The sequence below is a fragment of the Microchirus variegatus genome (genome assembly GCF_963457635.1).
Source record: "Microchirus variegatus genome assembly, chromosome: 16".
NCBI lineage: Eukaryota > Metazoa > Chordata > Actinopteri > Pleuronectiformes > Soleidae > Microchirus > Microchirus variegatus.
In genome coordinates this window covers 11,357,983-11,430,071 of record NC_139817.1, presented here as the reverse complement: position 1 = coordinate 11,430,071, position 72,089 = coordinate 11,357,983, and the positions used below count along the sequence as shown (strand labels likewise).

At 40.1% G+C, this 72,089-nt stretch overlaps 4 protein-coding genes across 4 annotated transcripts in view; 1 reads left to right on the top strand and 3 right to left on the bottom strand.

Moving 5' to 3' along the window:
- The window catches only part of rnf34b (ring finger protein 34b), a gene marked incomplete at its 3' end in the record, with an annotated part of 15,629 nt that extends 12,265 nt beyond the window's left edge, over positions 1-3,364 (bottom strand). Inside the window, exon 1 of the mRNA XM_083902159.1 lies at positions 3,309-3,364. The remainder of the gene's footprint in view (positions 1-3,308) is intronic.
- A 14,035-nt stretch (positions 3,365-17,399) lies between these two features.
- lrrc75bb (leucine rich repeat containing 75Bb) lies at positions 17,400-47,081 on the bottom strand (the record flags this gene model as incomplete). Its single annotated transcript, XM_083902158.1, has 4 exons — positions 17,400-18,003; positions 34,497-34,609; positions 40,721-40,849; positions 46,791-47,081. 4 exons carry the CDS (start codon positions 47,079-47,081, stop codon positions 17,400-17,402), a joined length of 1,137 nt encoding a protein of 378 aa, XP_083758284.1.
- A 6,137-nt stretch (positions 47,082-53,218) lies between these two features.
- ggt1b (gamma-glutamyltransferase 1b) lies at positions 53,219-59,768 on the top strand (the record flags this gene model as incomplete). The annotated part of the gene is made up of 12 exons (XM_083903040.1): positions 53,219-53,382; positions 53,545-53,675; positions 53,795-53,884; positions 54,090-54,282; positions 54,366-54,526; positions 54,631-54,780; positions 56,129-56,265; positions 56,692-56,879; positions 57,403-57,530; positions 57,817-57,929; positions 58,016-58,129; positions 59,622-59,768. 12 exons carry the CDS (start codon positions 53,219-53,221, stop codon positions 59,766-59,768), a joined length of 1,716 nt encoding a protein of 571 aa, XP_083759166.1.
- A 4,505-nt stretch (positions 59,769-64,273) lies between these two features.
- ggt5b (gamma-glutamyltransferase 5b) lies at positions 64,274-71,886 on the bottom strand (the record flags this gene model as incomplete). Its single annotated transcript, XM_083902792.1, has 12 exons — positions 64,274-64,420; positions 64,516-64,626; positions 64,701-64,810; positions 64,908-64,999; positions 65,102-65,286; positions 66,805-66,935; positions 67,063-67,209; positions 67,348-67,511; positions 67,697-67,892; positions 68,416-68,511; positions 68,592-68,719; positions 71,714-71,886. 12 exons carry the CDS (start codon positions 71,884-71,886, stop codon positions 64,274-64,276), a joined length of 1,680 nt encoding a protein of 559 aa, XP_083758918.1.
- Between the last annotated feature and the right edge of the window lie 203 nt (positions 71,887-72,089).

The following is a 72,089-nucleotide window of genomic DNA, read 5'->3' as shown; positions in this document are numbered from 1 at the left end:
ATTTCCCTATTCACCAACGTGGAATCCTCAGAGGACAATTAATGTTTATCATTTCTGTTTTATAAATGACCAAATATGTTTCAAGAAAATGTTCAAAGCCGCTCTTAATTAATATTATGTTAATCAAAATGCTATTTTTAGCTGCCTGCGTCTTATCCTCGGTTAAACCTGCCACCAGCAGCTCGCTTTGTCAGGAAATTTAACTCCCCCTGGCTCCAAGTGCACGATAAAACCATGATGCATTACAACTTGGAATTATTTGCCCTCGGGCTTTAACTTGACCTGATGTTCAGCTGCTAAAAAAGTCTCACAGGTTTCATTCAACTGTCCTCGTAATGCAGCGAAGCCGCTCAAATGAATATTTACTGCATTGTGCAGCAGCGTTTTTTTTCCTCTGAGAACACCGTGATCTGGCTTAGAGCCAGCGGCACGAGATCCCCTCTGTCACTCCAATTAGCACACTGTAAGCTCAGCAGGCAGGGAGTCCCGCACAAACAAGGGACGAGAGCAAACATCACATGTAGTACACTGTTTTCATATAAGCGTTCCCTCTGGAAGCTCTGAAATCAATGTAATAACATATTTGTGTCATCCCAATCACACCTCTGTCTGGACACTGTAATCGCAGGTCTTAGCCAAATAATTGACATATTTCACACACTGCTGCTGCTGCTGGAATAGGATTAGCAAACACTCCAGACCCACTTTACATACAAACAAGTCTGAAGAGTGGCAGAAAAAAAAAGTAACCAGATTTAAATAGAAATATGGGAGGAAAAATCCGACACCTCCTCTGCATGAACTTTAATTTGACTTCAGGGGATCAAATCTCACAGGACTGCATTGACACAGACACGTTTCACCATATGGGCCCAGAACTTAAGATAAGGCCTAAATGGGTCATACGAGGGTTGGAGTGTTTAAGGAGAACGTCGTGAGTCTGAAAACGCAAAGATAACGCTCCTCGCCTTCCTTCGACGAGCATCAGGTGAAGAGATGCTGATTTGTTTACTCTCACAGAACACATGGAGACGACTAACGTCATTAACACCGGTGTCAATTAACTGCGGTGAAGTTAATCGGCAATGAATGCCCTGATACACGAATGCTTCTGACTCTGAGTGGGAACTTACTAAAACAAAAGGACATAAATGTGAACTTTACAGCATTCATGGACAAACCATACAAATCACATACTGCAAATCAGCCTAAAAACCAAACTCTAATAGTACATTTTGCAGGTTGTGGGAAGTAAAACTGCACAAGAGGAAACGGTCATTTAAGCCTGATTATATCCCTGGTTCTGCTGCTAATTCAAGTAAAATTTTGATTGAATGCATTTAAAAAGCAGGTTGGACTCCAATATTAGTGTCTCATGTCGAAGAGCCGCTTAACAGACACGAGTCTGATTTGAGAATCGGAGTTGACGATTGATTTCTGTGTCCACGCGGCCTTGGAAAAACTCAGATATCGATCGCTCGGATATGAGTCCATCAGGTATGAGCCTGTTAATATGCACTTAGTACAATTGGTCAATGCAAACTGATAAAGGAGTCTTAAAATCTCGGATAGCGGTTGAAAATATCATCATCGCAAATGTCATTGCACAGACGACACAATGTATACTACCGTTCAAAAGTTTGGGGTCACCTATACAAATTTTTTTCATCAACACTGGAGAGATTGCTGGAAAATGGCCTAAGTAATACACCTATGTACATATTCCATTAAAAACCAGACATTTGCAGCTAGAATAGTTGTTTACCACATTAACAATGTATGATTTTCCTTTCTAAGTGACCCCAAACTTTTGAACAGTAGTGTACACCAAACGAAGAGAATTGCGACGCTCGCCGTGTAAACAGCTGTCATCCTTCACCACCGTTTTCTTCATCATCATCATCGTCATCATCATCTGTCTCTCACACACTTTTCATTTCCTCTCTCTGTCTGGTGAATCCTGTTTTTCCTCTGGAAGTGTCACTCAGAGTGAAAAGTGAACTGCGAGTGAAGAGCAATATAGTGTGTGTGTGTGAGAGAGAGAGAAACTACATCATTTATAAGCGTTTTGTCATTTGTCTAAAAATGATTAATGTCATTTTTCATTGAAATTACCCATTAAAGTTCAATCGTGTGCAGTGATTCATGTTCACTTCCACGTTAGACTCTGCTGTTGGCCATGTTTGGATTTGTGTCTGCACAATAACAGTTTTTTTTTTTTTTTAAACAGTTTACTCCACGGGCAGAGGAGAACTTAGGCAGGATTTATCCCGGAGGAGGATATTTTTGGTTCGGCAGTGCAAACACAACATATTGACTGCTGTGGAGATTGTCCTGGAATATTAATGCATAACTATATAACAAGCGCCTCCATAAATCCACTGTGCCCCCTGGACTCTCCTTCATAGCTTTAGATCTCTTCATCCACTTTTGGGAGTCGGCCCCTAAAGTAAAAAACGTTGAGTCTCATGTGGAAACGCAGCGTTGAGCCTCTGCTTTATAATTTCAGCAGAGATTAGTGTTTGTCATCATAAGAGGATTTTGAATGGAAAAGCACATAAAAAAAATCAAATGTGCATTTATATCACAGATCAAGTCGAAGGCCTATATCCCAGATTAAATTGTTATTGATGACATGGAGAACAGGCTACATTGTAGCACATGTATGTTTACGTGATTCAGCGTAAACTGTCTGAAAAGCTGCTTTTAATCAATCAGAAAAACAAACACAACATCTATTCTATTTCTCTTTATTTACCGTGATTATATGCTGATAATGTGCTTCACGTATGGCATACTTTGATTTATTTCTTATTTTCTTGTCAATATTTTGTCTTATGGAACATTTGATCACATCTATAAAGTCATTTGTAGAGCTGCAACTAACTGTTGTTTTTGTAATCGATGAATCTGTCTATTAATTGATTAATCTTTTGGTCTAAAAAATGTTGATCCGTGATTGACGATGTTCTCGAATGTCCACAAAGCAAAATAATTCAGTTTTAATGATTTCTTTGTTATGTGGAGCAAAGAAACAAAGTAAAGAAGCTAAAACGATCTGAAATCTCGTTTTAATAATGAAAAAAGCGATTATCGATTATCAAAATAGTTGAAGATTAATTTAGTAATCGGTTAATAATCGATGGCTTGATGAATTGTTTCAGCTCTAGTCATTTACAAACCTTAAATACCGTATATGTATTATACACCACATACATCGCATGCATTTTCCCCTAAAAAATGTCAAATACTGTCATATACCATGTATTACATTGTTTTAATGGGAGGATCTGGTAAAGGCAACTCACCCAAAAATGGCAAATATGTGCTGTCTTGTGTCTGTTGTCTGTCTTACTGCATCCAGCATGACTGAAAACATCGAGAATGGATTTTGATTACATTTTCTGGGGATGGAGGTTACACAGTTTAACCAATAATTGTGAGGTGGATTCTTGACATTTTTGTTATTAACTCTGCAAAAATGCGTTGCTGTGAAAAAGGAAAAAAAGTATCTCACATAACGTTTTTGTTATTTGGTCCAAATCTAGACCTTAATCCACGTTGACACTGTTAAAAACGGAGTGGCCTTGGTGGAGACTTTCACTCTCCGAGTGCCTTTTCTTGTTGGATATAAAATTATTTGACATGGCCAGGATTTAAATTAGCCTCCAACCACACTGTCGGAACCCCCCCGCCCTCTTCCACATACTAATCCAAGACATTAAATTGATTTGTTCAGCTTTTTCAAGCCCAAATTGCAAGTAATGTAATAAAAAAGGAGGTCAAATTCAAATAAATAAATAAAAATGTCAAGAGTGTTTGCAGCGACAGTGAGAGCTTAGGGCAGGGGTCTGCAATCTGTGGCTCTAGATCTTTTATTTACATTTTTGTCTTTCAAAGTGCATGTTTCTTATTGTTACTGTTTTAGTATTCAGTTAACTCAAAATATGCGTCACGTCTTTTGTCTACGTCTTAAACGCAATATTTAAAGACGTCTCCAAAAACTCAACAGAGCTGTGTGTGAAATATGGAAAAACCGTGATTTATCTCAAAACAGGCCAACACATGCCAACGGTTTTCTTATTTTTGTAGTTCTTAAATTTCACAAATGCAACAAACTTAAGTTATAAAACTGTATACATTTTAATTTTAAGGGTAAAACAGATTTTTGCTGCCTCAGATGTGTCAAAAATGGCTCTTCTGAAACTAGAGAGGTTGCAGACATCTAAATTAAGGGGAATCCTCTGTTCTGCAAATACTCAGATATACTGTAAACCGAGGTAGAATAAAAACAACCTGTACTTCTTTGAGTATAATGTATGTTTTCACATATGTATATGTATGATTATATTTCATAAATGACGCATTCAGTCTGCATAAAAAACAGCAGCAGCAGCAGCAGCAGCTGCACATAGCTCTTCATATTGAAGGTACATAATCACGTTGATGGGCTGTGTTAACCTTTCACTCTGTGACTGTCGCCACAGACACGCTGCTACCAGCTCACCGATGACATCATCGCCATCACCTTCACTATTATGATCAGGTCCTGAGCTCGAGCTGCTACATCACCTTCACCATCCTCATCATCATCATCACCTTTTCCTCCCTGTGCTCCTGTGTACTGCAGCTGTACCACATCCTTGATGCTGCTGCTGCTGATGATGATGATGATGATGAGAGGAAGGAAATAAGGAAGGGAAGGAAGGAGACTCCGAGGGAACCTCCACAGCCTGACACATGCAGTTCTGATCAGAGAGGAGATCCGAACCTCTCTCTCTCTCTCTTAAACATGCCTCACTCTCTCAATGACCGCAGTCTCTATCTCATTACAGCGGATTAAAAGCCTGGAGATGAATGGACGTCGCTGCAGCAGCAGCAGCAGCAGCTTTAGTCCAAGTGAACTCTCACACTGAGGGTCAAAGCAGGCTCATGATTAAAACGCTACACACTGTACCCACACACACACACACACACACACTGTGTGTATCAAACAATGACCGGTGCGGATGCAGAGGGGAAAGCGTTTCCAGGCATGCACGCGCGCTACATCGCCAAGAAAAACGACCACATCCTGGAAATGTACACACACACACACGCACACGCACGCTCACACAAGAAATGAACGGCATCGGAATACAAGCCTGGTGTTCTAACCACAACTAAGTACACGCAAGCAAAATCTAATTGGCATTTGGATGGAGGTTTTCCTTCCTTTGCACCTCGGTTGCAGCATCGCGCGTAATAAAAAAAAACCCCACCAGGAACAATAAAAACCCGCTCACGGATGGAATGGAATCACACGGAAGCACAATTTGCAAGATGAGGTTTTTTTTTTTGCATACCTTCATTGCACCTCCCGTCCCAGGAATCTGCCGAGTAATGTCGGGGCGACGACCATGGCAAGCGCACAGGGAATCAAACCATTACGTCTTCCCTCTCTCCGACTTGCTTGTGTGTGTGTGGAGCGAGCATAACGTAATGGCCAAGAGAGCCGCAGCCAACCACAGCGCGCACCGAGCTGCTGTTATCTTTAGCAGCCAATCCGCCCGAACGTGGCACCGCGGGGTGGGCGTGCGTTCGTTCCGTGCCGTGCGTAAAGACGCATGTGCGGCTCCGTGACAGTCAAGACAGACGCTTCATGCTACGTGCACGGCTTTGGTCTCCTATGTGACAATAACACAGGGATGAGTAACGCGAAACATTTCATGGTTTTTTAAAGTGTTGCATCAAAAGAGATAAAGGAAAAGCAGAATAAGGACAGAGGAGAGATAAACACAGGCAAAAGCTTCAACATTTAAAAAACACAAATGCTAATAATTACAGCAAAAGAGGAATACAATCAAGAAAATGTGACGCAAGAACAATTTAAGCGAACATAAAGGCAGAAAATAATAATGAGACACAAGGAGGACATTATGTAAAAGCAAAATTGTGTAAATGCATCATTATTGTGATTTTATTTAAATAAGCATGATGTTATCATGCCAAAATAAAAATCTTATATATGATATCATTGGATACATATGCCTGCCTGGTTGTGCATGTTTATATGTGAACACACATTATCTCCAGTAAGTAGATATATATATAAAAAAAGAGGGTTTCCTCTTCGATCACAACGCCAGTCGCTGCCACGCGCCTGCAGGGGGCAGCAGATAGCTCTGCATGGTCATGGTTATAGCATCAGTCATGAAGTCTCTTCATGTTGTTCTTTTACTGTACATGAATGCAGCTCACGGAGTACAGAGTGTTTAGGCTGCTGTAGCTGCTGCAGCAGCAGGAGACACTCAGTCTGTACCAGGAGCCGGAGTCACTTTAAATTCTCTGCCTTTTCCACGATCCAATCAAAAGAACGAGAGAGTCCACTTATACTATGGTGATTTTTTTTTTCCACGCTCGCATTAAAAGAAGCCTACAGGCCAGGAGTGACACACTTAACTGCACTGAATTATAATCCTGCTTACAACAAAGTTGTGGAAGAAGTATGTATGTACCCACAATTCTCAAGCTGTGGCACGAGTACCGGCAGTGGTACGCAAGCTTCCTCTGGTGGTACTTGGAGGAAAATCGGAAATACTGTTATACTGTATACACTACCGTTCAAAAGTTTGGGGTCACATAGAAATGTCCTTATTTTTGAAGGAAAGGCACTTTTTTTTCAATGAATATAACATTAAATGAATCAGAAATACACTCTACATTATTAATGTGGTAAACGACTATTCCAGCTGCAAACGTCTGGTTTTTAATGGAATATGTACATAGGTGTATAGAGGCCCATTTCCAGCAACCATCTCTCCAGTGTTCTAATGGTACATTATGTTTGGTAATCGTGTTAGAAGGCTATTGGATGATTAGAAAACCCTTGAAAACCCTTGTGCAATTATTATTCAGCACAGTTGAAAACAGTTTTTCTGGTTCTTTGACGAAAGCAAAGTTTGAAAAGTCCGTCGCTGACTTTGCTCGGTCAAATTTACACCACTGTATTTTAACCTTGGCGATAATGGTATTTATAAATGGTACTCAAATGTATCCTGTAGTGTGTGTCGTTCATTTCTGCTCCCTGTTTCCCGTCCTGTCATGATCGACCACTTAGTGGTGCTGGTTCTCAACCTGAGTTCCATGTTTGTAGTTCTTTACCGTCCGTTTTTCTGGCAGCTGTGACATAGCAGCAACAGCTATGATCTGATCCACTGACATCAACTACAGCATTCTTTGATATTTCCGCTACAATTGCACGTTTTCAGCAGTAAATTTTAACATTGTTTTATTCAAGAGTCTGACAACGATACTAAAGCACTAATGTTACGCAACTTTCCTTCTCTGAATTCCCATGAGACTCGAGTAGTTGTTGCAGGAAGTCCAAATGGCAAATGCGAGAGAGTGAGTCGGAGTTGGAATCAGGTTCCATGGCATTACACAATCATTATTACCGTGGTACTACTACCAGACCAAAACTACCAGAAAAGTTTTTGGTCGTATGCCCAGGTCAAAGAAATTACACAATGTGTTCAGGAAACTGTTATTTCTTCAGTATTTTCTTCTTTGTTTGCGTAGTAAGCCTCCGCAGATTCAAAACCTGAAATGCAGGCTCTGGCTCGTCCTAGTCTTAGTATACACTCACGCAAACATAGTAAACGGGGCAATTATGTCCAATTGTTTGCAATAAATATGGTCGTTAAAATGTCAACAAAGCAACGTTCCCTTTTTGGAGGCTAACGTAGAAAACAACACCCTATTAGTATTAGTTGAGCATGAGTATATATTGAATTCATCATATTATACCGCATGAATACTCGTTAGTATGTAGTTTATAAACACAGTTCTAAATGTTTTACTCATCCCATCAGCTGAGGAACAGTGTCCAAATAGCTGCTGTACTCAAGCAGCCAATCAGCATCCACCTCTAACAAACCAGCTCTTTGATCGACTTACAAGAGACTGACTGCTCTCTCACCTCTCTGTGTCCAGCAGTCGCTCAGTACATGCTAACACTTCAGCACATGAGTCAAACATTTATAACTGTGTTTATAAACGACATACTAATGAGTATTCATGCACTATAAATCATGAATTCAATATTTATTCATGTGTACTTATTACACATGCACCATTCTGTCCAACGTGATGTGTGCATTCTTCAATATATGTCATCAATAGTCAAACATAGCTAGGACCAGTTTCCTCCCACAGTCCAAAAACATGCATATTTGGGTATACACTGAGAAATAAGGGTTCCTAAAGGGTCCTTCTACAGGGGCTGAGGTTCTACCTGGAACCATTTGCTTCTGAAAAACCCTTTCCCGAAGGTAACACTAATGGTTCCAGTAAGAACCATTTTAATCCAGAGAACCCTTTAAAACACGTTTCCTGAATTAAGGGTTTTAAAGGGGTTCTTGGTGGAACCCACCAAAAGGGTTCTCCTATGAGGACAAGCCGAGGAACCTTATATGGTTCTACTTAGCACTTTTATTTCTAAGAGTGTATTAGGTAAAATTGGACACTCTAATTTGACCATAGGTGTTTCACCCTATGTCAGCTGGGATTGACACCGACGACCCCCGTGACCCTCATGTGGAGGATAAAGCAGTAGAAGATGAATGCATGATTGAAACAACCCTGAAACATCCATCCATCCATTATCGACCGCTTTATCCTCCACCATAGGGTCGCGCTGGGGTGCTGTGCCTATCTCAGCTGACATAGGGCGATAGGCGGGGTAACACCCTGGACAGTTCGCCAATCCATCGCAGGGCCACATATAGAGACAAACAACCATTCGCTCACACTCTCACACCTACGGTCAATTTAGAGTGATCAATTCACCTAATCCCCAAATCTGCAAGTTTGTGGACTGTGGGAGGAAGCTCGAAACACTCACTTCACTTACTGTGATATAAAAACATTGAAAGGCAGATTAAAGACACTGGAACCACAAAGACTTCTTTCCGAACTCTTCGTCGGCAAAACTGTGATCAGCTTAATTGAATCCAGTAAGTTTTCAGCTGCCTGAGCGTTGTCGAGCGAACACACTTTAACAACCTCGTTCTTCCCACGCTGCCCCTCACTAGAATCTGTCTCGCACAGCTGTATGCCATATTCACCCAGTTACTCCGCTTTCTAGACTGTCCATGAACCAGTGGTGCTGCTCACGTCACGGACAAAAGATTTCACATCTTTGCTGCTGAATCTGTTTTCCATTTCGTTGAACGAGGTTTGCTGAACGAGCCAATGACAAGTTCAAACTTTGTAGTTCACGGCATGCTTTTTTAGCAATCTGGGAGAGAGTCCAACAACGGGCCAACTGCCTGCAGGATTGTGAAATAACGTGTGTACTCGAAAAAAACACAAAAGGGTTTTGTTGCTCACTTCAGGGAACACACGCATGCTTTCACACACACACACAGAAAGTGAAAGAGAGAGAGAGACTGGATTTAACATTAAAGTAAAGGCCACTAGATGGAGCCTGTGTGCTTTACAATGGAAAGTGATGTCATCTGCTGCTCATTCAAAATAAAACAGTAACAATAATTAGAATAAAACTTCAGTCTAAAGTTCAACATGGTTCTTTTTCTTGCAGTGGTGGAAAGAACATGTACTGTCCTGAATTAATATTCAGGTGTTGTACTTAATCACAGCCCTGCCTCAGTTACTATTCATTGTATTCACTGTATGGCCCTGTGTAGTACATTAGACGTACGCAGCCATAACATAGATTACGACAGATTTAAAAGTTGACTGTTTTTCATCGTTTTATATACTTTTAATGAGCATCTAGGCCACACTGTTGCTTATTTGCTCCACAGAACAGGTCTGGGTCTGTCCTGGATTCTCACTTGTGGAAAAAGCATCTTCATCACTAACATCTTTGTAGAGGACATCATCTTCTTTTTTGGCTTCTTCACTTTGGCTGCAGCTGTGAGTGAACGTTCTCACGGTTAGGGCCTTCACAGATTCCTCCTCCGCCTTGTTTAGTTGTGTGTGTCAACACTGCGGGCGACGATGATGTTCTGTTATGAAGTGAAATTCGTCATCTGTCCGCAATTGCGCAAGTCCACTCAGACCCCTATGTTTGTGAATGCGCGTACACCTCCTGTTTGAGTCCACACATGCTGCCTGCAGTACATCGCTCTGCGCTCCAGTTGTTTTGGTCAAAGGAAGAAGATGTGAAACATGTACAACTCAGCTGCTCAAGGACACACAGAGGAGGCAGATTTCCTGGTGGCAGAAATGTGACCAAGGAGGTGAATTGTGTGCTAATCCCACTCCAGAAAATCCACCAAATATTGAAGAAGTGAAATCAGGACTAAACACTGAGTAGAGCTGAGTCAGCAGGAGGCAGGGAGTCTTGTTTACCTCGTGCAGGACTTCACTGATATCAGGCATGCCCTCTGGTTTGATTGTACCTGCAGTGATAAACTGGAAACTCTCAAAGAAGTTTGTTTAGCTCAGTTGGCTCCTGTATGACTGAGGGCTTGTCAGGTGGTGCATTCTGCTCAGTCTCATTTGCAGGATGAGGTTCAGCTGGAAAACAACAGGGATTGAGTTTCTCATGGTAAAATCCACTTTCTGCTCAGTGACAAAACGGTTGATGTTTCTATTCCAGTTCAGCAGAGCATCTCACCACGTGTTCCTTTGCAGAGCAACTTAAGGAATGCGCACCAGCAGCATTGCAGTGTCCTGGCATCATTAATTCAACTGAGATTCAACAATCCTCCCCATTCACTCCTGTTTTAAAGATAGGTTCACGTAAAACTCAATATACTCAATAAACCTTAAATGTTATACTTTTTGATTGATTTAATTTTTTTTAAAGGGAAGAAGAATAAATGTGCAGATATTGAAGAATAAATCATCACAAGTGTTTAAAATCAAAATTTTTGCACGGCATTGCTTTATGTGCACACATTTTTACTAAAGTGATGACATTTTTGGCCTTCAGGCCACCATGAACTTTTAAAGATTCCTACAAATATTCCTAATTGCATTGATTCTTCTTTCGTATTTTGTTTAAGGCACGGTGAGATGTTTGTGTGTCGTACATAATGGTAAATGGTAAATGGTGTTGTATTTATATAGCGCTTTTCCAGTCTTGATGACCACTCAAAGCTGCTTTACACTACAGTTCCCATTCACCCAATCACACCCATTCACTCACACTTTCATACGTTTTTCTATCACTCATCTTTCACACCCATTCACACACGCTGGCGGCACAACCGTCAGGAGCAACGTGGGGTTAAGTGTCTTGCCCAAGGACACATCGGCTTGTAGACTAGCGGAGCCAGGAATCGAACCCACAACCTTCAAGTTGAAAGATGACTCGCTCTCCCACTGAGCCACAGTCGCCCCCAAATGTAATGTTTATCTTAGTTCAAAGAGGAACTGATGCTAATGTTGTGCACCTTCTTGCTTTCATGCACTTTGAGGTGTACGAGTATGGACCACCAAAAATGACAAAACAATCAATCAATAAATACATTCAGATTTAAAAACATAAATACATTTAAAATAACAATACATTTTCATCATGAAAAGGGCTATTTATATATTTTTATATGTCTTTATTAATTAATTTATTAATTTATTTATGTATTTATACATTTATTGTTTTGTCATTTTTGGTCCTCCATATACGAGTTGTTTTTAATGCACTTTTTGATGCACTGTTTTTTTTTACTTTTATGTGTCCTCACCTCCTGCAGGAACTGTCTGGAAAAAGATGGGGTCAGGTCACCAGTCTATCACAGAGACACATAGAGACAAACAATCGTCCACTGTCACAGACCTACAGTCAATGTCGAGTGTCCAACTTGCCTAAAATCTGCATGTTCTTGTTTCTTTAGGAGGAAACCGGAGAACCTGGAATAATAATAAAACCCCTGTGCAAACCCATGCCTTGAGCTTAATAGGCTGCAGTGAAATCATGGTGTTTAGTGTTTCCTGTTTGTGTTTGTGTATGTGTCATGCAAATTATTATTCTTATTATTTGTGGTTTAGAAAATTAACCTAGGCTACTTCTCTGCTCCAAGACAAACACACAGCTCCTCTTCTTCTTTTGGTTTGTGTAAAAGGCGTAGCAGCTGTTATACAGGTAACACTGTCCATTTTACACAGTCCGACAATAATAGCCATGCAGACCAACCAGACAGGGTCACTGAACGTGTGATGCACAAACACTCACCAACCAAAGCGCCTCACCCACGTCTTCCAACAGTTGCCCGGTCCTCTCATATCTGAGATATACTGGAAGCATGTCACCGGTCCGTAGAGCAGCAGGTTTTTTGTTGTTTTGCTGATATTCGCTCACTTCGCTTCACTTGTGCCCCTGGTTGTGTGAGTGGAGAGATGTGTTTAAACAAGACTTCACAACACATTTAAGAGCAGAGGCAACACCACGCTGAGAACAGGAAAGGAGGGGGAAGCGTGGAAGCACGATTATGACCTCCAGGGGCAACTGATCTTTAACCACTCATGAAGAGGTTAAGTACATTTTGACGCCAATACAATTGTTATTAGTGAGTTTCTTTTGACATAACTGAGCATGTTAACAGTGCTTGAGGCAGGAGCTGTGTTTTATTGAGTTTGCACTGTGAAAGTTTTCACCCTGCCTTCATGTGCAGTGTGTGTACTAACGCACAAACTACAACGTTTCACGACTACTACTACTACTATTACTACACTACCGTTCAAAAGTTTGGGGTCACCTATTTAATTTTTTTGTGTGTTTTCCATTTAAAGTCACACTTTTATTCATCAAAAGAGTTGCAAAATGAATAGAAAATATAGTCAAGACATTGACAAGATTAGAAATAATGATTTTTATTCAACATAATCATTTTGCCCTTTTGTCAAAGAACCAGCAAAACTGTTTTCAGCTGTGCTAACATCATTGCACAAGGGTTTTCAAGGGTTTTCTAATCATCCAATAGCCTTCTAACACGATTAGCAAACACAATGTACCATTAGAACACTGGAGAGATGGTTGCTGGAAATGGGCCTCTATACAATTAATGTTATATTCATTGAAAAAAAGAGCTTTTCCTTCAAAAATAAGGACATTTATAAGTGACCCCAAACTTTTGAACGGTAGAGTACTATTACTATTACTACTTTTACTACTACTACTATTACTATTACTACTACAATTAATATTACTACTAATACTATTACTAGTATTACTACTACTACAACTACTATTACTTTAACTACTACTAATACTATTACTATTACTACTACGACTACTACCATTACTACTATTACTATTATAACTACTACTTCTCCTATAACTACTACTACTATTACTACTATTACTATTATAACTACTACTATTACTACTATTACTACTACTACTATTATTAAGACTATTACTACTACTACTATTATTAAGACTATTACTACTACTACTATTACTATTATTACTATTACTACTACACTTAATATTACTACTACACTTAATATTACTACTACTACTACTACTACTATTACTAGTATTACTACTACTACAACTACAACTACTATTACTTTTACTACTACTACTATTACTATTACTATTATAACTACTACTACTACTACTACTCCTATAACTACTACTACTATTACTACTACTACTACTATTATTAATACTATTACTGCTACTGCTACTACTATTACTACTACTACTATGACTCATAATAATAATAATGATAATAAGACAGTATTTTGACAGTAGCTGCTTCTTGGTGTACATCATTATGTCATGTAGTAGCAGGTCTTTAAATGCTAATGAGTGTCTTTCCCTACATCTCTGTATTGGCACAAATAAAGACACAATGATTTATCAGAGTTTGTAAGTGATAGCTTACAAAGCTTGGGTAAGTGAATACTTGCGTTATTAGTATGCACCTTGCTCGGCATCGTCAAACGCAGCCACTAATGATAGTGTGAGAGAAACACACAGACAGACACAAGGCAACCGCTAAATGTCCGCAGGTTGTTTCAGTGGCGGTAATGAACCACAACAGACTCCCGTGTCATTTGACTCATGTCTCTGTTTACAGGCGTAGAAGATGGATGGTCTGGTTTCAGGCTCTCCTGCTGCAAAATATGAAAAGCGAGCAAGAGCTTTGACAAGTCAGCAGGCTGTGTATTATTATTCTGCGTCTGACAGGTCCATACAGAGCACCTTATACATCCACGCTCGCGATGAAACGCTGATGCGGAAACCAGGTGCATCACCAATAGGCCCCTGAAGTGTTCACAAGCAATTACTAAATCTTAAAGTTTGGCGATTACTCAACTTTATGTTTATTCTAGCTTATTTTGAAGGGAAAACTTCATTTAAAAGGTGTGGAAATGTCAAACCTTTATTTGTTTGTTTATGAACATGCCCGTGTTTTATCACGACAGGCTCACAAATATGACAACAACTAATGTTTTTTGTATTAAAAATTGGCCCCATGTCAGCCAGGATTGGCACCAGCGAGCCTCATGTGGGCGATAAAGCGATGGACGATGAGAGATACCAGAGTATAAAAATGGATCAAATTAAAATTTCACTTGTGTTTTCCAGCTTGGTGAAACTTTTCTGTGTCTCTCAGATGATTGTTTTGGCTTTACGCCCCCGTCCATTACCAGATGAAGGACAAACAATGACAATGACTATATGGGCTCTCATCTACATGGAGTTATATAGTGGCTATATCTACACTGAGATTCATCCATATGAGTTATTATAAGGCAAGGGCAAACCCACTTAATTAGAAGATTTAAATCCATTTAAACTGCTTTTTCTTTATATTTTAACCCAATACCCATCAGTTTTATAAACTGCAGCAGTTGCAACAAAAGGATAAAGATTTCTCACCAAACACATTTTATTTCTGTGTCAAATGGTAAAAGGAAAAGATCATAAAAAGCTATTGAAATAATCTTTATTATTTATGAAGCAAGAGCAGGCAAAGCAAGTCATTAAATACATTTACAAATGTGTGTTTGTTTTTCCCCCCGTCACGGCAGTGATTTTTACAAAGAGAAAAATCCAGCATGTTTTACATTAAACAAAACAGACAAACTTGTTTCTTCAGAAAGACTTAGATTGAGACTTTATTATTGTCGTTCAAACTATACACAGCAACAGTGCGCGACAGAAACAGGGAAGGAGTCTTTCCTTAAAGACTAAGTAGTCTTTCCTTAAAGTGCAAACGAGTAAACATTTAATTTCTATGCTCAAAGGTAGTCATTTACTCTGCAGCTGCACAGCATCATGCACACAGACACACAATCTCACTATGCTGCCACAGACATACCGACATACACTATGTACACACACACACGCACGCACGCACACACACACCCTGTACATTAACATTTCTGTTCACTCAAACAAAAACACATTTTCCTGAATAAAACCGTGGACAATTAAACATCTGTTCGCAAGATCTTGCAGAGACGCCGTAACAATTCCCCCGATTATCTTTATTTTATTGGGATAATATGTTCTGTAATATTAATAAATAAACACAATGGGGTCCAAATGGCTGAGAACATTTTAAAATGTTGCATGGATGAGACTGTTTGGGCCCTAATATATGACCATGTGTCCGTTTGTGGACGTCTGACATTGCACAACACTTAAGATAATAATAATAAAATATAAAAACATAACTTCTACAAATCCATCAACTCGGGGTGCATGACAATAAATAAATGCCAAATAAATGAACAAAGCAAATGAAGAAGAACATGGCAAAAACATGACATACAGTATAAGTTACAGTTTAGTCCAAAAAAATAAATGTATTCATGCCATGTTGAAGATTTAGTTATGAGTATTAGGGCTAAACTGAAAAGAAAAGAAAAATGCCATCTTTCGAGAATAAAGTAATATTTTAGTATTTTTCACGGTCGTAATATTGAGAGAATAAAGCTGTGGTGTTAAAAAAAAGTCATAATATTACGAGAAAAAGTCATAATTTTTACGGGAATAAAGGTGTTATATTGCGAGAATAAAGTCGTAATATTAAAAAAAGTCATAATATTGCAAAAATAAAGTCATAATTCTACGAGAATAAAGTTGTAATAGTAAAAAGTCATATTACGAGAAAAAAGTCATAAAATAATATAACAAGGCTAAATTTGTAATTTTGTTATTTTTAAATTAATTATTATTAATTAGCAACAGCACAGTCGACCACATCAGCCATTTCCTCCTCCAGTTCACAAAACAGATGGTTTCCTCCAAGTCTGTGTTTGTGATTCTTTCTTCCAAACACTCGTCTAGAAGCAGGTTTGCAGCCAATCATCTGCGGTTTTGCTTGAATAATAAATACGACTTTATTCTCGAAAGAGTTAAAAAACAAAAACAAAAAACTATCTTCAGTCTGCCTCTAATACTGTCGTAAAGATTAATGTGCAGACTGTAGAAGGAGAGAAAAAAAACGTGCTGCTTGTAATGTTCACTTTGTGCCATCAAAACCAGATTGGGCATCTTTTTGTGCCCATGGTCTGATTCATAAATAGAATTATTCATGAACCACCAGAGGACACATTTTCTTTTTAATCTGGGACTCGTCCTATTTGCTGGAGGGAAAAAAACCAAAAAAAAACACATCTCCTATTTACCATCTGTGACTGAAACAGTCTATAACCAGACCTGATAGAGGCAGTGACCGGTTCATCAGCAGCTGAAACAGCAGCATCGCTCGTGCTGCTGCTTGGAATTTAAATGAAAATGTGTTCATCATGCTTAACTTCCCTCCTCAGGTCACTCCTGAATTCATGCTGCATCCCAGCAGGAAAAAAAACCCCCCCAGCATAATTACAGTGCAGTTGTAAAAACGCTATATACACATGTTAAAATGTCCATTTACTAACTGCTCTCAGACGCTGCACATCGAAGCAAAAACATCAGCTGAAATAGATTTCTTAAGTGGGATGTTCAGCTGCTTTGATTTACTCGGACTTTTTCACAGAAACAGGACAGCAGGGGAGAAGTTATTACAGATGTGAGACACTGAGTTAATAACACAACCCCCTATTCTCGACCGCTACTGCCGCGGTGCCTTTTTGCAAGGCACTTGCTCCAGTGGAAGCATTGAGGTTTGACAGCACAAAACTTCAGGAACACAGAACAATGGGAAACAGGAAAAAAAACAACTTCCCCAAGATAAATACAGATAAAATCAATCCGTCTGCACTTAACAATGGCCTCTGTCTGCTTTATTTCAGCCGTCAGAGCATCCATAGGGAAAACACAACACAGCTACTTATTTTAAAGTTATTTTCAGGAGTGTGCGTCACTGGAAGCATCTTCTGCCATAAGAGACCACTGCGAACACAGGAGGCTACAGTCAGGGTGAGCTGATACAGGGGAATATAAGGAGCTGCCAGTCTAAAAAAGAAACATCGCTGGGCGATCACCTCCCACAGAAGTGCAGCGGCACACTTTTTGACACATCTTCTTCTCTGAAGCCCCAGGCCTGAAGCTCCAGCCTGTCCACCTCCTCCTCTCTATCGTCCTCGTCCACGTCCCCCTCCTCATACAGACTCGGCTCCTCCACAGAGGTCTCCATGTTTGGGACGTAGCGACCGAATGCCGGCACCTCGCTGTACTCGTAAATCGTGGGGAGGCTGCTGCGTAGGCCGAAGCGCCGCCGCAGGGCCACGAGCAGCGGCTGTGGCACGGTGAAGATGTCCACGTTGTTGCCCAGGTCGATCCACGCCAGGCTCGGGAACTTCTTTGGGTCTTTGACGGTGTCCGTCAGGTCCTTCAAGACGGCCACCGTCAGACGGTTGCCGTTGACGGCGAGTATGGCCAGTTTGGGCAGGCAGCTGAGGAAAGGCAGCAGCAGCCGGAAGTTCTCGTCCCGGAGCTCAGTGAAGCTCAGGTCCACGGTGGACACGGCGTCACTGCTGCTCTGGAGATATAAGGCCACGCGGTGGATGTCTCGGCCGGACAGCGGGATGCCAGAGAGGTTGACCACATCTCCTGACAGTTTCCTCTTCAGTGTGGTCTTCAGACTGTGACAAAGAGCACAAAACAGAATAACGTTAGATATATAGAAATGTCTTCTCTTAGCTAGTAATGACTTCTCTTAGCTAACTTTAAGCTAACAGATGATAGATAGATAGATAGATAGATAGATAGATAGATAGATAGATAGAAATGTCTTCTCTTAGCTAGCAATGTCTTATTTTAGATACAATGATAGATAGATAGATAGATAGATAGATAGATAGATAGATAGATAGATAGATAGATAGACATGTCTTCTCTTGGCTAGCAATGTCTTCTTTTTGCTACAATGATAGATAGATAGATAGATAGATAGATAGATAGATAGATAGATAGATAGATAGATAGAAATGTCTTCTTTTTGCTACAATGATAAATAGATAGATATGTCTTCTCTTAGCTAGCAATGTCTTCTTTTAGCTACAATGATAGATAGATAGATAGATAGATAGATAGATAGATAGATAGATAGATAGATAAATAGACATTTCTTCTCTTGGCTAGCAATGTCTTCTTTTTGCTACAATGATAGATAGATAGATATATAGATAGAAATATCTTCTTTTTGCTACAATGATAAATAGATAGATATGTCTTCTCTTAGCTAGCAATGTCTTCTTTTAGCTACAATGATAGATAGATAGATAGATAGATAGATAGATAGATAGATAGATAGATAGATAGATAGAAAGAAATGTCTACTCTTGGCTAGCAATGTCTTCTTTTTGCTACAATGATAAATAGATAGATAGATATGTATTCTCTTAGCTAGCAATGTCTTATTTGAGCTAACTTTAAGCTAACAGATGAGATAGATAGATAGATAGATAGATAGATAGATAGATAGATAGATAGATAGATAGATAGATAGATAGATAGATAGATAGATAGATAGATAGGTAGATAGATAGATGAAGGAGTAGGCAGAAGTAAAAACTAATATGTACCTATCCCCATTCCTATTACACACAACTCAATCTGTATAGCCTACTTCTTTATCCCATCACCAAATATTTACATATTTACAGTATTTTATACAAAGTTCTTCATGTTCTCAGTACAACACAAGAACACGTCTGGTTTTAAACACGACCGTTTTTGTTCTTTTTAACAAGTTGACGACTAATTAAAATACAATATTTTAAGCAACATTTATAATAAGTAATAAAATAATTATTTGTTATATTCAACTTTTGTTATTTGTATTGTCCTTTTTTTTTTTTTAATTCAAGCTCAGGGGATGCTAACAAAGTGGCACAGAGGTTATTGATTGAAAAGGTTTTATAATGAGGTTCCACACTGTCCCGCGGGGAAATTGCTAAGCGTGCAACATTAGACTGGAGAGAGTGTGGCAATCAATAATGCAGAGAGTTTGCTTTTCAATGAGTTCCTCGAGCAACAAATGCTGTGTCCTGGTCTAAATGTCAGTGACTGAGTGGCACCGGTGGATTTCAGGTTCATGGGTCACTTCTTTCCCGTCAAACATCAGCGATACAGGCAGAGGCTGTAGGTACAGAACAATAATAAATAAATAAATATAACCCTTAGAAGAGAGCCTTTTAGCTGCTTTTTATCATTACTATGTTTAAACATACAGTACAGAGGCTATGAGAATGTGCAATATCGAGTGTCTCATATCCTTATATCCTATCCTGTCCCTTCCACAACCTATAGGCAACGTGATGAAAAATATCACACCTCAAAAGAAAATTAAAATGGTCTGTTTTGTGACTTCTGCACAATTATTGCTGCTTTATATCACCACTAAAAACACGAATCATAACTTTGATTGAACAACACAAAAGAAGACTATAAAACCCCACATTTTTTAAAGCCTGAATATGTGACCTATAAACACACACACACACACACACCCGAGATGTCCATATAAGGAGTTGTGTATTATACCCACAGCAAATTGCCACGGATGCACCTGCGGCACAGATCTGTGAGCACTAAGGATTAAAAGAATAAATTTTAAAAGAGCAAAACAAGCCAAAAGTAATCATAAATGTTTGCTGTTCTCTCTGAACTTGTGAGTAACAAGTGTGTCATGTTGTTGTTGAGCTGGGGTTGTGGTTGTTATAGTTTGTGTATAATCATTTATTGCTGATTGGTAGCAAGTGATCCTATTTCAGTGCAAACGACTACAACGACAACGAGTGTGAGCTGGATCCATCCTGAGAACCACTGCAACGACCACGCAGCTGTCCGCTCGGATCACTGTGTTCTGTCAGATAGCACCGGGAAAATGAAACAAAAATGTTCTCTTTGCACCACAGTGCAGTCAAATATTCATGGGAGATATAAGGCAGCTGCACAACACACTTTGGTGGCAGTGAAGCGTGAACAGAGGCTGCTGCAGTGACTTCTGGACCTCTCTGTTTTTACTGGCATTGAGACAAAGATGTCTGTCAAACAGATGAAGAAACCAGAAACCTAACAAAAAAAACGGACTAACAGGAAAAAATATTCAGCTCAACTGACTTAAAGTCTATCCTCTCTTTGTTTTAGTCCGTTTGCATTTGTTCGTTCCCGTTTTCCTCGGGGCAAACGCGAGGATTAGCTGCATCTGTCTCTGCGCTCTCTTGTCTGTCTGTTTGAGAGGAGGTGCTCTTCACATCCGTCTCCCTCTCTTCTCGGATCACAGAAAGAAAAAGACATGTAGCTCACCGGCACTGTGATTCAAATATTATTGATTGCAGGAGAAGGCTAGAATTCATCTCTCCCTCCTTCATACCCGTACACCTGCTCACTGCTTCTTTCTTTCTTTGTCTTTATATTCCTTGGCCCCCCTTTTTTTCCTAATCATTCCACTGTCTCTGTTGAATTTAATCATCTCATAACTTCATTTTTTTAACATCTCACACCTTAAACTCACACCTACAGGTTCAGGGACAGTGTTTTTCCCCCTGGACCTGAAGAGCAAACACAAACCTTTGATCAACACCTGCAGGGTGTAATAACTCATAAGTGCAATAAATATGTATTATGTAGTTTAATTATTCATGATTTCTCTTTTATGAATTATTTGTTTTGTTTTTCCATGATGTATTCCATAGGTGGCAGCCGGCTGTGTGAAGTGACAGAGTTTATGTCTTATCTGTCTCTTTGTGTTTTTATAGCACTTTTCTGTTCTAAATAATGACAAATATCTTTTTCTAGAAGCCTGAAATGTTGTTATGTGGTTATTACGATCAACTCACGTTGATTCAGGAAGCCGGAGAATAAGCGTTTTTGTCACCAGAGCCGTCCAACATTGAGACACAAACTGAAAAACTGTCATTGTAAATATTTTTCATACTGTTCAAAACTTTAACACGCAAACAACTGCAGTGTTTTTTCTCTAAAATCTATTTCCATGTTTTGTTTTTCTTCATTTCAAATTGTCAATACACTATTTGGACATGCAAATAACTGTCAGATATTAAGAGTTATTCTGGAAAAAAATGGTCAAAATCACTTACTTGGAGGCCATTTTTACAGCAATTTTATGGTTAAAATAAGAAGGCAGGGTCACCCCCATGCGGAATAAAATATTAACATCAGTTTCCATGTTAAAATAGTCCTTAATTGGTGTTAATTTGGTTTGTTAAATTGAATAATATCCTGTCAATGTTTCTTTTTACAGTGACTGGAATTGCTTGAGTTAAGTTGAAGACATCATCATTCACTTCTCATCCAAGAGGCTTGGTATTTATCCTCAGAGGCTGAAACCCCGTCGAGGGAGTCGTTAAGTTCACCTCATTGACCAGTGGATGACTGACTGAGAACCTTCATGGACATGATTAAGAGCATAATGTGTGTGTGTTTTTTTTAAGGTGTTGCAAAGTTTCGTACATTGAACCGCAGAAGAAGAATAACGTCCGTTGTGGAGGTGTTTCACGAGCGACAGTGTCGTTTAAACACAGTTAAAACAATGTTTTGATAATGAGTAGCAGTGCATCCACCGTTCCAGAGGGGGGAGCTGCACTTCTGAGGGCTGGTGTGCTAATTATGTCACTTCCGGGTATTGGCCAATCACAAGACAGTTGGGAAGGCTCTACGCTGGCTGGCCAATCACAACACACTCTGTCTTCTGGGTGTGAGATTTCAGTCTGAAACACCACGGCTGAGGAGAGCTTCAGTGAGGAGAGATTTCTATCGGCTCATTTACAGCAACTGGGAGGTTTTTGACCATAAAAACAAGTTAATGTATGTAAGTAGACCTCCATAACAGGAGCTTTAAAGTATATGAGATTACTTATCAGAAGTAATTTTCTGATATAAAATGTATTTAAGTTTACATTACAACACTGTAAATTGACCGTATGTGTGAGAATAGTTTGCCCCTGTGATGGACTGATGTCTCTGTCCACCCCGTCTTGTCAGCTGGGATTGGCACCAGCGACCTCCTTATCCTCCTGTGGAGGATAAAGCAGCAGAAGATGGATGCATGGACTAACCGACTGACTGAATTAAAATCTTTTGATTTAAACTGGGACAGACTGATAGCAGCATCAGCAGGTGTTTTACTGTAATGAAACTAATTATGTTTGAGCATTGAGCTTTTGTTCCCTTGGACTTATTTATTGGAGGGTTTTCCTGCTTCTGCTGGAGCCCTTCTCTCTGAGCGCTTATGTTTGTGTAGGAAGAGCTACTTCCATGAGACACAGGGTAGGTCCTGCAGCTGAGTGGGTGGTGCAGAGGGGAGGCGAGGGGGAGAGGAATCTAATGTGCTTTTAATGAGATTGACTAAAGGCGACTTCAGACTTCCTTCCAAATCTGCTGCCTCCCGGCTCCGTGGGCACAGCTCCACCCACTGGCTGTGCGGCTGCCGTGGGCCCAAGCACACACAGCTCGCATTTCTAAAAAAAACACAGTGTAAACTGCAGTCTGCCACCGCCACCATCATGAAATGATAACAATGACAAAATGTCTAATCTGGCGTCCCTCTGATGTGGCTGCCATGCTCGTGGGCAGTGGTTGCGCATGCATCCTCTCAGACACAAACGACTTCAAAGGATCGTCATGGAGCGTAAACATGAGGCGATAAAACGAGAGTGTCCCCCGCGCCACGACCACAGACTGTATACAGAGCTCATTTAAAGACAAAACGACTCAGGCAAATCCATCTATTGACTTCCTCAGGAGCAACTGATACAACAGCGCAGGGATCTAATAAGAGCCGACTCTCATGTGTCAAACTATTGGCTGTTTAAATGTGGGTTCAGGCAGACTGACTAATTGCTTTTCATAGGCTGTCTTTCCTCGGGGACGTTGTTAACTTTTACACACCGAACAAGGCTCCTCGCTGTTCTATAGTTATTCAAACCCCATGTGGAAGGAAATAAAAACATCTGGGCTTTTTGATGTTGAAGTGGAGTGCAGGCAAACACGCTGCACTTACAGGAAAAGAGGCCAGAACAAATACAGAGGAAGTGTGAGTGTGCGCGTGTGTGTGTTTTAACGAAGCAGTGTAAGAAAATGAATTTTGACAGGTTTGCTGCTGGAGAATTGGCTTGAAACAGAGATTTTGTCATATGAGGCTCAGATGTCCAACAACTGTAATAACTCAGCGTAGCATCATGGGATTTTTGTTTTGTTTCGATGCATCCATTTGAACGCATTCAGGGAGGTTTTCATTGTTCAGAGTTGATGATGATGATGACATTTTAATCATTCGCAACAATTTCTTTGTGCAAATTCAGGCTACGTTTGCACTAGCTGGATATTTTTAAAAACGGATATTTTATTCCCTCCGTTTTCCAAAATAACTTTGTGCACACATCATTGTTTTCAAAAACGTTTCCGTTTACATTAACCCACATAAATAAGCTGTCGAGAGCCATTGTAACTACACCAAGCCTGTGGGCGGCAGTGTAGGAAAAAGGAGAAAGCCATACAAGCCAATCAGAATCCCCATCGACAACAACAACAACTGACTGACCTCTCACCCTCGATGGATGGACGTAACTATACAAGTGACAGAGTGACACCAGCGATGATCGCGACATCCTAAAATCCTCACGCCACTCCTCTGGAACAATAACCTCATTCTCAAAGTTCTCCCACCAGACAGCAGTCCGCCTAGGTCGGACACAAAACCGGCGATGCTGACGGTGACGCGGTCTGGTTCACCTCCGAGCCCTAACACGTCTCTGCTCCTCTACGTAATATAGGAGCTGTATTTGCAAATGCAAACATGTAAAAATGATCATAACCAAATGTAAAAAGGTTGCATTTCTGTAGCGTAGATTGCCTAAAACTCTGTTTTTCTCTGTTTTTTTTCCATTTACATGCAAACGCGAAAACGGAGTTTTCCAAAATCTTCCCAAAAAGAATCAGTTTCAGAGGTGAAATCGCTGTTTGTGTGAAAAACGCAGGGGACAGTCTCCGTTTTTAAAAATACCTGTGCTAGTGTAAACGTAGCCTCAAACGTTTTCTTTGCAAATCCTAAACTTTTGCTCGTGAATTCTTCTTTGCTTGCAAATCATCTTGCGTCTCATGGGCGGGATTTCCACTCAAAAGATGAAAGAAGCATCTTCATTGGTCACGCTCACTGACTTATTATTTTTGGTTATAAAGGGTAGACTTAATAACATGTGACAGTTCAAATAAACACAAATGTTGTTATAATGTCCTCCGTTTTAATATTCTCAGTCTTTACTGAAAGTCTGGAAATTGTCAAGGCGTTGTTCTTTTTTTGTGAGTGAGACTGACCAATGATGGTGACGAAGTCCTGTCCAAGAGTTGCGAGAAGATTTGCAGGCAAAATGTGGGGTTTTGCAAAAATTACTTGTTACAAATGATCAAAAAGTCATCATAGTTTTTCCTTTCAAATCTGTTCGGTTTGCTTGCACATTAAAGACGTAAAAATGATACTTTTGGAGACTGATCGTTCTAACCAGCGCCATATTGAGCTTCTACAGATGGAAATGCACTTGCAACCAGGCACCTACTGAATCATACCAGCTGTCAATCACACAGGTGTTGATTTAAATAAGAGCATCATTTACAAAGTTGATACAATGCTCTATTGAAGGAGACCTAACAACCCCTATGCAACAAATGGGGTCGCCCCCTATTGGTCAGACAATATACTCTTACTTCCTATGTGGTCTCAACAAGCAAACCAGAAGACGATGTTGATTTTTTGGAGGATGTTAGTCTTAAACTGAATGGATTTATGTTTGACTGGTGTTCCTATTATTTTGAACGTCTTATTAAAGTCAATAATAAGCTGAGCCATAGATACACACATGTAACACAGCACCACTAACGACATCCTCCAAAACGATCACAGATAAACTGACTCCTGGGTGAACAGCAACAACCTACTGTACTGTACAAATAATGACAGTGTTTTTTCCATCTGTATTATTCTATATATCCCTCAATAACACAAAAGCTTCTTCTTTAAAGGTCACGGCAGATCCATTGATTTGAGCAAACACTCATTTTCTAGCGCCAGAGTCATTGTCAGGTTAGTTTCCACTCTAGTCTAGTCCTAACAAAGGGTAAGTGCTCATTATCAGCTTTTGTCTGCAGCTTCTCCACACTTCAACACTCTGCCAGTCAATTTATGCTCAAAGTCGATCAAAACAGTAGGGAAGCAGAAGGACATGACAGGGCAAAGTGGAAAAAATGTCCAAGCCCATCAGATCATTCTCCTGGACAAATGTATAGTGACATTTTTACAAGGGCTTTCTTTTATATTTCAGTATTCTATCAGTGTGATAGTTGATTTTTTTATTTTCCTTTATATAACTATAGGGAAACATCTGTCAGTAAGATTAGGTTTCTATACATTTATGATGTAGTGGCTGCCAGTTTGTCTTATATCTCACTTTTTTGGACTTACTAAACAAAGTATTCGCTTCATGCCCACTATATGCTTGGTGTGCTGCATTTTAGTAATCACAAATATGTTTGTGTGTGTTACCATTGAGATAACAAAGCTCTTTTTCAAGAGAAACCTGGTCCAGACATGTAAAACCTCATGATACAGACGTGGTAACACTTTAGATTAGGGAACACACATTCACCATTAACTAGGTGATTACTAACATGCATATAAGTCGCATACTAGCCCTTTATTAGTAAATATTAAGCACATTATGTAGGAAAAATCTTAATTCATGTTGTAAAAATCTTAATTCATGTTAATGATTACTGATAAAGGGCTAGTACGCTACTTCTGTATGTTAGTAAGCACCTAGTAAATGGTGAACGTGTTCCCTAATCTAAAGTGTTACAGGAGAAAAACAACATTCCAGATTATCAGGCTCTGTTTTTATGAGATTTTCTTTTTTCGGAGTCTGTTTTAATGAGATTTTTGTTTTGGGGGGAGGGGGGATTAGTTTTTCTGAGTAAATGAGATAGCGGAGAAAGCTCCAGTTATGATATCCAGTGAAAGGAACGTCTTTAGTTTCCAATTCCTCATCCAGCATGATGAAAATAACCAGCGGTTGTTGTAACAGCAGTCTCACAGACGTGTTTGTGTCGGGGCTTTATTTATCCAACTGCAAACCTACAGTAGAAGGTAAATACTGTACGTCAACATGTCACATGGACCTATTTCAAAATGATTTTCGGCGAACGCAATACGCTTCCGTAGTTTTAGAACTAACTGAGATGCAATTTCAGAGAACAAACAGCAGGAGACACTTGCAATGTGCTCACTCGCACAGACTTCATGTTCTGCTTCATTTCCTCTCATGAATCAGTAATACATCAAGAGACATGAGCGGCTGTTAAAGGTTATATGTTCCTTTATTGTGGGATTTAATAACAAAAGGTTCGTTGAAAGTGTTGAAAAGAATTGTCTGGCTTGGTCGAAACAAAACATGCTTCTTTGCTTTATTTGATTCCGACAATTATTAAGAGAGGATCGAGCCCTTGAAGGCTGAAAGCAGAGAATGTTTCTAATACCCATTAATCTGCTGATCTTCTTCGCAGTTAATCTTAATTATACAAATAACATAGAGAAAGAGTTTTCAGAAAGTGTGAAGTGAATAACAACATACAGCAGTGACTCTAAACCAAAAAAAAAATATCTATAAATGATCCGTTTAACGTTAAATATGAAAATGAAGACTATCAATCAATCAATCAATCAATTTTTATTAGTACAGCCCACAGTTTCCAAAACATAGTTTGTCTCACGGGACTTTACAGGGTTGGTAACATCCTCTGTCCTTAGACCTTCGACAAGGGTAAGGAAAAACTACCACAGGTGAGGGATCCACTCCCTGGATGGACAGACGTGCAGTAGATGTTACCCAAAACATACAATACACAATGACAAAGAATAAAAAAGTGAAAAGTCTTTAAATACCAGGATCCATCTGGATCACTGGTATTTGTCACAGCCTGTAGCGAAGGTTGTTGTGGATTATCTTGGTTAAAAGTCCTGTGGCCTATGTGTTAAATACTGATCTGGCCAACGTCACTGTGTAAGATATGATCTCAGCTAAGAAGAGAATCTCTGCGTCACACACTCAAATGTGTTTCCTGCTGAACGCGCACACAGAGAGAGAGACGTTTGACTAATTTCAGCGGAATGAAATAAAAGCGCTTGAGAAACATTAGACGTGGATGTGCCGCTTCGCAGACTCGTGGGATCAATGTCTGCTTCATCAACGCTTTGGTCTCGACTTGTTTATTCTTCTTCTCGGATCGATCCGAGCCGTTTTGCCTGCGGGCATTTGTATAATAAATGTGCGCTCGTCTGGCTCAGCCGTGGGAGGTTTTTTTCCACGAGGGTCTAATGTACAAACTGGTGTTTGAAAAGTGAGCCGGTAAAGGACAGCTTCTTTGTTGCTCTGCTGGCTACAGCTGAACATTTCCTCAACCAGTTTGTGTGACTCTCACCACTTGGGTCATTTTTAATAAGAATCCTTTACAGTCACTCTGAGTAAAAAAAACCCTTAGTGAAATGCCATTTTCTGTCTCACTAAAGGCAAATGTTCTGGGGAAACATGAAAGTGGTGATTGCTCCGTTTTCTATCTAGTGTCCTCCACTTTAATAGGGATAATGGCCCATATTCTGGGGAAGGGAGAAAAGCCAGAGAGCTCATTTGGATTAACTTTTGGTGAAACGTTTCACTGAATGGAGGGGTGATTAAGGCTTCTGCCATTGTATGTCGACTCGTCTGTGGATCGGCTCTGGGCTCTGCGGTGTTATGACATCTCTGATCAGTCACTTGGTTCTTGCTAACTTTGAATTTGAAGTCTGGGGAGAAGTTGCATTGAGACACAAATCGATAATAAAACAGGAGCAAAATCCCAAAAATAATTCAAACGATGTTTGTCATATGAATGAGTTAACGCCACAAATAACAACATGGACGTGACATGGATTACGCCTAATGAGATGTGACTTGCGACTACGGATCAAAGCCTTTTCCCACCGTTGTGCCAAACGATTATGAAACCGCTCGGCGCACAACGTGCCGCGATGCCAGTGTGCGGCGTGGAAAATGCAAAAAAAAAAAAAAAACGCACTCCACAGCTGAGCTATAAATTCACCGCATGATTTGATTCGAAGCGACAAACGAGGATGCCGAGGAGGGAAGAAATACTGCGACAGAACACGTCGAAAACAGTTTGCGTTACATAACTGCGTATCATGGAGGAGTGTGTGCTGCCTGTGTCTGCTCTATTATGTCAAGGCACGGTTATGAAACCGCCATCTGAATGCAGGACTCCGAACACTAACTGGGGGCTTAATAGTGTGTGTGTGTGTGTGGGGGGGGGTGATATTTATAATCCCTTAAAGACTCATCACCCACAGATCATCATGAATCCTTGTTTATTTTGTTCTCAAGCAGCAGCAGCAGCAGCAGAAGATTTACAATTAAATCCAATCAATGATAGGTTAAAAGGGGTTAAAATCCATAGAAGTCTAGAATTGCTGTCATTAAAACCAGCCTAATTAAAAAAAAACAAAAAAAAAACTGTTAAACTACGTGTGTGCTGTTCAACACATTTGATTTTATTTATTAAAAAAAAAAAAAATCATAATGAATGTCTTTATTGCCCTTATGAGTGGCTTAATTAACACTGAGCATCTCTCTCTTCTTCCTTCTTCCCCTCATCCTCCAGCATCTGAGTCTGCACCACGAGGAGCCTTCAATTATTCAGGGATGAGGACGGTGGCAAGATCTTTAAGTCCCTATTAAAAGTGGAGGTCAGACAGGAAGTAGATGGAGTGCAGCGTGCAGTCAAGTGGACCACTTCTAATCCAAACCGAGACGCGAGTAGGGAAAGCAAACTTTAAAAAAAAAAAAAACCCTAGTAAAAAACCCTAAATATATAGTTTTATATAATCGTGTGCCGACGCCTTAGGGGTTGACCTTTGAGGCAGTGCAGAGGTCAGACATGCTGAGTCAGTGTCTGTTCAGTCTTCACAAATAGGACATATGCATCATTATGACGGCAGACGGCAACGCAGTGTGAAAAGGCATTGATTTCATTTTCATATCAGGTTGAAGAATGACTAAGGACACAAAGAAGCGTTCATGGAAAGTTTCAGACAGTTACTTCAGCCGTTTTACGGTGGTGGGATAAACGCTGATGCACTGCAGCTGAAAAAAAAAATTCAACCTTGATAAAGAGGGAAGTGATGCATTTTAAAGTGGAGAAAGTCACGTTGTAGGTCACTGACTGGAGAAGCAGTGGCCTGAACATCCAGTGGAAGAAGAAGTGGCTATTTTAGTCTCATTTCAGCGTCAGCACCTGGTAGTTGAATCTGAGCAGCCACCGGGAAAACCGCTGGATGTGGCACAGGCTGATTTGCTGTAGAGGAATTCAAATATATTACGGCCACCGGAGCCATGTGAGGGGTTTTGGTAGCTGGAGGAGGAGAAGAGGAAGGGAAGAAAGTTGGGGCTTAAGACCTAAAGCTTTGTGATGCAGCTGTGACTCAGTCCCTGAGCTACAGCCGAATCAGGGATTTCGAGCAGCTTCATTAGAAGTGCTTGTTGAATGGTCAAACTGCTTTGGACATAGATGGTCTGGTTTGAAAAGTGAGGCCAAGGAAAGTAGAATGGAAGAAGGAGGTGAAGGGAAGTCTATAGGGAATTTCTTAATTCATTTATGACATCAGTAAACATTTTTTGGTCTTAAACTAGTTTCAGCTCTTCTTCAATAGAACATGATGACAATTTTGTAAATTACGTTCCCATTTAGAGGAAAATAGACAATGAAAGTTGACACTATTGTGATTAACAGCAATAGGTGTGTAAATCCCAAATCCTGAGGTTGTTTTTATCCACAATTCATGTTCAGAAAATGTGTTTACATGTGAGTTAACCTGGTCCTAATGAGGCAGAGCCTCGGGGCTATATTTCCTTCTTTTCTTTTCTCCCTTGGCCACAGATCAGAGAGTCACCGTCTGGTTTTTTAATGACCCTTCGCACGGCCATTTTATTCATCAGTTTAATCATTCGAATTCAACAAACAAGAACAACACTACATATGGCTCCCAGATGAGACTGAAAAAGTGTTCCGATATTTAAATGATTTGATAATGACTTTATAATGTGTGCCCAGTGGTTGTGTGAGGTACATTAAAAATTGATCAGAAAAATAAACAAATTGTACATAAAACACAATGTGTGAGCAGATGTTGTTCCTGATATTGAATTAGTTAGGTTAGGTGTTTGGAAAAAAAAACAATTTTACGAACTATATAGCTGCACACTAAGATGAATAAATAATGAATAATGAAATCCCTTTTGGACCGAGCATAACAGTGGGGGCTGTGGGAGGGAAAAGTCTGAGAAGCGCAAAGTCTGGGTCACATCATCGTGACTCAGGCAGACGATCAACGCACACCCACAGCTGATGACACCTGCCCGAACAGCTGTCACCTCCACGACCCGTTTCACTCTCAACATCATCATTTGCATGAGTGGAAATAGAAACATCGGTGAAACCTAACAATGCCTGAACAATGCTTTATAATGCAAAGAACCACAAAAAAATGAACAACTGAACATGGATTTAATTTAGTAGTTTCTTTGTACATAATGTGATAACAAGGGGAATCAGTATTCCTCTCGCTGCTTGAACTAAACCACAGTGATTTCTTTAAATATACTGAAGTCTGCTGTATTCATCAATTATTATAAAGATAAGCAATCAAATCAAAGTTGGAGTCTAATCTCATAGAAATCTGCTGGAGCTTGATGAATCAGAAATTCAATACCATTTACAATAACAATAAAAACTCCACTATAGGGATTCAGGGATGGTGAACTGATAATATAGTAAGTGTGACACACTGGCGTTTGCACAGCAGAAATAAAGCCTCACTTATGATTAATGTTATGATTAATTTGTCATCAAGACTATTTGAGAAAACAGGTTTTCCATTATTAAATATTAACAGAGTCAATTCTATAAAGGCAGAAGAAAAAAAGAGGAGGGGAATACGAGACTTCTAATTGGCAACCTTGCAAGTCATTTTCTCTCCGTGTGTGTCTGACAGAGCATTTCCCCAGAGCCGCAGCTCACAATGCAGAACAGCGTGTGTGGCAACTGTTGAACAAAATGGATTCTCAGAAGATGGAGGGAGTGAAATCCCCCCGGGAGAGAGAGAGAAAAAAAAAAATCAATGCGAGAAAGGAATTTTTTAAAATAAGAGAAATCAAGGGGTTAGAAGAAAAAAAAGAAAGAAAACGAGGCATAGTAGAAAGTCAAGAGAGAGGAGATGGATAAATGGAGAAAAACGAAAAAAAGACTGACGGCAGATCCGGAAACAATGTAAACGATTGTCCTAAAGCCTCATCGCTTTCTGCAGACTTGAACGTGGAGAGAAGAGAACGGGTCCCACAGCAACGTGAGAGGAGCAGAGCTGTGTTTGTATAATGAGCAAACTGGGAGCCTGCGTCTTATTGTTTTGTTGAGCGTTGTTTTATTTCGAAAAAAACATTGCAACCAAGAGACTCGGCTGGGGAGTGAGATCAAGCTGTCAAAATAATCTTTCAATCGGGGTTAATTGCTGAGGGAGAGGGAGCCTCATAATCATCACCATCATCGACAACGTACCTGTTGCCTTATTGGAGCTTTTCTTTTAATTGTTCACACGGCGTTTTCACAAACACTCAGCATCAGTTTGTTGTTAGGATTTAGGTGTCGACGTTAATGCGGAGAGAGAGAGAGAGAGAGAGAGAGAGAGAGAGAGAGAGAGAGAGAGAGTGGTGTGAGGCTGTTTTTATCACTACAGTAACAGGTCGACAAAGTGTTTTGACTGCTGAGTGGGACGTGTGGAAAACAAACAAACAGACAAACAGATTGCATCACTGACTAATTCTACATCAATTTGTCACCTCAGGAATTTTCCTAAACTCATTTTCTTTTCATCAGTAAATATAATCTCATTAATGCCAGTGAACACATCCACTGCCAATGTTGCGTTGACAATGAGACAATATTTGTTTTTATTGCTTATCACAATAAAAACAGCACTTTATGATATGGATAATCATTATTGCTGGAGATCATTAATATTTCACTTGATTGCAGTGAACGTGCTGTCTAGCTCACAACATACAGTCCTAGTGATTTATTACTTATACTTGAGGATTTATAATGATAGAATAACATTTTAAGAAGCATATTGTTATGATAGCGACTTTTTTTTAATCATGACAGAACATTTTCATAGTGGACTTTACTTATAACATGGATTTCAATATGGTAGGCAACAGTTTTCGCTCTCTTTTTTTTTTTAAATTTAGCAGCAATTTAGTGAAATTGTTTTTGTAATAATATCCCATTATTCCCAGACACCATCCATCCATCTATACCACTTAAGGCAGATCTGAGTGGCGGTTGCTGGTCTATGAAACAGGGGAAGCTCATTTCAGGCCAGTTACTTTTATATAAATTATTATATAAATTCTGCAAAGGAACAACAACAAGGAAATGTGACAATTGTGTAAAACTGAAATGCTATAATAGTGTTTTTCGTTCCAGTTTATACAAAAATGGTTTTGTCAGCAAGCAATTAACTAAAACTAAACGACCAGCTATTTGTCTACAGACTTCTTTCCGAGAGACTCCAAGAGAAGCTGAGCTTCCCTGGAAGTTATGTTTTTGCCACGTTTGTCCAATCACCGTCGAGCTCACAGTATAGTGAAAAAAACCCAACTATTTTGTGTCGTCCCATGGAGAACAGTTGAAGCTGGCTTTTAATGCGCAAGCTGCTACGGGAATACAAAGATCACATAAGACGATCCGTCATCAGTGATCTGAATCCATCTGAATGTGATTAGTGACGCGTTCTAATCTCGTTCTTTAGTATTGAACTGTAAATACAACACGGTACATCTTTGACCCCATTTCAGAGGAAGCTGAGCTTCCCTTGTTGTCTTAGAGCAATCGCCGCACCACATTGTCTATAATCTTGGTGTACAAGAATCTGGTAGACAGCATGTTTTAACATGGACACCACAGATGCAGCTTAGCAACATATTCTGGAGCTGCTGAACTGTGAATTTCTCTGTGAGATGAATAAAGTATCTATCTATCTATCTATCTATCTATCTATCTATCTATCTATCTATCTATCTATCTATCTATCTATCTATCTATCTATCTATCTATCTATCTATCTATCTATCTATCTATCTATCTATCTATCTATCTATCTATCTATCTATCTATCTATCTATCTATCTATCTATCTATCTATCTATCTAGCAACCACTTCCTTCATTCATGAAGACATTTTTAGATACACAAAACTATTCAGCAAGAAATCTTTAATACCAAGTGTCTTGTTTTTCAATAAGAAGCCAAAGCCGATTCACCTTTACCTATTTTACTCCCTAAACCTAATATCACACCCTGTTGTTCCACTGTGCATGACCTAACACTCTTATTTTGCTGAACACTAATCGGAGCAGTGGGGGTCGATTAGAGCTGTTAATCACCTGATCCATTGGGTCCATAAGACTTTCCCAGCGTTATTTCCGTGCAGGAACATTGTTCCGCTTTTTCATTCCGTGCCACCGGAATCACACTCCAGAATGTCTGCATGTGATGGAAACTGTTACCCTTCCACTGCAGCAGTAATAACCTCAGGTCAGCGTGATGGAGACGTTCACCCTCTGCAAGTGTCACCACTCGTATGTTAAACTGACAGAATGCTAAAAGACGGGAGGATCGCGTTATCCTCTTGGGTTGTTTTCTGCCTCAGTGATAGAAGAAATTACACCATGTAGTCATAGAAATACGTCTTCATCATGGGAAGATATCCAAGCAGGAGTGATTCCCATGAAATAACCACTTAAACAGCACTAAAACCTAATTACCATGTTATCACAAATGCAACTTTAAAAACCCTGAAGGGAAATTCTTCCCAGAAACAGGCAAATGACTTCCTCTGAGTCACACCAGTATTAGGAAATGCTCTGCGGAGGATTATGAGCGGCTCTGATGCTCGTGGTGAGGATGCATATTCTAATGTGATATCGGTTCACACCGTGTTAGAGAATGCACTCACCAAGCCTGAGACTTTCTCCTGGGCACGCTGTGCCTCGTCCACTTGGAGTGAGGGGTCAGGTGGTACAGCAGCTGGCGGCAGATCTTGTTGGTGGACTTGAAGGAGTGAGTCTCCTGCAAAACACAACAAGCCTCTTATTAACCTCATGTGAGCCCAAGAAGTACTCCAACCCCATGTGCTTTCACGAGCAAATCAAGTCTGTTTCATTCAAACCACTGCTCCATATGCCTCTTTTGGTCTGAAAACACAAAGAAGTGCCCACAAATTCTACTCCTCAAAAAACATAAATACTTAAACATACTGTATGGTGTGTTTCCATAGAGTATCCAGCAGAACGCTGTTCTGGAATGTCTTGTTTTGTCCACAAACCAAAATCATTCAGTTTGAATGATTTCTTTGTCATGTGGAGCAAAGAAATTAAACAAATATTCACATTTAAGAAGCAGAATCGAGCTTTAAAAGCTTCAAAAGCGATTATCAAAATAGTTGACGATTAATTTAGTCATCGATAAATAATAGATTCATCGATTAATTGTTTCAGCTCTTCCTTGACAAGCCCATTTTCAGATGAAGGAATTATGTTCTATCTTTCATGCTTTGCAAAAGGTTAACACTTGACATGTTTCCATGACGACTGACCGGAAAATAGACACGTCATGTTTATGTGCCGCGACACCGGAGTCCAGGCACCGTTTACCAGTTAGCTCCGTTAGCTGCATTAGCTCCGTTAGCTGCATTAGCTCCTTTTAGCGCCTACAGTCGAACTGGAGCGATCTGTTTATTGAAGTAAAAGAGCAGCGCTACAAATAACCAGCGTACCTGTGTAACTGCGTATGTGTGCCTCTGTTTATAAAGTTCAGCCTTACTTTAGAGACTAATTTTAACAATTCGGAGTCACGTAAACATGACGTCACACGCGTCTAGTCCCGGTCAGTTGTCATGGAAACACGTTGTGCTTAAAGTTTACTCCGTTTAACGCTGTTGACGCGTTAACGTTTGACAGCACTAATTATCTTTGTTCAAACACAGCAAACATGAGGAGAATAATAACACCACCAACCAAAAGAAAAAGGTTACATACTGCAGCTTTAAACAAACAACATGGCGTTTGAGTTTCATGAACAGATAATGAAGGATGATGTACAAAGTCAATCCCGTCACATACGCTGAATGTCAGATCTCTTTTCTCTTTATTCCTGCAAACTAATGCCCGGATGCTGACTTGGCAACAAAGTCTTTCTTTCATGCCGTTTGAAAACAGCTGCTTCAAACATTTTCCTCAAAAAAACGTTAAATTACTTTCCCCCTCTCGGCCTCAGTCTTCCTCTGCCTCTCCTCCTTCCTCCTCTTTACATTCGCTTCTCTCTCTTCCCCCCTCGGTAAAGGCTTTAAACGGAATGGTTTTGCGCTGAGCGCGCTCAATCTAATTAATGGTACAACACAACAACAAGAAGAGAGGCAATGTGGCGAGAGAGAGAGAGAAAAAGAAGACAGGGGCAATTTACCTTCAGGCGATTAGGCAATCCCCACTGCCTCTTGTGTTCTCGGGCATCAAACAAAACATGCCTCACACTTCTAAAATGTTCAGCGCTGCTGTTTCTGCCGCTTGGATGACTGAGCACAATGTCACAGCAACACGTAGTGACTCACAATGTGAAAGTATTGTCATGTGGAAGAAATCACTGTAACTCCACTGTGTTGTCATTCCTAATATAACACAGCGATGTTAGGAATGAATCACAGATGCTGTAACTGTGGGCGATATGACAGTATTAGACTGTGAAGGACGACAACGTGCTGTTGAGAGGTCGTAGTGTCACCTACAGGGCAGCATGCTGTTCTACGCTCAGTCGTTTTTCCCTTCAGCCAAATCACACAATATTCATGCTCGCCCCATAAAGAAACAGCAATCGACCAATCATAGTGAAGTACGGGGGGCGGTGCCCTGGATTTCTCATTCCACGCCGTGTTTGATCCAGAGTGCAGCGGGACGCCGCGGCTGAAAATGAAAACAAAATTGAGGAGTTGGTCCCTCTAAAAAGAACTCCACCTCCGTTATATGGAACTGGTTTGGCTTTTCCCCCGAAAAGACGAGGCACAAACAAAAGTTAAAGAACTGGTCAAGCAGCCACATCACAGCCAGCCGTGGCAACAGGAGACTTTAGACTGTCAACAAACCACTTTAACACAGACATTTGAACAAGCCGTGGAAAGAAAGACCTGAAGCTGTTACCTTTACCTCACAAAGGTCTGCACTGTTGTTTACCTTCTTTTTAATTAAAAGCAAGTCTGAGACTGATGGTACTTCGTCTTACATCCTTGTTAAATGTCCATTATGCTTTGCACAAGTCGGCGAAATTGCAATTACATCTGTTCAGAAATCGTGTTTCTTTGGCCTGAACGCTCCGTTATATATTTTTGAGGGCTATGTTTTTACATAGGTAAATAGTTTGGTTGCACTTGTGGTCGTGATTTTACTGTAAAAATGCTTTGCTTTGCTTGAGTGACAAAATAAGCGACAGTATGGTAATTATTTGAAATAGTAAGGTAGTATTATGGTAATAATGTATAATCTCTAATCTCTTGTAACAGCGTTGTCACAAATACTGTGAGTATGATAGCAAGATAATTAGGGAACACATTAGATTAGGTAACACATTATTCACCATTAAAGGTGCCATATGTAAGAATGTTACTACATTCAAATTCAAAATACCGAGGTCTTTAAGGTTTCGTTTTCTGACGTAACTGGCAATCCGTGGTTGCTCGGCAGCTGAGACTCTACTGACTGCAATGATTGGTAGACGGCGGTAGGTGGCGCCACATGCCAAAACATGATTTCAAAACATAAACATGATTTGCAGTCTGCAAAATATTTTATTTAATGCAAATATTTTGGCTGTACTGTTGTTGTTGGTGAGTTCAGTTTGTTATATGAACATTATTCCTGAGTCTCTGTGACATATTAGGAGGATTTTATGGCCAGTTGCTTGAGATTTATTACGTAATGCACCTTTAAGTGCTTACTAACATATATAAGTGAGCATACTAGCCCTTTATTAGTAATCATTAAGCACATATTAACACTTAGTATGTGACTTATATGCATGTTAGTAAGCATCTAGTTAATGGTGAATAATATGTTCCCTTATCTAAAGTGTTACCGATAATTATTAAGTAATGTAATTGTAGTTGGATCATGAGAATTACTATTAATACAAACTATATAAACACAAATCTCTACATGAACCAAAAAGTGTATTTACATATTTTACATATTTTTACATAACCTTGACATTCATCCTTCTATATGTCACACACATTTGCCACGACTACCGACACGCTAATATTTTATTATTACGATAGCTTTTACATAACATCACAATTACAAAACGATGACGATACTGTTTACGTAATTGCTACAGCACAGTAATATATAACCATTGCCGTCCTTGAAAACTCAATCTGATCCGAATCAGTCTCAGTGTTGGGGCGGGGGGGGGGGGGGGAGAGAAGCCACAGCAGCTGCCAGGCCTTAAATCCAGAACACTGCCTCTCTATATCCTTGTCACGTCTGACATAGTATCCTGCCCCAGGTTGCCAGTCAGTCAGGAGAAAACTGCTGCCAACTCACAACTCACCATTCCCTTTTTTTTCCTCCCGGGCTTTTCTTGCCACAGTAAACGGAGATGAGATCAGTTTCTTACAGGTGATTATCAGCAAAGGCCAGTAAGTACAAAACTAGACCACGGCGACTTTATCTCAAAGAAGCCCATCCTCTCCAGACATGAGATAACTGTAATGGCTACTGGCTCTGCGTTTTTACAGCTTCTCCGAGCTGCTTCTTCAGCCTCGCATGCCCACGGTTTAAAATGGAATTGGAATTTTAATGTGTTTGATTTGTATGGCAAATTACAAAGCAGATGAGACGACTCCTGATCTGGATAAATCCCAGTTTGTGTCTTCATTTCAATCAGCCATAAATCTGACCTTCATTTTTGCGTAATTACAGAATCGCTCTCGATGACAGACAATCTGCATTTTGTGCATCCTTGACATGAATAAACCATAAACATTGGGCATTCAGACAGAAGAAAACACAGACACAATTGTTGTTTTTACTGTGTATGTAACTAATTTGTAAAGAAATGTTGAAGCAATACATACAGTCGAGACGGCTGAGTACCATTCACAACCTTGACTTTCCGCTAGATGCAGTCTACAGCCCAGCATAGAATTGATACTGACTGATAATTCTAAATACACTACCGTTCAAAAGTTTGGGGTCACTAAGAAATGTCCTTATTTTTGAAGGAAAAGGCTATTTCCTTACTATTCACGACTATTCTAGCTGCAATCGTCTGGTTTTTAATGGAATATGTACACAGGTGTATAGAGGCCCATTTCCAGCAACCATCTCTCCAGTGTTCTAATGGTACATTGTGTTTGCTAATCGCGTCAGAAGACTATTCGATGATTAGAAAACCCTTGAAAACCCTTGTGCAATTTTGTTAGCACAGCTGAAAAGTTTTGCTGGTTCTTTGACGAAAGCAAAGTTTATTATTATTAGGGCAAAATTATTATTTGGAATAAAAATCATTATTCCTAATCTTGTCAATGTCTTGACTATATTTCCTATTCATTTTGCAACTCTTTTGATGAATAAAAGTGTGACTTTTAATAGACAACACAAAAAAAATGTATAGGTGACCAAACTTTTGAACAAAAGCTGCCTGTCCAGTCTGAGCCCATCGGCCACCTGTCGCTCTCCGCAAAGTGCTCTCACTGCCCGTGCCAGAGACCTCTCTCCGCCCACTGACCTCCAGCCCCGTTGACCTCAGCTCGATGACCATTGCTCACACCTAAACCACTAAGCTTACACAGCATCGGGTCCTGGAGCACAGCTGCTGCATATAAATGTGCCTCTGCTGCAGTCGAAACCCTGACACGGCACCACCTCGCTTTGGCCGTGCCATTTATCCCTGACCTCTCGACCAAACTCCACATTTTAAACTTGTGTGTGTGTGCCTCTGTGGCTAATTAGCTGAACATTCCTGAGAAGACTAAACTCAAACCTACAATCATTCACTCAGTAGAAAGAGTAGATGAGTGAAGAGAGTTGTGAGTATTTACGTTCTCTCTCTAGTATGCAAAGGCCGTCGTAGATCCCTCATGCAGCCTCATGGTCAGATGTCACTAATTCTTACACACCTTTAATCTGTGAAAAAGTGAATTTATGTAATGCAGTGTTGTAATGTAACAAAGTACAAATACTGTACTTAAGTACAACATTCACGTACCTATTGTTTACATTACTTTATTTGTATTTCTAGAAACCTTTTACTCCACTACATTTCCTCTAACTATCTTTGTTACTCCGGAGAAGAAGAAGAGTTTTTATTATGGTCTGTATTTATATAGAGATTTTCTAGTCTTGATGATCTGCTTTACACTATAGTTTTGCCATTCACACGCTTCAACATGGGGTTACAGTAAGTGTCTTACTCTCGGACACATAGATGAGCAGAGCCAGGAATTTAACCCACAACCGACTTTTTACGTCAGAAATGTCATACACTTCAATAATATTATCAAAAAACTAACAAAGTAATTTTCTGGTAAGATACTTGTACTTTTACTTAAGTTTCCCTTTAAGGTACTTTATACAAGACTGCATATATGTCACATCTGTGACTGTATGTGGGATCTCTTTAATTAAGACATTAAGACAGGCAGCCTCCCAGCATGTTAATGAGTAAAGACTGTCCTTGATTCTATTGTGGTTTAAAGGTGCACTATGTAATAAATCTAAAGCAACTGGCCATAAAACCCTCCTAATATGTCACAGAGACTCAGGAATAATGTTCGTATAACAAACTGAACTCACCAACAACAACAGTACGGCCAAAATATTTGGATTGAACCAAATATTTTGCAGACTGCAAATCGTGTGGCGCCACCTATCGCCGTCTACCAATAATTGCAGTCAGTAGAGTCTCAGCTGCCGAGCAACCACGGGTTGCCAGTTACGTCTGAAAACGAAACCTAAAAGACCTCGGTATTTTGAATATGAATGTAGTAACCGTTTTTGGCCACATTCATACATATGGCACCTTTAAAGCAAACAACAATAGACAGACAATAAACATGCCGCTGAAAAAAAAATCTACTTGCCCTGATCTGTTACACTTTTAAACAAAGAGACAGGTTTTCATGACTCCTACCCTTTTTGGACATTGCAGGTCTCGGGCCAGACTGAGCAGCAGCTCGTGGGAAATGGGGTCGACCAGGTTGAGGAAAGCTGCGTTCTTGTACAAGATGTCGTTGAGTGAAGACCCCTGGAGGCCCAAGTCCTGAGAGGGAGGGAGAAAAAAAAAAAAAATGAGAGTGATGTGATGAGTCATGTTAACTCAATGTTTAACTGTTATTGTTTTATTTCTTTTCATCTTGACATCTTATCAGACTGTGAACTGATATGGTTTGGCCACAGTGTGTTGACACAGGTGTGTGTGTGTGTGAGAGAAGACCTAATCTTACCCTGACCTAAAAACCTGTCTTCATAAAAAAAAAACATATATCCATATCTTTATCAGAATTATCAGGGTAGCCATCACAATTTCAGTCATTTTCAGCCATAAATTGCCTGAGTATGAGTTCCGGCCTGGTTTTCCTATGCAATTATTAAGTGATGGGGACTTACTATTTGAGAAGCACCCATAATGTGGCTGTCTGAAATCTCTATGGCCGCCTCATGCATGTAGTGAAGCGTCAACTGAAACCAAACTGCAGCATTTTTCTTTTTGCGTAGCTTTGCCTGCAGAATTTGAGACTGTTCAGCTTTACAAGCGTCAACCAACGAGTTATCCAATTAAATCACACGATACTATAGAAATATACCAACACTGCGTTAGACCCACCCACCATCAAGCGGGTCATCTGAGTTAGTCTGTAGTCTGTTTTTTTTTCCCTCATATCCAGATAAAAAAAATAAAAGTGGGAGTCTGGAAAATGTTGCTGCAGCAGATTACGATCCACCTGCTCCCGGCTGCTCTTCCATCAAAGCTCCGTCCTCAAAACACACAGGAAAGAGAGAGAGCACACGACAAAGGCCGCGTTTCCCTGACACTGAATGCATGATATCTGAATCATTGAAACACACACACACAGGTCTTTTGGGGGAATTGAACACCAGCGTTTGATAAGAATGAAATGATTGTTTTGCAATTGTATTGCAAGCGTTGCCAAGTTGTATTCCAGACAACTTCCTTTAACGATGACAAAAAGCGTTTCACAGACTGCAGCTTTAACAGATAAGGACAACGTGAGAAACGCTTGAAAGGCAACAACACTAACAACCTCCATTATGTTAGATTATGAGAAGATTAGATTCTAGCGAGAGGTTTGATAAGGTTTTGCCACAGTGTGTTGACACAGGTGTGTGTGTGTGTGTGTGAGAAGACCTAATCTTACCCTGACATAAAAACCTGTCTTCATCTTAAAATGTAAGGATTTACTGTAAGTTAGGTCGTCATGACCTGGTTTATTGAACCGTATTTTACCGCACTATAATGCGCACCTTCAATGAATGTCCTATTTTAGAACTGTTTTCATATATAGGGCGCACTGGATTATAAGGCGCATAGAATAGAAGATATTGCAGTCAAAAGTTTGACTGGGGTTGCGTTATGCATCCACTAGATTGGAGCTGTGCTAAAGGGAATGTCAACAAAACAGATAAAGTCAAACTTTACCAATTGATCCATATATAAAAGGCTCCGGATTATAAGGCGCACTGTCGTTTTTCGAGAAAATTAAAGGCTTTTAAGTGCGCCTTATAGTGCGGAAAATACGGTCGTCTAAAATCCAGAAAAATTCCTCATAAAGACCCTCAGTCACGGCTCGTGTTATGTATGGCCCAAACCAACGACGCTTGTTCTTGAATCAGTAGATCTTCTTTTAATGGCGACCAAAAGCGTTTGCAGCTTTAACCGATAAGGACAACATGAGAAACGCTTGAACGCTAACAACCTCAATTATATTAGATTATGAGAAGATTAGATTATAGGACGAGCGGCAACGAAACAGCGGGGAGACGACGTGAAACAGAACAGATTAAACAAAAACATTCAGATAATTACATTCTTTAGGGCAAGGAGAAGGAAGTCAAATGCTTTCTCCTCGCTAACACATCTTGTTCCTCCTATTTTTTTTACCATTCACAGAAGCACCAGACCACCCCTTTGTTTACAGCAGTGAGTGCTTACTGCCATGTAAACCTGTACAAGCTGAAGAGTAAATACTACCAACTCTGTGGGAAATGAAAAGCCTTTCAAATAGCAGGCTGCAGGCTGCAGCCGTGTAAAACATGCTCTATAAGCTCTGACACCCCGAACACTTCAGGGCTCAGTGGAAGCAACGAGGAAAACTCCCATCAGCATTTTTTTTCCTCCTCCTCCTCCAGCTTTTGACTTGATTTATCACAGTGGAGCTCTGTGGGATTCCCTGACGCTGGGCTATCCTCCAGACCAGCCGCCCCGCAGCAAACCTCATTTTACTGCACACGACGGACACTGAATGTGTCCAGGAATGGGAGACGAGAGAGAAAATTGCTTTCCGTGTAGTTGCAGCATCAGGTGTGACTGGTTGTGTTGTGGGGAATTCGCAGATGAAGCAAATCACAAGAGCGTCGAATGTTTTCCCTTCTTCTTCATCAACAGGACGCCCGGAAAACATGCACGGACTTCTGATCTCGTATAGAAATGTCCTTGTGAAAGCTGCATATCTAATCTGATGTCTGCCTCGTCAAAAGGAAAAAAAAAACAAAAAAAAACCCTGAATATAAAGTGTCGAGCTTGGAGTTGCAGAACATCATCCCACACACGCGGTTCATTACAATCCAATTAAATCTGCTGCACAGTGCGACAAAAACCTGGTCCCACAGTTTTCTGCCTCAGTGGAAGCAACATGTCACTACTGACAAATTAACTCCAGCTTTGTTTACCTATACTTCCTGTCTAGGGCTGAATAAATATCTCTGAACGGTTTGGATCACATAAAAATGTAAATCTGACGTTTCCCAGACACGCAAATGCTCAGCCGTGGGCAACAGTGCTTTGGGCAGGATCTATGAGGAGCTTCTTACATCACACATGACTATATTATGTCACTTTTGCTCACATATCTATGATTGCAATATTGCTAATCCTTATAAGGTCGAGGCATTAATCCCATAACAATATATACATGTTAGGGATTAGATGGGATTATTACAAATTCGGTGGATCAGATAAAAATGTAAAATCTGATACAATCCAGGGAATAAAAATCTTAGCTGAGTCATTTGGGCTTAACTTCTTCTTTTTTTGGGGGAACACTACTTGGAGAATGATGTCTTTGAAATGACTCAGCACGTGTTGTTATAACAGCTTCATACGTACATGAACGGTCCAGAATGTCTGTATATTGGTATCAGTATAGGTGCTGGAGTTTGTCATATCGGTATCAGGCACAACAAAAAGTGGTATCATCCCATTCCTAATACACGTAAACCACAATTTAACTTTACAGAGTTATAATCACTTGTATTGTTTTGCCTCGTGTGACTGAAACGTTTGTTGTTTTCTGTATTTGAAAGATCTTAAACCAAGAGCAATTAGTATGGACAAAAAAAATAATTAAAAAAATCACAGGTATAAATCATCAAATGAACGATGGCTGAGTTCCATTTAGCTTAGTTTCGGCTCGTCACACTGTCCTGTGCCTTACATGACCTTAGCAGAGTCAAAAGTCATTGTAAACACATTGTAAAAGGACAATTATTGTCATTTAACTCTTTGTCTAGCCACAAATACATTAACACATGCCTCCATTTCAACATAAATAGTGTTATTTGTGTTGAAATGTATTTAAAGTAAGACAAAACAGAGGAATAACAGCCTAGTGTAGAAGTGACAGCTAAACGCGAGGTCTTCGTACGCGCACACAACGCTCTAATTAGTGACTTCTTCGTTGGTTACTCAGCCTGCATGCCGCAGCATAAATCATATGACTATATCTGCTGATTCTTTCTTTCCTAATGAACACCCAGACGATCCCCAAACGAATCAACTCGACAGCTCGGAGACCGTCGGAAACGGAGATGCAACAAATTAGAATTCACGTAAGAATCTCAGTTTCATTCCTGGGGCGTTTTTTTGTACCTCAAAAGATTTAGGATTTATTTTAAGGTCTGATCTGCCACGGCTGTCTTATAATTTCCTCCCTTTCTGTATCTCGTCCAGTGTCACGTTTTATTTCATCGTTCTTACTGCGTCAATTCCAGATTTCCAGGAAGGTGGAGCCACAGACTATTTTGGCTGTCGGGGAAACACCTGCAGGGCCCACAGTCTTAGAAATAAAAGTGCTAAGTAGAACCATATAAGGTTCTTCGGCTTGTCCTCATAGGAGAACCCTTTTTGGTTCCACCTGGAACCCTTTTAAAACTCTTTATTCAGGGGGTTTAAAGGGTTCTCTGGATCAAAATGGTTCTTACTGGAACCATTAGTGTTACCAAGAACCCTTTCTTCGGGAAAGGGTTTTTCAGAAGCAAATGGTTCCAGGTAGAACCTCAGCCTTTGTAGAAGAACACTTTTGGAACCCTTGTTTCTAAGAGTCCTGACTGTCCTTCTCTTTCCCTCCACCCCGAAGCCACAGACTACTGTTGGTTTGGTTAGTTTGGAAAATAAGTCTTCGTTTGTCATTTTTGGACACACTTTCAAACGTCTGTACTTGCTCTTCACGACTGTAATTTTCTTTCTTTTCGTACGCAGATGATATAAGGTCGTCTTTTTGTCAAAGGAAACATATTCCAGCATCCGTCACCAACACCAGGCGACTATCTCCAAATCAATCCATGCCCTGAGAGGAAAAAGCTGGAAAACAACAACAGGAGCTCTTTTTTGTTGTTGTTGTTGTTGTTGTTGTTGTTGAAACATTATTAGTCAAACCCTTGGCTTCGGCAACACTGGCTTCAGCTCAGTGAGTGATGGCGAGAGTATTCTTGCTTCGTGAGCAGTTTTAATGCCAAGCTAAGGAGAAAAGCCGCCTGGGATCATGACCGACAAATCTATGCCATGATCTGAAAAAGAGCTTTTCCTAAAAAGACTGTTTTAACAGATATGGAAAAGACACTTTAAGTTAAGTCTAGCTATGCATGAGTCACATCCTCCATGCCTTTTACAGATATATTAACATGAACACTTTGAAGTTTTCCGTTTTTAATTTGCACACGGCTGCATAATTTATTCTACAGCACCGTGAAGATGGGCAGGGAGTTCTTCCGTGACAGGTGACCCAGCTTTACTCTCAAGCTCAGAATGAGACCTCGACGCCGTTTCTTTGGGTACATCTTCAGAAAATCTGTGATTAGGGGAAGGTGTTATGTCACAAAGTAGGATAGACACGGACATAGTGAAGTATATCACAGTGGACTTTGGATAAACTGTGCCTTCACATAATTTGCATTTGTGCGATCGAGTCTCTTCAGACCTAAAAAGTAAGTAACCTTTACACCGAAAGGTCAACAATTGTGTAGGCGACACATTTAAAATGCTAAAGACTGGTTGTGTTCAGTGTTTTTTCACTAAATATTCAGGTCATGAACTCGCCGGCTCGACGAGACACGACTCCATTTCAGACCAGTTGTCTCGCCAAATTCTGTGCAGGGTCTGTCTAAAATTCAAAATAAGACTTATTCTTATTCCTCAGGAATAATCAGGAGACTTTGGCGTGTCTGACCTAACAGCAAGGTTTCAAACATTCATGAGAAGCTGCTGTAAAGAAAAAGAAAAGGAAGAAGAAGTAAAATATTAAACAATTTTAACTGAAAAAAAAAAAAAGGAAATCATTAATATAGTGACACCTGCGGGTTCACGTGCCTGCTACTGGTAGTTTACTGGATTATTCAGTCACGACAGTACATGTCATATTTGAGTGCACTTTAGACAGAGCCACTGCTGCTGTGTGATGCACATGTTGAAAATAATGCATTATATGCATAATAAAGCATTTGCAGGATTAGATGAACTCAATCACGACCTCAGTTATTCCTTATATTTTATTTGAATTACTTGAATACAAATGACATATTAATAGCTAATCTCATCACACTTAATGGCCTTTTGTGATTTGCTAATGACAAATAATTCTGCACCACTGAAATAAAAAAAACTTTTTTTTTTTTTTTTTTTTTTTGCAACACACAAACACAGCTTCCCTTCGATCAAGTATAAATAACAAATAATACCAAGCCCTAACCTTCCTCAGCAGTTTTAGCACCTCAGCTGCTTGCTCCCTCTTTTGCTCCCGGAAAAGCCTCTGGATTTCCCGGATCCACGCCACGCGTCTGACATACGGGCTCTGGTTGCTTTTACGCAGCATCCCTGGGATCTTGTCGGACTTGAGCATCAAAGAGGTAAACAACAAGTCTCTGCTGCTCTCTGCTCCGCTCGTCTCGCTGTCTGCGGGGACGTCACGTGTCTGGCGTCTCCTCTTGGACAGTTTGCTCTCGAAATCGAGACTTCTCTGTCTGGTCAACTTGGAGCCCATCACTCCTGAGAGACAAGGACGTGTCTGTGCAAGTGGTGGTGGTGGAAGTGAGAGGGATTTTTACAACATTCATGCAGCCGGAACATCACAGTGTGAACTTGCAGCGGGATGAGCAGGGATATGCGTCTAAACCCTCAGGTCAAGAGTGTTTTCTTTTTTCTCTCTTTCTTTCTTTCTTTTTTTTTTTTTTTCAGTTTCCAGGTAGGACTGTGATAACGGCAGCTTTACTAGAATAAAGCGACGTCCCCTCTTTGCATCAGCCTATGAACTCAGTGGCTGCTCACAGGCGCTCCGGCATCCTCTGCCTCACTCAGAGCTGGTGTTTCCCTCAGCCAATCACAGCCCTGCCCTGCTCAGCCTCTGAGAGAGAGGAGAGAGAGAGAGAGGAGAAAGAGGAGAGAGAGGCTGCTCTTTTTTTCTTGTCTGACCTCACATCATCATCATCATCACATTTAGAATGTAGTCACGTGATCAATGAGTCTGTGTTTACAGAAGAGTATTAGGGCCACATGTAAACAAAACAAAAACAATGATTGAAAGATGAATTCTGAGAAAAAAGTCAGGTTTCTGAGATTAAAGTCAGAATTCCCATGGTCCTAATACTCTTCCATATGATTTAACTGTGTTAACTGATTATTGTTAAATATTAAAATGAAATGTAAATTGCATTAAAATTTGATTCAGAGAACCCTTCATGTAAGAATAGAATAATGAGCATGTAAAAAAAGAGTTATTTATTAAGCAAAAATGCCCCCAATACATATATAAAAGTGAATAACCTATGTGGGATATAGTGGAAATTATTCTCTATAGCAGGGGTCTCAAACTCAAATGACCTGGGGGCCAATGCACATCTATTGTGGTCAAGAGGCCGGGCCAGAGAACAAAAAGTGTGGAAAAAAAACAACTGTTCACAATATCGCTTCATGATATCACACGTTTCAGCCACTGCCATTCGTGGTTCAGGCCCTAACACAGGGGTGTCAAACTCATTTTCACTAAGGGCCACATCAGCACAATGGTTGCCCTCAAAGGGCCAGTAACTGTAAGACAGAATAAATGTAACTAAGTGTAAACACACCCTCAGAAAAAGACTTTGAAGCACGAGTGATTTCTTCAGCCACAATAAAGATATATAGCTTTCACCGCCTCATTGTTTTTGGTTCTGGCTTTTGTGAACACATTCTGCTGCGATCGCAGTTTGCCTTTTAATTATTTGACACTTTGTTGTTTTTCCTTGAAGGCTAACTTTGGCATACTTGGCTCCTTGTTTGGTGTCAAAATGGCGACATAGATCGTACTCTTTGACGACCGACACCGCCTCATAACAAAAAAAAGACATACCGGTTTTTGTCCTTGTAAGCACGAACATGTATTCGCCTTCCCATCATTCTTGAAACTGCCTTCCATCTGCATCAATCTTTCTCTTCCTGGATATTTTGGGATCATTTGTGGATATTTCCTATCTCAATTTCATGTGTCGCATGATGCATAAACAATGATACACTGCAATCTAATGGCGGGACGCCATGACATCACGCATTAAAGCAGTATAGACCTCGCGGGCCACATAAAATGACGTGGCGGGCCACATTTGGGCCCCGGGCCTTGAGTTTGAAACGTGCCCTAACAAGTGTATTTATATGTAATTGAATGTTGTATATGACACATTTAATAATGGTATAATTATGACCAAATGTCTTATTATTACTGTTATAAAAATATTGCTAGCAAACATATATTATATTATATTCTATCTCCTCGCTGGCAGCTGTGCCTCAGCTACACACTGTGTTTAAAAGACGGTGAGGTCGTGGGCCATGTTTTCATTATAACATGATATTGGGGGCAGCATGTAATCGATTGGGGGGCCCCCAGTTTGAGACCCCTTCTCTATTGTGTGTTAAATAATATATACAGCGCTTAAAACACATGTCTTAAACCACCACCACCTGTCATAAAAAAGAGCAAAACCTAAATCTTTCAAAAAACATGTGATGTTATTGTGATTTATTAGAGCCGGGCCTCACTGGGCTTCTTCTCTGAGAAGTCGCACATGAATCAAGTGTAAAGATTCCACCACTAAAACAACATTTTCTGTTCAGGAATTGCAAGAAAAATAACTGTGATTTCACATCTCAATCAGGAAATACTAATAATGTGCTATATGTGTATATAGTAGATAGATTCCATTACCAAACCAAATGCATTCCCTCCTGTTACTGAGGTAATAGCACCTCCCACACTAAAGCCCTCAGCACCTGATGTATCCCCACGTACTAAAGTGTAATGGCTCTCACCGGCTCTGTTTGGGTTAATTACCTTCCACCACATTCCCAGAGTTCCTGCTTTTACTTGAATTTGGATGAATCAGCTCCTTACGGGCGGGGTTTCTGTCACGTCTCTCTGCACACAAATGGTTGAATGCATCATTATCGCTGATGCCATTGGCAGCAAAACAGGAGCTGCTCTGCTGTGATGTTGGAGAGGAGAGAATGCATCCGAAGAGGCCTAATAAGTGATGGGAGAGGCATTTCGGGAGCACGAGGTATGATCCGTTCGGTACAAGAGTCTGTGTGAGCTGCTGCACAGATAACAATTCATCTCTTTCTCTCTTTTTTTTTTAATAGATGGTGTGAATTAATGTCTGATTGGGTCTCCCACCACCCTGCATGCTGGTTGTCTGAGGTGAGTTGACCCTGCTATGTTCAGTGTGAGGCCTAAAAGCCTGTGACACAGTCTTCTCAGTCAGTTTGTGTCTCAGTGCTCCTTCAAAGTGTCACAGAGTTATCAAGCCGGGTTAAAGAACACAGGGAGATTAAAGCAACCCGTTAAGCAAGTTTAGTCCAGCTTATGTGCATGGTGGTGCATTTATTTGATACTAGAAATGTGTATCTATCTTTGAGCCTTCTAACTGTTGAGTATATTACATTTCTTGTGTTTCATTTTTATTTATGAAATTTATATTCATAAACTACCGTTCAAAAGTTTGGGGTCACCTATACATGTTTTTTTTTGTGTTTTCCCATTAAAAGTCACACTTTTATTCATCAAAAGAGTTGCAAAATGAATAGAAAATATAGTCAAGACATTGACAAGATTAGAAATAATGACTTTTATTTAAAATAATAATTTTGCCCTTTCGTCAAAGAACCAGTAAAACTGTTTTCAGCTGTGCTAACATCATTGCACAAGGGTTTTCAAGGGTTTTCTAATCATCCAATAGGCTTCTAACACGATTAGCAAACACAATGTACCATTAGAACACTGGAAATGGGCCTCTATACACCTATGTACATATTCCATTAAAAACCAGACGTTTGCAGCTAGAATAATTGTTTACCACATTAACAATGTATAGAGTGTATTTCTGATTCGTTTAATGTTATATTCATTGAAAAAAAGTGTTTTCCTTAAAAAATAAGGACATTTCTAAGTGACCCCAAACTTTTGCACGGTACTGTATTCATTTTAGAACTCTCAGGGTCCCTATACCTGAACCATTGTTCATCCTACTACAATAGTAACAGATATCAGATGTCAGCTGACAGCTTAGACCACTGTAATGTAAATGTGATGATACTGTATCTTGGCTCCCAGGAGGTGTAAATCTTTTTTCCCTGAAACCAGTTTGAGGAGTGGCGATATTCAAAGTTTCAAGTGTCCAGCCTTACCTTACCGCCGAAATACAACACCACTCTGTGACACTTCTTCTTCTTGTGTCTCTCTACAGCGAGAAAGGTCCCACAGCTGTGAACACACACACATTAACTGCCAGCGTTATCACATCTGGAGATAATTAATAAAAAAAAAAAAAGACTGGTGCTGTCAGTATCGGTTTGTGAAGCTTTTTCTGCAGAAGGATATGATTTGATGTTGCCGGTGTCAGTGTAGGGGTCATTATGTCAGAGTCTGTACTGTCCGTGTTGCCCTTGACTTGTCTGCTTGTTTGTGCAGACCCCGCTCACAGAGAGCAGCGCCCCTTCACGCTGTTCCCACGCGGTTTTCTCTTTTCCCTCCCCCTCGTGGCAGATGTCATTTCACTGCAGCTCCCGAAAGCCTTCAGTTTCTTGGAGAGGAGGCACTTTTTTAAAAAACTTAAAACATATCAATAGATCTGTGAGCAGAGGTTTTTATGGTAGGGCTTCTCTTTCTTTCTTTCTTTTTTTTTCTTTGTTGCATTTGGGGCCTACGTTACATGATCGTGTTAACTACACATATGTCACCAATTTGAAATGATCCACTAGCAGACTGAAACTACTGCCAGCTCATGCTGACACAGACTGGTTCACGTTCAAGTATCACGGCAGATAAACAAACCATTTTTCCTGTAGATTGTTTTTTTTTGTGTGCTCACTTTCAAGGTCATACAATTGCTCTGAAAATTAAGATGGAATACAGATGACTTAAGTCAAGTCTTCTGAGGTGTTTTTCTTGTGACTTGTGTGTTCATTCTATCCCCCCATTGCTGTCATGGGGTAGGTGTTTTTATGGCGGGGTAGGTTAAAGTTTTATGACTTTGTTGTAGTTACATATTGAGCGCCACAGTAACTCTGCAACCTGTTAACTGTTGCAGTTCGTGGCGGAGACACGCGGTGACCAGCCTGTTCCTGAGGCCTCCTGAAATATCAAGGTAAGATATACAGCTATTTCACATGTTTGGAAAAGGTTTAGCCGTGCAGTGTCGAAGAGAAAAGAAAAAAATTAATAGGGAAACAAATGTGAATTACACATCTTGGATTATGAAAATGATTTGTTTTAGTTTTCATGAGTCTGGACGACAATTCTGTATTAATTATTGTTCTTGGTAACTCTTTAGATTATGCATATAAGTCGCATACTAGCCCTTTATTAGTAAATATTAAGCACATATTAACACGTTATGTTGGAAAAATCTTTATTTGTGTTGATGGAATTAACTTTGATCGTGTAGTGATTATGATAAGACCTCAGTGTACAATAGAGAATCACACGGATGATAAAGGAAAGTCACGCTGTGACATATTTGACAAACTGTTAAAAACTATTGAGATTTTGTATGTTTATATGGAAAGAGTTGGTGTATAATCATATCACCTTTTTATGTGTTCCATCGTCTAAGTAGTAATTATTTGAGGTACTGCAATGTTAAAGTGTTGTTTTAGTCACTTATTGAGTCATTTGATAATTCACTATTGTTGAGGTTGTGGTGTTTTTGTTGTTGTATCTTTTAGTAATTTTTTCTGGTATTTCACAACAGTTTTATTGCACTAGCATAAAGTTGTAGTACTGCCTCCTGCCTAATCTCGGCTTTTCTCCGGTTCACAATAAAAACAAAGTATTTTTAGCACTATACAGTGGGTTTGCTTGTTTTAAATGAATGTAAATGTCGAGTCAGAACTTTACCCATTGTGGTTGTAAACACATTGAGGACATCTATGCTTGTGTGCAGCTCTTTGAAATGAAAAATATTTCGTTTTTTTCCCTTGCAATTTCCTCCCATTGAAAATCAATGGCGATGGATGCCACCATCGCCTGTCTACACAGAAATAGAAGTGCTAAGTAGAACTATATAAGGTTCTTCGGCTTGTCCTCATAGGAGAACCCTTTTGGAGGGTTCCACCAAGAACCCTTTTAAAACCATTTATTCAGGAAAGGGGTTTTAAAGGGTTCTCTGCATCAAAATGTTTCTTATTGGAACCATTAGTGTTACCAAGAACCCTTTCCCAAAGAAAGGGTTTTTCAGATGCAAATGGTTCCAGGTAGAACCTCAGCCCTTGTAGAAGAACCCTTTTGGAACCCTTATTTCTAAGAGTGTGTTCACAAGGCAGGGTCGACCATGGTAAATCATTTGCCTCTTGATGCTGTCTCGCTGCTCAAAGTCAACCGTTCATGTGAATACTCAACATTTATACACATCATTTTTGAACTCAGAGGGAAGATAAAAATCCAGAAGGCGGAATTGCAACACTATTGATCCCAGCTGCCAGTAAACACCACAGCCAGCCAACCCACACTACTATGTAGTGTGACGTGTGCTGTGTGGTTTTTGAGGTTGAAGTTCACAATCATGAACTTTTAAAGATGACCCATGTTGTTGTTTTTTCTCTCATCAGGTACACATTCATTATTATCTATTTTGCGCCTGAGCTGTGAAAATGGTCAGGGTCACTATCATTCTAGCCGTGGCGGTTCTGCTCGTGGCAGCCGTCGCCACCTTTCTTGGCGTCTACTACGGTGTGGGGAAGAGGAACTCGGGTCAGGCGGTGTACTGGAGGGCGGCCGTGGCGGCGGACGCGGGGCCGTGCTCGGAGATTGGCAGGTGAGGACGGACTTTGTCATGTACACAAATGCATTCACACACACTCGATGTTGATACCCAAGTGAACCTGCTTTATTTTATTTATCATAACGCTTCACCTGCACTGGGTCTCAAGATATTAATTATCTATTACCGTCCTTTTTTTGTGTGTTCTTTCCTCAGAGACATTCTTTACAAAGGGGGATCAGCAGTGGATGCCTCTATAGCTTCGTTGCTCTGTGTTGGAATCATGAATGCTCACAGTATGGGCATCGGTGGAGGACTCTTCATCACCATCTTTGATGCGAAGACTGGTACACACACACACACACACACACATACTCTCCCACTGATAAAAACAAACCAAACCTCATACACTATTCAAGATACACCGAATCCTAAGTGCATTTCCTCCTTTCGTCCCTTTTAACAGGTAAAGTTGAGAGCATCGATGCCAGGGAGACGGCACCACTCAACGCCACAGAGGGCATGTTTGGGAACAGTTCAGATTTATCCCAGAATGGTAATGTTTAACTTGAGCTATCAGGCATGAACATTTTGCCATGGGAAACATTATGACATGCGTCCTTGTGATAGTGGCAGTCCAGATAAAGATTAGTGTGCGCATTCTCGAACAAAGGTTCAATAAAAGTAGAAATAAAAACGGTAATAGTTTTATGGACAACTTATGAGGCGCTGGCATGAAGTCGTTTCTTGTTTTATTGTAGGAGTGTTGTCCATCGCGGTGCCAGGGGAGATTCGTGGTTATGAGATGGCGCACAAGCGGCACGGTAAACTGCCTTGGAAAGACTTGTTCCAACCGAGCATTGAACTCGCAGAAAAGGGTTTTCCTCTGGGCAAGGCACTCGCCTCTGCTCTGACCAGAAACAGAAACAGGATCATCAAGGACAAAGATCTATGGTGAGAGAGACATCGGCCTGCTGCAACTATTTTCAGTTTTTTTCCTGTCCATGTCCTGATTCTTTCCCTCTCTTCCCGTCCAGTGAGGTGTTTTGTGGGGGAAACGGTGACATCCTGAACGTAAGTGAAATCATCAAATTCCCCAAACTTGCAGAAACATATCGGAAGATAGCAGACGGCGGCCCTGATGTGTTTTATGAGGGACAAATGGCTCAGGATCTTGTGACAGATATTCAGACAAAAGGTAGTGATCCTTAATTATCTTTACAATCTGACATGATTTACTGAATGCACCTGTTTTTGAAAACCTAATTTCCATGGTCACTGACAAAGTCAATTTGTGCACAGGCGGCATCATCACAATGGAGGATCTGAAGGGTTATAAGGCTCTCTTGGATGAGAATCCTTTAAGGGTAACTGTGGGGGAGTACAGCATGGTCGTTCCAAACGCCCCTGCCAGCGGCCCTGTGCTCTCGCTGCTGTTGAACATCTTAAAAGGTAAGTCTGTCCATGTTCAAAACCAACCCAAGAGAGAGTGTTTTGGTATAGTCAAAGACATTGAAAATATAGTCAAGACATTGACAAGATGAGAAATAATGATTTTTATTCAAAAGAATAATTTTGCAATTTCGTCAAAGAACCAGCAAAACTGTTTTCAGCTGTGCTAACATAATTGCACAAGGGTTTTCAAGGGTTTTCTTGAATAATCCAATAACCTTCTAACACAACTAGCAAACACAATGTACCATTAGAACACTGGAAATGGGCCTCTATACACCTATGTACATATTCCATTAAAAACCAGACGTTTGCAGCTAGAATAGTCGTTTACCACATTTCCCCCGAAACATTGTGTCCATTTATTTAATCTGTAAGCAACAATTATTGAGTTCAACAATTCCAATCTTTTTTTCTTTTTTTCAAACGCTAACTGACAAGCATGACTCCATCGTACAAAGCACTCTTTAAAGTGTCAGGAGACAGAAATGGACAGAGAAGGACAGGATCATTCACACATGTCGTGCACCTGTAGAACGTTTCACGCTCTTCATCTTCAGCTGACAAGCACACGCTGTCCAAGTGCTTCAAATACATCTATTATCAAAAACAGACGTAGACGTAGCACAGGTAGGGATACAGTGATCGAGATGATACCATGTAAAGTGGTTGACCTGAGACAACTGGAGCCTTTCTTTCACCGGTGCATGGATTGAAAATGTTGTATCATTTTGTCAAAAGTGTCCAGTGATGGAGAATAAACCAACGAGCCATAGACATTGAGATTAAGATTAAAAGATATAGATTAACCCTGTTATAGGTGAATTCATCATGACTACAAACTAAACGAATTAAACACATTTATATGCACAAAATCAGAAAATCCAAATTTATGTGACATTAGAGGATTATCTGAGAAACAAACCTTTATATCATAACATCTCCCTTAACCTTTCCTTCAACGTGTCCTATATCACTAATCTCAGCAGTTTACCCCTAACTTCACACAAAGGAGTGGTGGTGGAGGCGTCGTACACTCATTTCAGTGTCTGCCCACATTTTTTTTACCCTGCTTACCAATGACTCGTGACTCCATCTGACAGCTGAAACCCATCAAACCAAATCTCTGGGGATTTCCTCTGCTTTTCCTTTCGTGGCTGTCAGCTCGGGCTAATACCCACTGTTCTGGTCACAGCTGCTCTTAAACCAGATAAAAACACAGGCGCAGGCTTTGTCCAATTTTTTTCAGCTGTCTCCTGTCCGACCTGAACATCGATCTTAATCTTATCTTAATAAACACAGATTAATGAGTTTGGACGTCTCTCTTTGCGGTGCGTATTTTCCACAGGGTACAACTTTAGCCCCGAGAGTGTGGCGAGCACGGAGAACAAGATCACAACGTACCATCGCGTCGTGGAGGCCTTTCGTTTCGCTTACGCAAAGAGGACTTTACTTGGAGATCCGGCATTTCTCAACATTACAGACGTAAGGCCATGACTTAAACCTAACATTCAAAGGGGATAAATCTTATTTTTAGTTTCTTTGGGGGGGTTTCTTTGGGGTCACCTATGCAATTTGTTTGTGTTTTCATTTAAAAGTCACACTTTTATTCATCAAAAGAGTTGCAAAATGAATAGAAAATACAGTCAATAACAATGTATAGAGTGTATTTCTGATTCATATAATGTTATATTCATTGAAAAAAAAGTTTCTAAGTGACCCCAAACTTTTGAACGGTAGTGTAACTTGAAATGACAGGGAAAGATGATGTTTTCTTTCATGTGTTAAAATGACTAAACATAATCCATCTTGTTTTTCAAGTACATGTAATAAGTCTTTGTTAAAGCAGATCAAACATCTTGTGTTTGCCATTTCCCGGATCAAACTTTTTTATGTTTTCCCCCCCGAAAGCTTATCCAGAATTTGACGTCACCTGCCTATGCCAGTGAGCTCCAGAAAAAGATTACAGATGAAACCACACATCCAATGAGCTACTATGAGCCAGAGTTTTTTCTGCCCGACAACCACGGCACCTCACATATATCTGTCGTCGCAGAAGATGGAAGCGCCGTGGCAGCGACCAGCACCATCAACCATTTGTATGAACCTCTTTACTGGCCACAATAAATAATAACGGTCAACATTATGTCTCTCTGATGACAGTATTAGTGAGTATTAGGGCCAAACATTTAATCTAATGTTATAATTATTTTGACTTTATTCTTGAAAGATTCTGACGTTATTCTCAGAAGATTACGCCTTTATTCTCATAATATTACGACTTTATTCTCGATTGATTACGACTATTCTCATATTACAAATTTATTCTCAAAAGATTATGACTCTATTCTCATAATATTACGACGTTATTCTCAAACCATTACGACTTTATTCTCATAATATTACAACTTTATACTCATAATATTACGACTTTATTCTCATAATATTACGACTTGCTCTCATAATATTACAACTTTTTTCTCAAACGATTACGACTTTATTCTCAAACGATAACGACTTTATTCTCAAGCGATTACGACTTTATTCTCAAACGAAACTCTGTTGTCCTCTCTGACTCTGACTCTCTGACCCTGATAATGTTTTTTTTTTTTTTTAATGCAGTTTGGGCTCCAAGGTCATGTCAGGATCAACTGGAATCCTTCTTAATAATGAGATGGATGACTTCAGCTCCCCGTACATCACAAACGGCTTTGACGTGCCTCCTTCACCCAGCAACTTCATTAGGCCAGGTTAGCTTAACATCAAGACAGATGCAACACAAAAAGATCCTCACAGAACAACACAAAACTGTTCTTTTGTAGTAGATTGGCTTTTTTACAAGATCTCTGATTTGAAGGACATGCCGTGTCTAAAATGTTGTATGAAATCATATTTTTTTCCATTAAGATAAACATGTTGGGTCAAGCAAATGTATTTTCAAAGACACTTTGAAAACCTTTCAAGGGCTGAGTGATGTATCTGTGTGTGTGATATTTTGTTCCTTAAACTGACATTAACAGTACATTTCATCAAAAGGGAAAAGGCCAATGTCATCAATGTGTCCAACCATCATCTTTGATAAAAGCAAGTCAGTAAAGATGGTGGTCGGAGGCTCAGGAGGAACCAAAATCACCACTTCCATCGCACAGGTAAAACTACAGTGCAGTAGGAATACGTGTAGGAACGACGTTAACTCATTTTATGGCTGTTTAAATTATTCTTGCCTGTTTTCTAGGTGATTCTGAAGGCACTGTTCTTTGACTACGATGTGGAAAAAGCCGTGTCAGAGCCAAGACTCCACAACCAGCTGAGTCCCAACACAACTTTAGCCGAGCAGGGCTTCGACAAAGTGAGTGTCACGAACAGTAACGCACTGACATGTGTGACTAACGGGCAGCGTGGTGACGTCACGCAGAGTGTTCATTGTATTCACCTCTAGGAATCTATTATTCCATCTCTTTTACTGTTGCCTCCCATTGTAAAATAGAGAAATATTGACTGCATGTGTTTTATGATATATATAAGGAGAGCTTTCAAGGTTCACACCAAACACATCATAATTCACACACGTACAGTAATACGTCAGCTTATCAGCTCAGCTCCTTTTGTTGTTATAAAGATAAAAGATAAAAAAGTGGCTGTAAATGTTTTACACTTGATAACTACCTGGTGACTCAGCTGAAACTCACAGAGACGACAGAGGTGATCTCGTCGTAGGAAAGGCCTTGTTTATAAATGGCAATACAACATCATTGAGAAATGTTCCTGATTTTCTTTAGTAGAGGCACAAGCAGACCTGTTTTAGAACAACATGGAGTGATTTTGGTCACACTCCATTGACGGAATGTTAAAAGTATGGTATCATTTTAGAGCTGCAACTAGTCAAGATCTTTGTCAAATATTGGAAATGGCGATGTTCTCGAATGTCTTGTTTTGGCCACAAACCAAAATGATTCAGTTTTAATGATTTATTGGTTATGTGGAGCAAAGAAACAAATACATTATGCACATTCAAGAAGCTAAAACAATCAAAAATCTTGTTTTAATAATGAAAAAAGCTTCAAACTGATTAATCGATCATCAAAATAGTTGACGATTAATTTAGTTAAAGGTGCATTATGTAATAAATCTAAGGCAACTGGCCATAAAATCCTTCTAATATGTCACAGAGACTCAGGAATAATGTTTATATAACAAACTGAACTCACCAACAACAACAGTACAGTCAAAATATTTGCATTAAAAAAAATATTTTGCAGACTGCAAATCATGTTTATGTTTTGAAATCATGTTTTGGCATGTGGCGCCACCTACCGCCGTCTACCAATCATTGCAGTCAGTAGAGTCTCAGCTGCCGAGCAACCACGGGTTGCCAGTTACGTCAGAAAACGAAACCTAAAAGACCTCGATATTTTGAATTTGAATGTAGTAACCGTTTTTGACAACATTCTTACATATGGCACCTTTAATTAATTTCAACTATGATGTGGAGGACAAATGGAGTCACATTAATGGTAATGTTATTATTTCTGATGTAGTAACTGGTGGTAATAACAATGATAATAAGGATGTGTGTTGCAGTAATGCCATGTTATTTCCAAAGTAATATCCATTTTTGGTAATTAGAAGGACTGTAGGCAGTGTTATGTCATCGCATCAAAGGTTTGTGAATCAAAAAAACGGATCATTACCATGATTATAAAGTTGAAATTCATCCCCTGTGTCCTATTCACATGTTAGTTGTTATTACCAAGCTATTACTGGAGAAATAAAATGGCAATACAATTTATTACAAAAGTAACTTGATGTAATTTACAAATGATTAAAACGTGTGTTCACAGCGCGTCCTCGATGGCCTGGCAGCAAAAAACCACCACACAGAGTTCCTCAGCTCATCGGGAGCTGTGGTGCAGGCGGTGGTCCGCTATAAGGAGGGACTCCGAGCTCAGTCAGATCATCGCAAGTTTGCATACGCAGCAGGATACTGACGTCGTAAAAACAACACACACACACACAAACACACCTCTGATTGTGCACAGAGAAAGTAGCCGCGTGAATGTTGACTCCAGTGGCAGCCGAGAGATTAGAGACGCCATAAAGAGCCATCCAGGGACCACTGTCAGTTGTCTTGGGCAACAATTAAGTTAGAATACTGTCTTTGTACTAACATGCAAGTCAGATAACAGACCATTGTCTCAGTCCTAAGTTGACTCTTATACTCCTCTTTATGTGTCTCCTCATCTTTTTTTAAGCAATAAAGACACGCACAAGACGTTATTTTACCACTTTAGCGACATTTAGGTTTATTTAAGTTGAAATTGTAGGAAAACAAAGGTAGGTACCTGTAAATGTTGAACTCGTTACTCTCTGTGGAAACTGTTTTGTCATGTCATAAATATTTATGATTTCTACCTATTTATGGAAAAGGGGAGGAAAAGGAAAGGATCTTTATTGTCATTATACAACCAAAATTGCACAAACGAGGTCAGATGGAGGGCTGGTCAGACTGAGCGCCGCCACAATGGACAAAAACCTGACCTGAACGTTTCCTGTCGTTGCAAAACATTGAAGATACATGTGACATCTGAAGTAATAGAGCAGCAGCTGCACTATATTTAATGAAAGAATGTAAAGAAAAATCAACAAAAAAACAAGAGCTCTTTTTAGAATTAAAGGCTACTGTATCATGTGCCACAGCCCAAGTTGACTTTTAATGACTTATGCATATGTATTATGTAATGACTATTCCCACAACCCAGAGTGCAGTGGCCTGTAAAGACCTCTTAGAACAATACAGCTGTTGCTGATTCACTGTCACCGCTGAGATTCAAGGCTCGTCGTCTCTCAGCTGGGACGTCTATGTATGTATATACATACATATATATATATATATGTATATATATAATTATTAACATGTATAAAAAGTGTGGCATTAACAATCAACATTGATGTGTGTGACTTAAACAAACACAGACTGTACATGTATTTCACTTGAAATGTAAGATTTTCTCAGTGTGCTCGGATGATTCATTTTCATCATTTCCAGTTTGCTTCCGTCAAATTGGTCCAATAAATGCTAAAGGTGCATCTTTTCCGCCCCTCTCTGTTAATCTTATAACTGTCACATATATAACTGGCTTCTCATTAGACCACAGAGCACCTGAGCTCATTTCAACGAGCAGTGTTTGTATTATGTTAGCCCTACGCTAATGCTAATCGTAGCCTCGCTGGCTTACCTTTGGAAACGGGTTCGCCAAGTTAGTTGCAAAGTAGTAGCATGCTAATGCAATGCATGCTAGTGAATGGACACCTCGTCGTTTCAGGATAACACGTGTGAAACCGTGTGAAAATGTCTCACCCACCTTGAGGACAGCCTCTTCAGACAGCGCAGCTGCTGCTGATGAGCCACTGTCTGCCTGGTGTAGCGTGATAAATCGGCAAAAATTAAATTTCCTCCAAAAAATTTTTAAATCAAGGATGCACACCATCGGGCCATGCTCAACCCATATCCAGAGTCTTAGGGCGTTCTGACTAACGGTCAGCGAGATATGCCCGTCACAGACAGACAGACAGACGCAACTTGCTTTATAGATAGATGATATTGCCAAACTATTACTTCCCTCTTTGTAAAAAATACTATATATATACTATACTATTAGCGTATTTCTACAAAACTGTAAAATCAGAGTTAGCTTAGCGTGTGCCACAGAAGTAATACAACCTTCAGTTATTGTGTTCACAGCGGTGATTAAGTCTATATAGTGCACAGTTTCGACCCTCGTGTCCTGCTGCACTCAGGAAGTGATTTGTTTTCCGCGCAGACTTTTTCATAATTCAAAAATAACAACAGCAACCGGCTGGAGAATGACAGAAACATGCGGTGGTGAAGGGGTGAAGGTTGGGTGAGATCACCATGTCATGTCGAGGCACTTGTGTTTTTGGTAATTCCACAGGGAGTGACAGAGGTTATGCACTGGATCTCTAAGGCCCAATTAGGTTCAATCTAACGTCTACATAATCACAATGACCTTCAGCTTCAGACAGACAGAACCTCACCTCTCAGTGTATCTCAAGGTCCACATTGTATTTAAATCCTCATACTGCCTTAACAACATCATGATAATTGCACAGTAACACAAAAATAACTGGTGTTGAGATCATTTGTGCTTCATGCTTTGGAGCGACTGCTTCTCTCACACGTTTGCTCACCTTAAATCCTTTGTACAAACGGGTGGGTGATGTTTCACGACACCGAAGCTGCAAAAGCCGCAGCTTATCCACATTAACTCGTTTGTCACGCAAGAAAGACAGGCAGCGTTCAGGCATATTAAAATGAGCATGTTCTCATATTTCACGTGTTTGGCCTCGAAGGAAAACGAAGCAGAATCCACTTAAAACATCATCACTAATTCATGAGCCTCGCCGCTGAAATGTATCTCATTACGGCATCTATCGCTGCGACTCTGGACTGAGGCAAATGTGGACAAACCTTCACTGTATGTGTTAATGTAACCAAGAGTTGTGTTTTTTTGTTTGTAAATGAACTGGATAAACCGCTTTAGTTTTTGGACTTGGTTTTTTATTTTTTGCAGCATAAAAATATGTGCGTTTGAGCCTTTAACAAAAATATTTAACAAAACGTGTTGACATATAAAGGTACACAGAATGTAAAATGACGTATTCACAGTGCAAAAAAAAGATCAATAAAAGCTGTCGCACATTTAGAGAAAAGGTCACAGTGAAAAGGTTTCTGTTTAGAACATTTACCTTATTTATGTAAACAGGACAGAAACTTTCTCTGATGTTTACGGACGTTTGGCTCTGTTTCACGGCTCTCTGGTACACAAACACACACACACAACAGTCAGGAACGTAGAATCCTACACACAAAATCCATGCCTTTAAGTCTAGGATAGCTTAATAATATGTTGTTTTTTTTATCTTAAAGTTGGAAACTGAAGTTTGTAAACCACTATTTTTTTCTGCACCAAAATCAGCTTTTTCCCTAGTGGAGACAAGGGGAACTGCTTAAGTAAATCTGTAAACAAAAAGTATTTAAAATGCCAAAGTCACAAAATAACACATTTAAACTCACTGGTTGGACCAGCAGTGAATCAACAACTGTGTCATGATTTAAAATAGCTGCTTTTCTCTGTGGACTTTGGTTTACAAAGCAACACAAACTTCAGTTTTCAGTTTTTTTAAAAAGCCTGATCTAAAAATATTCTGAGACACACATATTTTATTAGGTTAGCTTCTCGTTGAGTGGCTAAAATCTGTTTTCTCTTGTGTCTGTGCTGGCGACCAGGTTTTAGTTCATATTTAATAAGGTGATTACTGGCACACAGACTGCACTGACTGTGTTTCAGCACTAAAACCTGAACTATTCCCTGAAGATGTGTGATAACTTGTATGAATAACCACAAAGTAGGGAGTGGAAAAAAAGAAGGCAGTTCATGTGAAAATCATGAAAATTGAATGAGCTCCATTTGGTGATAAACACTGAGATACTGTAGAGGCTTAAAGGTGCCATATGTAAGAACGTGGCCAAAAACGGTTACTACACTCAAATTCAAAATATCGAGGTCTTTTAGGTTTTGTTTTCTCCGCCATTATAGCTTAGACGTAACTGGTAACTCGGCAGCTGAGACTCTACAGACTGCAATGATTGGTAGACGGCGGTAGGTGGCGCCACATGCCAAAACATGATTTCAAAACATAAGCATAATTTGCGGTCTGCAAAATACAAATATTTTGGCTGTACTGTTGTTGTTGGTGAGTTCAGTTTGTTATATGGACATTATTCCCGAGTCTCTGTGACATATTAGAAGGATTTTATGGCCAGTTGCTTTAGTTTAATTACATAATGCACCTTTAAGCTTAAGGACTTTTTCAAACTATTCCAAATACTGTGAAAGAAACTTGCATTTCTATCACACGCACACAAATAATCGAACGTGAAGCTGTGATGAGGAACACCACATCAAAACATCATCATCAAACCCAAGAAACACATGCCATAATTCCATCACATTTTAGCACTTATCTCCCTTTATCTCCAACTTTATCCTCCACATGAGTTCTCGCGGAGCTGCTGGTGCCAATCCCAGCTGACATTGGACAAAAGGTGGTGGATCGGTGGGCAATTTAGAGTGTTCAGTGAACCTCTGCATGTTTTTGGAGGAAACCGGAAAACCAGGAGACGAGCAACCTCCACACACTTCTTAACATGAGGCAGTGGGGAGTGTTACACGTCCTAAATTGGATGAAAACGTAACTATTTATAGTTTTTTCCACAAAGTAAAGTGTTAGCGATGGTCTTGTTGGTGAGCAGAAATCATGTTGAAGAAGTTTAAGAAGAAAACAAAAAAAACTAGATCTCACATTATGTTGTCAGGGGTGTGGCACATTCATTATCCTAAGGCAAACGTTTTAGTAAGTCCTACAGGAAGACATTTAAAAGAAATGTGTTGCATCACTGTAGTCTGTGCGGTCAGTATCCAGCGGCCACGCCCTGCTTCCTTTTGTCCGATTCGGCCACGATGCAGCGTTTCTCTTTTTTCACGGCATTGACGACGTTTAGGAAGAATTTCCAGTCTCCAGGTTTGTGTCCCAAACGTATGAGGCCGTTTTTCACAGACTAAGGACACACACACACAAAAAAATACCATAAATCGCTCCCACTCCACACTCATGAAATAGTTACAGTTTAGTAAATATACATTAATACGTCACCTTGTCAAAACCAGGCTCAAAATTCACATTGTTCTGTGAATCAACAAACACGATCGGAGCAGCGATGGCGTCTTTCAGATTCATCCCCAGCCACAAGTGATGCATTATGGACTGTAACAACAAAAGACACAACTGTAAGTAATGCAACAAAACAAAAAAAACAAGAAAGTACACAGCAGATTTACCGAGGCCACTGCGGTGATGATCAAGCTTCCTCCCGATCCACCGATCACAAAGAGTTCTCCAGACTTTGACTCCAGTATCACAGGAGACATTGAGGAGGGAGGCTGTTCCCCTGCAACAGCAGCAATCATTCGGTACATTATAATGTAACGTCTTCAATTCAATTGAGGCTCAGGCTTAAAGGCTCTGTTTTATGTCTGCGACTTTACCTGCACTCACTGTGTCTGCTCTGCCACAAAAGTCCGACAGTTCATTGTTGAGGATGATGCCCGTCTGTGGGGAGTACATGGCTCCTCCAAATCTACAGAGCAAAAACCCAGAGAGAAGAAGCTGATGAATTACCGCATCATTTATTTTTAATAATAATAATAAGACCGTGGCAAAGCTTGTGTCTCCTGCTCACGCTAGGTTTATGGTGCTGGTGGCAGAGACTGCCAGTCCTTCTTCATCCAGGACTGACACGTGTGTCGTCCCCACGTGATCAGAGGAAGGCGTGACGTTGTAGTAGTGGTTGTCGTGGGTGCGGTTTGACGAAATCATCTTTTTGATGCGATTGATGAAGGAGGAGTCGATCAAATGATGCGCACTCTGAAAGAAAAGAGTCGGAATGAGGCTGAAACTCTTTGGATTACATACACTACCGTTCAAAACTTTGGGGTCACTTAGAAACCTCACCTTATTTTTGGAGGACTTTTTTTTTTTTCAATGAATATAACATTAAATGAATCAGGTAAACGACTATTCTAGCTGCAAACGTCTAGTTTTTAATTAGATATGTACATAGGTGTATAGAGGCCCATTTCCAGTGTTTTAATGGTACATTGTGTTTGCTAATCGCATTAGAAGGCTATTGGATGATTAGAAAACCCATGAAAACCCTTGTGCAATGATGTTAGCACAGCTGAAAACAGTTTTTCTGGTTCTTTGACGAAAGGGCAAAATTATTTTTTTGAATAAAAATCACTATTTCTAATCTTGTCCATGTCTTGACTATATTTTCTATTCATTTTGCAACTCTTTTGATGAATAAAAGTGTGACTTTTAATGGAAAACACAAAATTGTCCCCAAACTTTTGAATGGTAGTGTATGCTGTATGTAAAACACATATATAATCTCACATTGGTGAGTTAAGGACTTTATTCTCTTCTTGCCAAGATTAGGAAACACAATTTCCTTAACCCTTTACAAGCAAGCACATCGCAGATGACAAGTTTCAGCAAGCGCAATTTGCATTACCGTAATTACGCGTTGGTTTGTGCCAACGGAAAAATTTAAATGCTTTCTGAAAGCTGAGAAGTTGCACGTCAAAGTCAAAGTGTGGTTATTACGGTAATTTTACTCGCGCTGTTGCAGGAAGCCAGAGAGTGGAGAGTTTCCATTTTTCAAACTTTTGTGTTATTTTAAATGTTATACTGTTCAAATTTCAAATTGAAGACAAACTTTTCTTCATTTGTTAATTGTTAACACACCATTTTAACATGCAGTACATTGTAAATAACTGCCAGATATTGAAAGTTATTCTGCAAAAAAATGGGCAGCGTGTGTTCTCGCTGTGTATCGAATCGTTTACTGTTTATTCATTTTAAAGAACAGGAGAACTGATATTTTTTGAGTTTCCGCAGAGTCAACTTGGTCGTTACGTTTTAACCACCGTCATAAACACCATGTATGGATAAACCTGGTGGCTCTACATACTGTGGACGTCAGCACATGTTGGATTCATTTTGTTCTTTTCTGTACATGGTTACATAAGGAATGATCCCTGACCCAGTTTGTAATCAAAGTTCTTTCATTATGTTTAATCCGTAAACATTTTAATGCACTTACTCCTGCGCATAAGTAATACTCTTATGTGTTATATATTCATAGTTTGGACAGTGTTGTTCCAACATGTGTCTTCAGTTGTCCAGGTCTGTTCCAAATTGTTGTTTTTATGGCACTGATCATAAAGTGTGTCCTTTTGTACAATGACAACAAAGGCTTTTAATTCTATTCTATGAAGAATTATTATTATTATTGTTATGTGAATGAAAGCATCTGCTCATTTGAGGCCGCAACGTTTCACATCCCGCACATACAGATATGAACATAAATGAGATGCCAACCTGTCCTTTATGTACGAAAGGATCCCTTATCGTTCTTTTTTGTCCATTTGCAAATTTGAGTGCCTCTATGTAATGATGGTACATCTGAATCTTCTGGTCGCCGTCCAGAGAGTTCGGGGTCAAGGAAAACTCTGCGGTCAAAGAAAAACAAATTTCCGTTAAATCAATTTCCGTTTTGTGATACAACGTTCACGCCAGAATATCAGCACAGCAGATCGAGTGTGTGTGTGTGACAACTTTAGTAACAGTCGGCGAAACCTTTCATCAGTTTGAGAATGAAGCCGAGCAGGGCGCCTCCAGCAGGCGGAGGCGGGAGGTGCATTTGAAAATCCCCCAAAGGGACATTCCAGGCATCCTGCTCTCGCACCTGGTACGACTTCAGATCCTCCATTTTCAACGTCCCACCTAAAAGAATCACATTGAATATTAAATCAGTTTATCTCTTCAAACAACATGCAAACTCCCACCAAGGCTGCATTTTAGACCATAAGAATATACACTTCTTGCTTTTCCAGCCAACAGTGTATTATTTAATGCCCCAACCTGCAGCTTGTATGTCTTGGATAAAGTCTTGTCCTATCTTGCCCTTGTAGAAGGCATCTGCCCCCTGCTCTGCAATGGTTTCCATGGTATCGGCAAGTTTGGTAAACTTCAGGATGTCTCCGTGACTCAGAACACTGTTATTCTTGCACAGAATTTGCAAAGAACTGGAAAAAGAAAACAACAACAACAACAAAACAATGGAAAAGTTCCAAATTAGGATGTGTTATTATTAATCAAAAACAAAACGAGATGAAGTGAAACTCAACTTCAGTATTTGCACAGAATAAACAAATGCTCTTCCAAGGAGTCATATTCTTAGATATTCTGCAGGAAGTTGCAGGTCTCGTACCAGAGAGGTGACTTTTCCACAAGGTCTTTCACTAGCTTGACACTCAGGAGCTTTGCCAGATAGTCGGACACAGGCGCGCCATCTCTGGCCAGTCTGACGGTCGGCTCAAACAGCTTAGCCCAAGGCAGCTTCCCGTACTGTTTGTGAACGACCTCATAGCCACGCAGCTCCCCGGGAACGCCGATCCACTGGCTGCCTGGAAACAGTGCAAAAAATAAATAAATATGGAAACCTGGTTTTTAAACTTTAGATGGACTATAAAAAATGTGCAGCAAAGACATTGTGCACTGCAGGTTCGTGTTCACTGCTAAACTGAAAAAGTCAATGTTGAAAAAAGCTCACACTCCCATGAGAGTTTTTATTTCTGAGTGAACTGTATCTGGATTGGTCGTGCAGCGCAGCTTTTTATTATTTTTTTAATGTGCAGTCGCAATTAAATGTATGGTTTTATGTCTTTGGAGTGAACTTCAGGTTAAAGAACTCTCCCCAGGTTTCTGAAACATGAGTGAGGTGAAGGAAATGTTGCACCCCTGAAATATGAGCGAGGTCGTGCGATACTGAATAGAATGTTGAAAAAGAAATGGCTGGTATATGGAACTATATTCTAAATCTGAGGCGTGTGGTTAAGTCTGGGGGTGGAGCAGTGTTTTGGCGGCAGAAGTTACACACTGGAGCTTTAACAGTTCGAGTGACGGTCACTGACGGACAACTCTGCCTACCTATGTTAATCGGGGTGTGTTTGGAGCAGTCGTTCAACAGGTGCGGTTTGAACGACTGTGGCACCGTCTCTCTGAAGTTGTAGACTTTAACGCCCCCTGAGGAAAAGACCCAGCAGTTTGATATTTTTAATATTGAATAAATGTTAGAATTAAGCCTTGCATTTTGACTTACCCACCTGCTTTATTTCTTATGGTTAATATAGAGCCTCCACCGATCCCCATGCTCTGAGGATTGACCACGGACGTGCACAGAAGAGCTGCAATGGCGCCATCTACTGCTGATCCCCCCTGCAGCAGCATGATCCTGGAAAACATCCCCATTATTCACTGGATTTAGGAGGAACTGTGTGAACTCGCAGTTATTGGCACTGGGGTTGCTTCATGTGAGTTTGAGTGGAGACAGACGATCACGACTCCACCGTACAGTTTTGTCCGTCGGATCGACATTCACGACAAAGGTGTGCGTATGACACAAAGTTGGCAGCTTGGAAAACTAGTCGTCTAAATGCAACTCGGGCTGTTTACGCAACACAGATGTGTGATTTACTGATGCCAGAGTTAATCACATGAATAAGTACATATTCATGTGATTAGTTTTATCTTCCTGGAAAAGTAGATCAGAGTTCACACAGACAGACGCAGTGGTTTACACAGAGCGTGATTCAATCAGAAAAGCAGGAACTTTATCTGGATGCACTCAGAAAATATGACAACATTCCCCCCCCTGAAGTACTAACCACATGTTTTCTCCCCCATATACAGTAGATATTCTAACTGAGGTAGATGTGCAGAGATCTGCGGTAGAGCTCTGGGTTAAATGATTCGTGGCACTGATACCTTTAACCGCATCCAAAAAGGCAAGTTTAAACTAAGTCCTGATGCTTTTCCTTTTGTTTAATTTGACTCGTGGAATACGCTGTTACTGGAACGTGACTGTTCCTTGAACATTACTGATTTGCTGAGGTTAACCAACTGCCCTCGGGGGGAAATTTTCACTCTGTGTTGAGCACGTTTTGGCGACAAGAGCCGTCCTGAGTGTGCACTTCTGTGAGGAAAATAATCACAGTTAGAACTGATAGTTGAGGCTTTTATTTGTGGGATACCATAGGCTAACATAGTTAGGTTTTCCTTTTCCCTGGTGCAGCAAGAACTAGAACAGGTGCAATCGATCTCACTGGTAACAACAAAAAAAAAAACGAACCAATTTGAGCCACTTAAAAGACTCAGCTGATAAAATCTACACCGGACGCTGCGATATCTCAACTGCTGGTGTCCTGACCTACTGTCTCTGTGTGTGCTTTTCCAGCTGCAAAGAAAGCTATTCTATTCTATCATGTTCCCTGATTTATCAGGCTCTTAGACCGACTGGACTGGACTGAACTGGACTGCTTTTAGCCCATACGGACTCAGGAGTTGACCTGAAGTCAGAAAAAAGCACATTTCTGTGTCGTTATGTAAAATCACTGATTTTCTCTCTGTTGAAAGGCAGTGAGAGGTTTACAGTGACAGAAACTTCAGTTTTTACTTTGCAGAATTTGTCTAAGGTAAAGATAAAAGCAGTGATTTTTTTTTTTTTTTTAATATGTAGGTGTGGATTTATCTATGTTCCTTTTGTTAAATGGCTAAAATCTGTTCCAGTCAGTAGAAAACCTGAACTCTCCCTTTCAACCTTTAGAGGGAAATAAAAAGAACAAAATAAATACTGAACTAATGACATCAGTTGTATGCAGCTGTGTGGGTTTAGAGAGTGACAAGTCATTCCTGTTGTGACTCTTCTCATTTCAGTTTTCACCACTTCATCGCGCCGCTTCTACATGAACAGGATGAGCACATTAAAAAGCCAGAGGATGCACATTAAAGTGCTTGCCTGTCACTTCTGTGTGTCTCTGTCACACAGGACGGAGCTCATTTTCCACTGTTTCTGCTGCGAACGGGGAAGTGAACCCTTTACAAAATTTGGCACAAACCCAAATCTGTCACCAAAAACAAAAGACGGAAGACTTACATGCACATTCCAGACCAAAAAAACAAAACAAATCTCACCTTTTTCATTTTATTGAGTGATGAGTGACGGTAGATTGAATTCACATTGTGCCTCATCACTGATGCACATTACCACAGCCAAGTTTTCTTTCTTTCTTATTTTTCCCCCATTACAAAGATTGACACCACAAGCGGGCTTTAAAAGCTCTGTGGTTTTAATTTACCGTGACACTCAGCAGAGTTAGTATAACAACAAGACGCGAGGAGAATGAATGTGCCCTCACACAGTTCAGCAGGCCTTATCTCCATTCTTTAAATGGAGCATCCAAAGCTCATAAACTGCTTATCCAACTGCTCACTTCAGCGCTTTGTCTTATCTCCCCACATGGAAGCAATGAGTGCCTGCTGAGACTCCAGTCCACAAGCTTCAGTTACTACTGAAAGACACTAAAGAAAGATACTGTAAAAACTTAAGATGAAAGTACATGTATAGTATAGTACTTTTGGTAGACGTCACTTTAAAAATAATAATACAATACAATAGTAATAGCAATAATTACATTTAAGTGTCAAAAGTATTAAAAAAGTGAGGAGTTGAGAATTGCGCCATGAGTCAACTGGAAGGTTGTGGGTTAAATTCCTGGCTCTGCTTGTCTAGGTGAGTCCTTGAACAAGACACTTTACACCATGTTGAAGTGTGCGCATGGGTACGAAAGAGGTGTGAATGGCAAAACTATGGTGTAAAGCAGGGGTTCTCAAAGTTGTGATACCTGAGGGCCAATTTAGAAACCCAACATTGGACTGAGGGCCACCAAAGGAAAAAAAACAGAAATAAATCCCATTTGTAATCATTTTTATGACCAGATTGCATTAAAACTATCAACTGTAATTCATTGCGGGCCGCCAGAAATGTTTCTGCTGGCCGTCATTGGTTCGCGGGCCGCACTTTGAGAACCAATGTTGTAAAGCATTACCAACTCTTTTTCTTCTGATTTTATTCGTTGGCAACGAGTAGCAAAGATAGTTAGAGGGAATGCAGTAAAAGTACACAATTTATTTCAGAACGGTGCAGTAACAGTAAAAGTTGATAAAGAAATCTTGAAAGAATGGGCTTTTTCTGCGTGACTGATCCCTGCAACGCTCTGCACAGCCAGTCCACACTTGTCCCAGACAAACTGTTGCCAACCAATAACAGATAACATCAAATTTTTTTTTTTTTCTTTTTCCCCATTTTCCATTTTACTTCCTTAAAAGTCAAAGCTTTTAACGCATCAACAGGTTAAAACGAAACTTCCGAGAAAACAAAGTGACTCACTTGCCGATGTCTGAGCAAAGATGCGAGTCTGCGGACACGGCCGCGCGCCTGAAGCTGCCGCTGGAACATCTTCCATCTTCAAGGGAGGCGATCCACACGCACACGAGCGAAACCCCGCAGGTTAAACACACCACGACGAAGCAGCACAGCATCCACGGCTTACACTGAGCCATGTCTCTGAGTCTGAGGTGGAAGAAGCTGCACTTGAAGAACCTGTTGCTGCAGAAGCTCAGTCCAGGATGTACTTTCTCACATGCGTGTGTGTGTGTATGTGTGTTTATATGTGTGTGTGTGCACCCTTCATAACCTCCCTCCCTCCCGCATCAACCACCAGAACTGAAAGTATTAAAAAAGAGGGGGAGTCATTTTGAGGACA